Source organism: Oreochromis aureus, unplaced genomic scaffold (genome assembly GCF_013358895.1).
Source record: "Oreochromis aureus strain Israel breed Guangdong unplaced genomic scaffold, ZZ_aureus HiC_scaffold_64, whole genome shotgun sequence".
Classification (NCBI taxonomy): Eukaryota; Metazoa; Chordata; class Actinopteri; order Cichliformes; family Cichlidae; genus Oreochromis; species Oreochromis aureus.
In genome coordinates, this window is record NW_024108962.1 from 4441 (window position 1) to 76529 (window position 72089).

The 72089-nt window shown below is 42.3% G+C and overlaps 1 long non-coding RNA gene across 1 annotated transcript; it reads right to left on the reverse strand.

Annotated features, from left to right (window-relative positions):
- Nucleotides 1-10279: 10279 nt before the first annotated feature.
- Nucleotides 10280-20421, reverse strand: LOC120437307. Its single transcript, XR_005611001.1, has 3 exons — nt 20410-20421; nt 14032-14078; nt 10280-11295 (listed from the first exon to the last, which is right to left on the reverse strand). It is a non-coding gene; the product is annotated as an uncharacterized LOC120437307 (long non-coding RNA).
- Between the last annotated feature and the right edge of the window lie 51668 nt (nt 20422-72089).

Consider the following 72089-nt stretch of genomic DNA (forward strand, 5'->3'; position numbering starts at 1 on the left):
CGGATGACACTGCAATGATCGGTCGCATCACTGGAGAGGACGACGTGGCTTATAGGAGAGAGGAGGCTGGTCTGGTGTCACGGTGTGAGGACAACAACCTCACCCTCAACACTGATGAGACAAAGGAGATGATAGTGGACACGAGGAAGAAGAAGAGGCCTCACCAGGCGCTGTTTACCCGGAAGCGTGAAGTGGAGAGGGTGGGCAGGAGTACCTGGGCGTCCACTAGTGATGGGATTTCCGGCTCTTTTTAGAGAACCAGCTCTTTTGGCTCCGAACCGGCTCGTCGGGTTGTTTTGTTGCTTTAATTAATTTATTATTAACAATTATATAAAATTATGCACAAAAGGAATTACTAATGTTAAAAAAAAAAAAAGTGGTTTTATTTATATATGTTTATATATAAATATATGTGGTGGCCCCTTGAGACAAAGCACGTACAAACTCCAAAACACATTTCTAGCGTTAACTGAACTTCCAAAACAGAGCTACCGAGATCACTTAAATTACACAATTGAAAGCATATGTGTATTGTTTGTGTATTTATACACAAGCACTCATATATATTCAAATAATTTTAAAAAAATGTTTATTTACCTGTTACTACCACACACCAAATCTGGTCGTTGGTACTTGCTGGCTTGTGTAGCCACTAGGTAACAAAAGCTCAACACGGCACCTAGCATCCTGGAGCACTTCTGTTGTCTTTTGTATGTGCTTTGGAGTTTTTACGTGCTTCTGAGTTTTTACGTGTTTTGGAGTTCGTACGTGCTTTGTCTCTAGGGACCACCGTAGATATACTTTTATTTATTCGCTCCACATAAAATGTAATAAATAAATCATATAATACAAAAACCAACTATTCACAGTTCAACTTTTAAATATTTAAATTTTCAGCCTTTTCCTTTTAAACAAATTTAAAGTGAAACAGCACAAAACACTGCAAACCACAACACAATTAAATATAAATTAAAATATGAAAACAAAAAGAAGATGCACATTCTCTGTCATATGGACCTGCATGAATAAACTTTCTGAATCCTTTATCATCCGCAACTGAAAATAGTTGTGGATGATTACTATACCTTTCTAATGTGACGTTGTTGTCCCTGGCTCTTTTTCTCTCTCTCTCCCTCCCGCTCTGTTCCTGTGCTACTGCGAGTGTAACTACCGCCCCTCCCCCCTCTGCCCAGCGCAAAGAACAAGGCTCACGTGCAGAGTGAAGCGGAAAAAAAGTGCGAGAGAGAGGGTGAGAGAAAGAAAAAAAACCCCACGGCTCGCGATAAGGAGCCGGCTCGCGTCGTTCACGTCAAAGATCCGGCTCTAAGAGCCATTTCGTTCGCGATCGACACATCACTAGTTGTCGTTATTTTCCTCATGTATTGTGCAAAAGAAAGACAGAAGAGCACAGCAGGTATGTTTGGCTTTCTTTCATCAGTAGGTTATTGTGTGTGTCTGCAAGTCTTTAAAGGAGGATGTGGTGACTGCAGTGAAGAATACCCTCAACAAAGTCGTGGCTTCCAGTTTTGGCTTCTCCTTATCAGCTCGTGTGACGTGATCCTGTCTGAATGGTCTAATTTAGGAGAAGAGTGCAGCGCCTTCTCCCGCCTTAACCACAGTTAGAAACGACTGCATCTGTGTGCTGACGAGATGAGTTAAATGACCATTGTGGGGGTATGATGGTGCCAGGAGTGGTTCTAGGGGTGGCGCCACAGGGGCACTGGTCCCAGCTGAAATTTGATTGGCCCCCTGAAGTGCCCCTGTGCTGTCACTCATCTGTCCTTTGCGGGAGTGCTCATCAGATTCAAATCCAAGTCCCAACACTAGTGGTGCTAATGAGAAAAATAGGAATTTCCAGTGTAAAATCTTACAGAAGAAGATTTGAACCTCCTGCAATGAAAGCTTTTCAACCGACAACTGGTTAGTCTACATTTTGAGAAGTTTGTTGGTATGTCATAAATCTGTATTTACCCACAGCTGTCATGTAGCTTAAGTCTGACAAACATTAAATCTTGAGCCCCAGTGCACCCGTCACTGGGGCAAAAGGGCGAGATCCCGTTTAATCGACTGTAACACGAACTTTGTAATATAAGTCCCAGCGTGTGTGGTACGTAAAAAAAACTCTGAATCTCAGCTAAAAGCTCCTTTAAACCATTTCTGCAACCACCAAATACAGCGAAAACAACAAACAGTTAGGAGCCGTTACATCATTTCACAACAAACACAACACAGCCTCGTTAGTGCAAAACTGCAGCTAGCAAAACATTGTATAAAAGCTGAGATCTCACAGATTCCAAAACTGCGAGTTTCATCACGCTCCGACCAAAATTCATCGAACCAGCTGAAAAAGCAGACCACAAATATGCACAGCGTTCAATAAAATATAACGTAAAATTCGCTCCTTCCAACGTGTGAACATCCAGTCGGGACTCCAGAACTTTCCCTTCCTCACTCGATCTCCCACAATGCCTCAGAACCTTTTCCCGTCAAAAATCACAAATTTTGCCTGGCTACAGACATTTGATTGGACCAGGGTGAGTGTTGTAAATTTAAGGTTAGGTGTATTTTTTGCTTTGCAACTTCTGATTGGTGGACCTGACGTAAAAACGGTGATGTTAACTTGATTCTCTTGGCTAAAATTATTTTAAAAAGAGGGTCAATCATGCAAATCTGCCAATAGAAGCCAAAGTTACAGCCCCTCAGAGTTTAAAGAGAAAAGGCACGTTTCCAACACTCGGTTATGCAAAGGGAAACAGGCCCAAAGTGCCTGAGTGTGTGGGTAATTCTTCAAATAATATTCAAAAACAAACAGTTTTAAGCATGTAAATAAAATTTAAAACTGGCAGATGTTACCAAAATGTGCCAAAATGCGAAACGCCTGGCTATCTGTGCATTTAGTGCTGTAAGTTTTCACTGTTTACCTGCAGAAGCATAAATCTTTGGTGGTGCTTCACTGGTTAAGAAGCAAAGCAAACATTAGTTAACAGTAATGTTAATTAAGGCCCAAAGTTTAGGAAAGAACGTCAGCACTTCACTAATGAATGTAATGCTGATTCATGTACTTGTTTTGTAAGTTTCATGTTGTGCGTTGCTATTTCCCATATTCTTTGGGACTGATAGATGACATGAAAAGTCTCAGGCGGGACCTGAGCCTGCCAGCTGCTGACAGTGAGCAGGGAGAGAGCAGCAGAAGCTGGTCAAGACCACCTTCAGCCCCCTTCATCAGCTCAGAAATCATTTGGGTGTATGTGTGAAATGTCTGATTTTGTAAAATCTTTTTTGTAGACATATTTATTACATTTGTAATAATTACATAGAAGAACAACAATGTAAAGAACAAAACATTTGGCCCATAAACACGGTCAGGAGTCACAGTCGAGTGTGAGCTGCATGTATACAAAGAAATAAGAAGGAAACAGCACTTAGAAGGAGCATTGTACGTGCTGCTGGAGTAATACTTGGCCCCTCTATGAATATTGTGGCCTCCTGATGGCCTCACACTCAGAAACATCCTAGATCCACCACTTTCTTTTCTACTGCACTGAGGTCTAGCAGGACAAGCACAGAGATGAGTCCACTGTCAGCACCACTTGTCTCTTCCAAACCATTTGTCCTGTTATTGCGCCTGGGGTTTTCACTGTGGGTGTGGCCAATGAAATGTCTCATAACTTTAACATTTACTATTCAGCTAAATAAGGACATAACTGTATAGGCTAAAACACAAATGTTATGCGATCAGTTGATAAGACCAACACTAGTTTAAATCATCAATGTGTTTACCAGCTGAGGTAAAGAGTTAACCGCAGGTTGACCTTGACATCACTGAACCCTGTTTTCTTTAAACTCAGTATTGTTGAGGTATTTCAGTCAGGTTTAAATTATTCACAGTACAGTTTGCACTTGTAACAGTTTTTATTAACCACTGACTCTGGTGACTGTAATACTTGCCCTTTTAGATGCCACAGCAGATTTTGATACAGTACATTACAGTATTCCTGTCATTAGAGGAGCTGCCTCAGAGTGACTGAAGCCACATCTGTCTGACAGAAGTTTGTCTCTGTTGATAAACTTATCATCTGTCACACTCTCCTGTGGTATACCTCAAGGGTCCATCCTCAGGCCCTTCTTTTTAGTATTTATTGACTCGACCCCTCGGCCTTATTATTAAAACCATTTCATTTATATGCAGACGACTGTCACATTTACCTGAGATTTAACCAGAATGACCCCCTCAGGTTTGTGTTAGAATGTCTTAAGGATATCAGAGCAGGGCTGGCTCTCAAGTTTTAGATTTTATACAAACCTATATTTTATATCATCGCCTTGACGTCCACCTTTGTTGTAGTGTTTGTGTCCCATATTAACTACATCACACTCAGCCGCATTGCTATGACGACGGCCACGCACATTAGGTGGTATTCAATTGTGACGCAAAATCCGTCAATCCAAGTCGAATCGAGGCAAGTCAATCTGAGTAGGTGCTAATGAAAAAGGGACTTTACAATATTTAGTAGCAGCACTGTGACAGGTCTAACCTCTGGAGTTATGACGTAACATCTGCAGAAGGACAGGCTGGGAATAAAAAACATCTCCGTTCCCAACAGTCAGGGCGCTGTGTGTGAGTCTCCAACAAACAGTGAGGATGAGGGGTTGATCCTGCTGAAGAGAACTGGCTGCATCTTCACAGATCACAGGTGTGTGAGTGTGTGTGTGTGTGAGTCCAGGTGGGCGTAGGTGAGTAAGCACAGACTCTGGGTGGGTTTTTCCCTCAGGTGGTTGTTTTATTATAAAAGTTGAAGTTTCTACTCTGACAATGAACGAAGAACAAAAACGTCCACAACATAAAAACAACATGATGATGATGAAGGGGCGGGGGTTTCATGATAACACACAGGAGGGGTGGAGGGTGCAGGGTAACCATGGTAACAGTGAGAGGAGGGGGGTTACTGTACTGTCCTCTGCTGTGGGACAGTTTAACATCTGATGACCTCACACACACACGTTACTGTAAAGACACACACACCCTGTTCTCACACACACTCAGTGACACACACACTCTCTCTGTGGTCCGGTGTGTGTTTCAGAGCACTCCGCCTCCCTCTGTGTGTCACCAGCACCGACACTCAGTCACATGACTCCTGTCAGAGCGTGGTCATGTGACCTGTGAGTCACGCTGAGGCTTTTTAAATAAACGTCTGTACCCAGGTGATGCTGTCAGTGTCACCTGATGGAGTCATGTGATCTATACAGAAGCAGCTGTTAACCTCTGACCTCTCTCACCTGTCTCTTCTTCTTCTGTCCCTGCCATCAGCTGTAGCAGGAAGTGTTAGTGTGCTTCCTGTCAAGTGGAACCTTGTTTCTATCAGAGGGGGACTGTGTTTATAAATGCACCCTAACAAAGGAACAGGAAGTCTCTGAAACATAGGTCGTGTCCAAATTCATGGGCTGCATCCTCCTGAGGCCGCATTTGTAGACCGATTACGTCACAGCGACGCTGAAGGCTGTCCAAATTCGTGGACCTCTGAATGCAGCCGACAAATGCGCGCCCTCCTTTTCCCGAATTTGAAGGATGGGTCGGGTGTGTCCTTCGTGGCCCACCATATCCCAGAATTCATAGCTGCCCAGCCAAACTGCAGTTTCCGCAATGGCGGCCGCTACTAAGTTTTAAAATTACTTTTATTAATCTTTCTGGGTCACAAAATAAACTTTTAACATATTTTCAGGCGAGAATGTAGCTGTGTAAACTTCAAATATCTGCTCGGTTTATCAAAGTATTGCATATTTGCAAAAGTGCTTCAACGTTTTCGGAGACGTCTGTTACCCACCAGCTCGATAGCTAGCCGAGAGCTCGAGGGTCACTGAAGCCGCCGAGAACGGCACAACTCCCGCACATCATTTTCAGATCACCGCGGACTTTCGCTACTCAGGTTAAACGTAATATATAAGTCACTTAGACAACCTAAAAATGTTATTGTTTGGCTTTTTTCAGTGTTTTATTTGTTCGTGAGTAAATCGGTTTGGCTGAGATTAAAGTTATTAGATTAGATAAGATAAAATAAAACTTTATTAATCCCCGGTGGTTTTCACACAGCTGAATAAACGTCAAACAGAAAACTGATTAAACGGAAGTGTGAGATGGTCGAGAATTTACGCCAGTGTCCTGTTATATTTTAGATAGCAAGGAGCAGACGGCCGAGTTTATTAAACTCCACCGAGACAGCGGTGACGTTAATCTGAAGGCTAGACCGTCCAATTTCACAGCCGTTTACTTCCGCCTACCCGACCTTCTGAGGACCCGCCCACGAGACCCGCGAAGGCCGGGTCCTCAGGAGGATGCAGCCCATGAATTTGGACACGACAATAGACACACCTGCTGTGAGGCTCCGCCCCCTGACCTGTACTCTGAAACACACACACCTGTTTCACTCTCTCTCTAACACTCCCTCTCCCAGCTGCAGCTCTTCGTCTCTACTCGTCATCGTCCTCCTCCTCCTCTTCATCCTCGCCCTCATCCTCGTCCTCCTCCTCTCCTCCCTGAGCTGAAGAGCTGGGGTTCCTGGCATACGTGCTACCGCCGCGGTACGCCACCATGTCCTGAAACACACACAGGAAGCAGTTTATCCTCTGTGGCAACACACTCAGTAAAGGATTACAAAATAAAAGCCTGACAGAGACCTCAGTGCACGCGCTCAGTAAAAGTTTACAAAATAAAAGCCTGAAAGAGATCTAAGTGCACGCGCTCAGTAAAGGTTTACAAAATAAAAGCCTGACAGAGACCTCAGTGCACGCGCTCAGTAAAGGTTTACAAAATAAAAGCCTAACAGAGACCTCAGTGCACGCGCTCAGTAAAGTTGAATGTTTTATACATTTCTCCATGTATTTATTTATTTGTCTGTTTTAAGTCTAACTGTATGAATAAAGGACCCATCTGCTCAGCAGCAGCATCACACTGAAGGCTGGACCTGTTCCTGGAGGATCTCAGTCTGTGAATCAGTTTCACTGCCATCTGGTGGTGAAATATTAAATTACACAACCCTCCTTTGAATGTCCATACCACACAGAAAATGCTAGAAGCCTGAAATAAAGAGGAAATCAGATGAACACTCAGTTTATCTATAACCTGCTGGAACGTGTCAGTTATGTGTTAAAGATCACCCACAGCTCAAACTATATGTGGCCATTTAACATGGGCACATGCATATTTCCATCCTCCTTAGCCTCAGCCCCAGAGCAGACATCAGGGCTCTAACATATGAACATGTCCATTTATTATTTTACTGTCAGTTACCTAGAGAGCGGTGGCTCAGCTGGAGGAGACACTCAGGAAACCCATGAAGAAGAAGTTGTTTGAGGCTGAGCTGCAGAGGGTCCAGCAGTATGAGGTGGATGTGACTCTGGATCCTGATACAGCTCATCCTGATCTCATCCTGTCTGATGATGGAAAACAACTGTATCATAGTGATGTGAGGAAGAAACTTCCAGACAACCCAGAGAGATTTTCTCAGTGTGTTTGTGTTTTAGGAGAGCAGAGCTTCTCTTCAGGCAGATTTTACTTTGAGGTTCAGGTTAAAGGAAAGACTGAGTGAACTTTAGGAGTGGCCACAGAGTCGATCAACAGGAAGGGAAACATCACAGCGAGACCTCAGGATGGTTTCTGGACTGTGAGGCTGAGAAATGGAAATGAGTACAAAGCTCTTGCTGGTCCTTCAGTCCCCCTCTGTCTTCATCCTGGTCCTGAGAAGGTGGGGGTGTTTGTGGATTATGAGGAGGGTCTGGTCTCCTTTTATGATGTAGGTGCTGCAGCTCTGATCTACTCCTTTACTGGCTGCTCCTTCACTCACAAACTCCACCCATACTTCAGTCCCTGTAACAATGATGGAGGTAAAAACTCTGCACCTCTGATCATCTGTCCTGTCAATCAAACTGATCAATGACTGATTTTATTGGATGAACTGATTGATTTTTATTGAAGGGAACAAATGAACATATTGAGTGTGAATCCTCTACAGTCTCCCTGTTTCTATAGAATCTGGTTATCAGGACTCTGATTCACACTTTGATTCTCAAGGAGTTTGATTTGAACAGAAGAAAAGTTGAAATGTTCCCACTGATGGAGACTCGAGCTGAAGAGCAAATATCAGAGAATAAATGTCAGAGTAAAGTTTGTTCAATGCTTTGAGTGAATCCAGACTCATGTGTGGCTGTTATACGGAGCATCAGAGTCCAGCTGAGTTATGTTGGATACAAACTGCTTATTTTGGCTCTGTGAGGATTTTTGTTCACTGAAAACTGATAAGACGGATAATATTCAAAGAACTCTGTAGAGATTCATACATCCATGTTCTCCACCTGCAGATGGGGAGGAGAAAGGTGGAGCATAGACTGCTGCATCCTTCCAGTCACATCATTTTGATGATTATATTTCCATGTTGTGATGATTTGGGTTAAAGATAAACACAGAGTTGAACGGCTGCAATCACAGCATGAATCAGATGTTGAAGCTGAGCTGTCAGTAAACATGTTTCACTGTCGTTTGATTTGAACAATATAAAGTGTGTGTGGCAACTAACAAAGGCTTAACATTAACTCTTAACCTCATTTAAACTTGTTTAATTTCTCAGTAACTCAAACTTTTAATGTATTTTCTCCTTTAATGTTTTATTTCTTTATCCTTGTTTAATTTTTGCCGATGCTGTTTAACCTGTTTAATCTGACCTTTGACCTATTTATACCTTATAACCAAAATAAACCTTTTAACCCTATATTTTCACCTTATTTATCTATTATATATTATCACCTGACCTTATTTTAACCTTTGTCCTTGTTAGCCTTGATAAACCTTAATCTTCCTTGATCAAACGCTGAAATTTCTTTCACCTTTAAACTTCAGGCTTAAATCAAACCTTTGTTAAAAACCTTCTTACCAACTTGTAATTCCAGCTTTTTGCATTAAACATGTATCTTATCATATAAACACTCGATCAGTGTGACTGAGAGAACTTTAACTGCTCACCGCTCACATTTTAATTTGGTTTATGGCCAATTTTGCAGCTTTTGATATGACAGGCTGTGCATACCTTTATTTTGAAGGCCTTCTGTGAGGGTGAATCAGTTTCCTCCAGTGCTGGCGTCTGACAGCAGCTCCGTCAGGAGCCTCTCCAATCCTCCTTTTCTCCTTTCCAACTATCACGTCGGGTCACCAATTTGTTGTGTTCAGATTGTTTCAGGAGGAATTCAGGAGAAAAAGATTTAAAAAGATTTCCTTCAGCAGCTGAAATGACAAGTTTACAGCGTGAATGGTTGATGTCTCCATGTAACAGTGAACCTGCTACATGGAGGTGAACTCCAGCACCAGTTTGCATCCAGTCACACCATCAGCTTTAATGGTTCACTTTAATAAAACTAGTCAACAGGAAGTAGAATCAATAGAAACCAATCATTTACTGACAGCATGTCTGATGGAAATAAGTGCAGATTATGTATGAAGTATAACTGCACTAACTGTGTTACAATAAGGACTTAACAGCGCCCTCTGCTGGAGTGTTTCAGTACTGCGTTAACTAGAATACACCACCTCCTCCTCCTCCTCACACCACCTGCTACAGCTCTACTCTTCTATGACTACAGTCATCCACAGCACTGATGTGAGGTCACATGGTTCATATGTAAGGAGCACAGAGACGTGCTAGCAGCTGACCTCAGGTCAGTTTAATGACTGTGAGCAGCAGCTGTGTTATTGTCACTGTGACAGGGAGACACTCTCAGACACAGCGCTCATGTCAGCTTGTTCTCATGCAGGAGGATCAGGAGCTCCATGTTTGTCTTTCTGTTTGAATCATGATGTGTTTGTGCCATCAGAGTCTGTCATGAGTACTCAGGGTTTCACAGCAGCTCTTCTGAATGCTGACGAGGACTCCAACCTCATGTTTCACCTCTCTGAGCTTCTGATGTCTGTGAACACTGTGTTTCTTCTCTGGGCTCATCTGGACAAAAACACCTTTCTGTGTTTGGCTCCAGCCTCATTCTGACTGACAGGAAGTGTGTTATCCATGAGCTGCACTTCTTTGTTTCCTGCTGTGTTTCCTGTCTGTGGACAAACACGAGTGTTTCAGCTGAGGACTTGGTTCCTTCCACCTGTCCATACAGGACATCACGCTGTCTTTTCTTTGATTTTTCTGACTCGTGTATTATGAACTAAATGTATCCTGATACACACAGAGATGGATGAGCAGAGGTCACATGATGAAAGAAAAAACATGGAGACTTTGATTTATTTTGATATTTATTGATGAACGCAAACAAACCGTGACACTGAACCATCGTCGAGCTTTCACAGAACAAACCTGATCACATGACCTGCTGACCCAAACAGTGAAAAACTCCATGGCAACAACAACAAACAGCCTCACATATGTTAACAGAGGCTGTTAGAAGCACAGAGTCTTTACAGTCGTTCTCCTGTTTGTACACAGATCTCTTTGATTTATAAAGAAAAACAATGAAACAGGTTCTCAAAGTTTGACATCAAAGCAAATCTAATGTCTGTCACCAAATACCAGCAGATTCTTCACCAGGATGTCACAGTTTTCATGGTTCATACAAACTAAGGAATCATTTAGAAGAGTTGCAAACATCAACTGATTGAATCCATGAATCTGAAAACGTGTTTGTGAGTGAGAGACAGACATGTACAGACTGAACTATCTGTTCAACAGTCAAAGTGTTTCTCTAACAGGAGACACTCTTTACACTCCACTCAGCACAGGGACACTGAGGAACCATGACGATGATAAAATACACCAAACCCAGGATAAAGAGTTTGAGTGAATGTGGTGTTGAAGGTGTGGAGGTGGATCAGAGTGTCAGAGGAGACTCTGTAGAAGGACAGAGTGCCAGCAGGACAGTCCACATACACTGCTGCTCTTTTAGAGACAGAGGAGGAGGAGGAGGAGATGGAGATGGGTGTTTTTATCTTATTGTGCCAGACAGACTGAGGACCATCATCAGAGCAGTACAGATTCCAGGACTGATCATTCCCTCCAAACCAACAGTCTCTGTATCCTTTCCTTCTGATTCCTCTGTAACTCACTGATATAGAAACGCCTCCTCTCCACTCGACCTCCCAGTAACAGCGACCAGTCAGACCATTTCTACACAGCAGCTGATAAACATCAAATCTGTCTGGATGATCAGGATATGACTGAACCGCCTCCACATCTGTCACCTTCCTGTTATTGTCAGACAGTTGGAGCTTTGTGTTCACTGTGTTTGTGTTGATTGTGAGTTGACAGGAATCTGATGGAGAGAACAAACACAATCCAGCTGCAGTTATTGATCCATCATCTGTTCATTGATTGACACTTTGATGATGATTCAATTCAATTCAATTCAATTTTATTTATATAGCGCCAAATCACAACAAATGTCGCCTCAAGGCGGTTTATATTGTACAGTAGATAGCACAATAATAAATACAGAGAAAACCCAACAATCATATGACCCCTATGAGCAAGCACTTTGGCGACAGTGGGAAGGAAAACTCCCTTTAACAGGAAGAAACCTCCGCAGAACCAGGCTCAGGGAGGGCGGGGCCATCTGCTGTGATTGGTTGGGGTGAAAGAAGGAAAACAGGATGAAAGACATGCTGTGGAAGAGAGACAGAGATTAATAACAGATATGATTCGATGCAGAGAGGTCTGTTAACACATAGTGAGTGAGAAAGGTGACTGGAAAGGAAAACTCAATGCATCATGGGAATCCCGGCAGCCTACGTCTATTGCAGCATAACTAAGGGAGGATTCAGGGTCACCTGGTCCAGCCCTAACTATATGCTTTAGCAAAAGGAAAGTTTTAAGCCTAATCTTGAAAGTAGAGATAGTGTCTGTCTCCTGAATCCAAACTGGAAGCTGGTTCCACAGAAGAGGGGCCTGAAAACTGAAGGCTCTGCCTCCCATTCTACTTTTAAATACTCTAGGAACAACAAGTAGGCCTGCAGTGTGAGAGCGAAGTGCTCTAATAGGGTGATATGGTACTACAAGGTCATTAAGATAAGATGGGGCCTGATTATTTAAGACCTTGTATGTGAGGAGCAGGATTTTGAATTCAATTCTGGATTTAACAGGAAGCCAATGAAGGGAAGCCAAAACAGGAGAAATCTGCTCTCTCTTTCTAGTCCCTGTCAGGACTCTTGCTGCAGCATTTGGATCAGCTGAAGGCTTTTCAGCGAGTTTTTAGGACATCCTGATAATAAAGAATTACAGTAGTCCAGCCTGGAAGTAATAAATGTATGAACTAGTTTTTCAGCGTCACTCTGAGACAGGATATTTCTAATTTTAGAGATGTTGCGCTAAATGGAAGAAAGCAGTCTTACATATTTGTTTAATATGTGCATTGAAGGACATGTCCTGGTCAAAAATGACTCCAAGGTTCCTCACAGCATTACTGGAGGCCAAGGCAATGCCATCCAGAGTAAGAATCTGCTTAGATACCATATTTCTAAGATTTTCAGGGCCGAGTACAATAACCTCAGTTTGATCGAATTAAGAAGCAGAAAGTTAGCAGCCATCCAGGTCTTTATGTCTTTAAGACATTCCTGCAGTTTAACTAATTGGTGTGTGTTACCTGGCTTCATGGATAGATAGAGCTGCGTGTCATCAGCATAGCAGTGAAAATTTATGCTATGTCTTCTAATGATGCTGCCTAAGGGAAGCATGTATAATGTAAATAGAATTGGTCTTAGCACTGAACCCTGTGGAACTCCATAATTGACCTTAGTGTGTGAAGAGGACTCTCCATTTACATGTACAAATTGGAGTCTATTAGATAGATATGATACAAACCACTGCAGTGCAGTACCTGTAATACCTACAGCATGTTCTAATCACTCTAATAGGATATTATGGTCAACAGTATCGAACGCTGCACTGAGGTCTAGCAGGACAAGCACAGAGATGAGTCCACTGTCAGAGGCCATAAGAAGATCATTTGTAACCTTCACTAAAGCTGTTTCTGTGCTGTGATGAGCTCTGAAACCTGACTGAAACTCTTCAAATAAGCCATTCCTCTGCAGATGATCTGTTAGCTGTTTGACAACTACTCTTTCAAGGATTTTTGATATGAAAGGAAGGTTGGAGATTGGCCTATAATTAGCTAAGACTGCTGGGTCTAGAGATGCTTTTTAAGTAAAGGTTTAACTACAGCCAGCTTGAAGGCCCGTGGTACATAGCTGATTATTAGAGATAGGTTGATCATATTTAAGATCGAAGAATTAATTAATGGCAGGACTTCTTTGAGCAGTTTTGTAGGAATGGGGTCTAAAAGACACGTTGATGGTTTGGAGGAATTAATTATTGAAGTTAACTCAGAAAGATCAATTGGAGAAAAGAGTCTAACTTAACATCGATGGTACTAAAAGTAGCTGTAGATAATATTACATCTGTGGGATGATTATTGGTAATTTTTCTCTAATGATAAAAATTTTATTTGTGAAGAAGTTCATGAAGTCATTACTAGTTAACGTTAAAGGGATGGTTGGCTCAGTAGAGCTCTGACTGTTTGTCAGCCTGGCTACAGTGCTGAAGAGAAACCTGGGGTCGTTCTTATTTTCTTCAATCAGTGACGAATAGTAAGATGTTCTGGCTTTATGGAGGGCTTTCTTATAAAGCAGCAAACTATTTCTCCAGGCTAAATGATGATCCTCTAAATTTGTGACACGCCATTTCCTGTCCAGCTTACGAGTTATCTGCTTTAGGCTACGTGTTTGAGAATTATACCACGGAGTCAGGTACTTCGGATTTGAGGCCTTAGTTTTCACAGGAGCTACAGTATCCAGAGTCGTACGTAGTGAGGAGGTAAAATTATTAACAAGATAATCGACCTCTGTTGGAGTAGCGTTCAGGTAGCTGCTCTGCTCTATGTTGGTACAGGGCATTGAAGATGATAACAGTGGGTGGATTGATGACTCCTGACATGATGAAGATGGTTGAATGTGTGCTGCTTTGTTTTCATGAATCCCATTAAAAGCACACTTACACTTCCTCAGACCTGGTCTCAACCATCGGACTCCAGCAGGCTCCACCCTGAAAGGAGGAGGGGGGTCAGAGCAGCACAGTCAGCATGCACACATGGACATTACATGGCTCTCATACACATGAACATTCACAGTGTTCATCAAAGTGAAAGCCCGGGGAAATGAATTGTCTGTGGTGTCTGTTTTTTTGTTAATAGCACTGTATCGTCTGCCTGAAGGAAGAAATGTGAACAGTTTATCTCCATGATGTGAAAGGTCTGTAGAGATGTGTTTGTCCCTCATTCTGGACCTTTACAGGTCCTGGATGGAGGAAAGACAGCACAGATGAGCCTCTCTAAAGACCTTATTGTCTGGCCCCGTCATGCTTCATGACTGAGGCCAAGCAGACAGTGACTGATGGAAACAGGACAGACTGGATGATGCCATTTCTCCAGACTGCACAGGGTTATATCTTTGGAGTAGTTCTGACACATTCATCAACACCATATCTCCAGTCTTTGGACAAAATGTGTGTTTCCAACCAGGTTTTTAAAATGTCAGTGTTGGTGACGACCTGATGTGAAGGGCGACTGTTCCAGAGTTTGGCTGCAGCGATCGATAAAGCTCACCTCTGTTTTTACGGCTAGTTCTGGTCAGAAGCTGCTTATCTGCAGACCTGAGGGCTCGACTTGGATTATTTTTGTTAAAGAGAGATAAGATGGAGCTAATCCATTCAGAGATTCAGAGGAAACCAGCGGATAAACAACAGCAGCACACTAAATACACACTAACTACACACCAACTACACACCAACTACAGCCTCCAAACACGCTAAACATCACAAATCTCTCACGTATCTCTCTCTCAACATTACATGGCTCTCATACTGTTAGACACTGAGCTCAAAGCACGGCTCCACTGTTTTGGTTACATGAATATGCATAGGTTCATTAACATATGCCATCTTACATAGGCATGCATGTGAACAGAGAGTACCAGTCTGTGCATAGTGTGTGTGTGTGTGTTTGATATGTGACCCTGTGAAGACTCCCCAAGCTGGTGCTAGGAACGCAGCGGTCCACCTAAAGAAATGGCTCTTATACTTAAACAGATACAGAGTAGGTGTCCTCCTATAGTAAACTACTTGGATTATTTTTGTTAAAAGGTCAGAGAGATAAGATGGAGCTAATCCATTCAGAGCTTTAAAGACAATCAACAAAATCTAGAAGTCGATTCTATGACGTACTGGTAACCAGTGTAAAAAGCTGGAAAAAGCTGGTTTTAATAACAGAATTTATTTGTTTCTCAAATGAGAAAGAGCTATCGAGAAACACTCCTAAATCTTTTGCAAACAAAGGTCGTGTCCAAATTCATGGGCTGCATCCTCCTGAGGCCGCATTTGTAGACCGATTACGTCACAGCGACGCGCCGAAGGCTGTCCAAATTCGTAGACTCCTCCGAATGCAGCCGACAAATGCGTCCTCCTTTTCCCTGAATTTGAAGGATGGGTCGGGTGTGTCCTTCATGGCCCACCATATCCCAGAATTCATAGCGCGGCCCAGCCAAACTCCAGTTTCCGGCAATGGCGGCCGCTACTAAGTTTTAAAATTACTTTTATTAATCTTTCTGGGTCACAAAATAAACTTTTAACATATTTTCAGGCGAGAATGTAGCTGTGTAAACTTCAAATATCTGCTCGGTTTATCAAGGTATTGCATATTTGCAAGGGTGCTTCGACGTTTTCGGAGACGTCTGTTACCCACCAGCTCGATAGCTAACTGAGAGCTCGAGGGTCACTGAAGCCGCCGAACGGCATAACTCCCGCACATCATTTTCAGATCACCATGAACTTTTCGCTACTCAGGTTAAACGTAATATATAAGTCACTTAGACAACCTAAAAATGCTATTATTTGGCTTTTTTCAGTGTTTTATTTGTTCGTGAGTAAATCGGTTTGGCTGAGATTAAAGATATTAGATTAGATTAGATAAAATAAAACTTTATTAATCCCCCCGGTGGTTTTCACACAGCTGAATAAACGTCAAACAGAAAACTGATTAAACAGAAGTGTGAGATGGTCGAGAATTTACGCCAGTGTCCTGTTATATTTTAGATAGCAAGGAGCAGACGGCCGAGTTTATTAAACTCCACCGAGACAGCGGTGACGTTAATCAGAAGGCTAGACTGTCCAATTTCACAGCCGTTTACTTGCGGCCTACCGACCTTCTGAGGACCCGCCCACGAGACCGCGAAGGCCGGGTCCTCAGGAGGATGCAGCCCATGAATTTGGACACGACCAAAGTCCTGTTTTCCTTGGGTTATAACAATGGGAGCAGCTAATGCTAAGTAGGCCGCAATTAGCACCTACGTCTAATTTAAGGCAAATATGAATTACAACCTAATGCTCATATCGTTTTCCTTTGTTTTATAACAATATGAACAGCTAATGCTAAGTAGGTTGTCATTATTAGCTAATGCTAATTTGATGCGAGTTAGCATTATCCGATAATGGTAACACTGTTTTCCCTTACTAACAATGAGAGTAGCAAATGCTAATACTGTTTTCCCTTGGTCGTGTCCAAATTCATGGGCTGCATCCTCCTGAGGACCCGGCCTTCGCGGTCTACGTGGGCCGGGTCCTCAGAAGGTCGGGTAGGCCGGAAGTAAACGGCTGTGAAATTGGACGGTCTAGCCTTCTGATTAGCGTCACCGCTGTCTCGGTGGAGTTTAATAAACTCAGCCGTCTGCTCCTTGCTATCTAAAATATAACAGGACACTGGCGTAAATTCTCGACCGTCTCATACTTCTTTTTAATCAGTTTTCTGTTTGTCGTTTAGTCAGCTGTGTGAAAACCAAGGAGGAACCCACCTGGGGGATTAATAAAGTTTTATTTTATCTAATCTAATCTAATAACTTTAATCTCAGCCAAACCGATTTACTCACGAACAAACAAAACACTGAAAAAAGCCCAACAATAACATTTTTAGGTTGTCTAAGTGACTTATATATTACGTTTAACCTGAGTAGCGAAAGTCCACGGTGATCTGAAAATGATGTGCCGGGAGTTGTGCCGTTCTCCACGGCTTCAGTGACCCTCGAGCTCCCGGCTAGCTCTCGAGCTGGTGGGTAACAGACGTCTCCGAAAACGTCGAAGCACTTTTGCAAATATGCGATATCTTGATAAACCGAGCAGATATTTGATGTTTACACAACTACTTTCTCGCCTGAAAGTATGTTAAAAGTTTATTTTGTGACCCAGAAAGATTAGTAAGAGTAATTTTAAAACTTAGTAGCGGCTGCCATTGTTGGAAACTGGAGTTTGGCTGGGCCGCGCTATGAATTTTGGGATATGGTGGGCCACGAAGGTGGTGGGCCATCCTTGAAATTCGGGGAAAAGGAGGACGCATTTGTCGGCTGCATTCGGAGGAGTCCACGAATTTGGATAGCCTTCGGCGCGTCGCTGTGACGTAATCTGTCTACAAATGCGGCCTCAGGAGGATGCAGTCCATGAATTTGGACACAGCCCTTGGGTTACAACAATGTGAGAAGGGTGACATTAACGGCTAATTCTAATTAGCGCTGTATAATTATTAGCAGCTAATGCTAATTCTGTTTTCCCTTTCCTTAAAACAATAGAGATTGACAGACCACGTGACTTTCGCGCATTGCATGCCGGGAACCCGTGGCAAAACAATCCAAGTACCGCATCAAACGCAAGCATTTGCAGCACCGCAAAACGTTCATTCTCCCGTTCCAATACCTTCCTGGTTTTTCTTTGCCCCCCAAAAAAGAAATGTACAAAATGAAGGAGAATACTGCTGGACCGTACAAAGACAGACTCGACGAAAAGGCAAAGAAAAGATATGAGGAAAAAAAATCAAAGGAGTGAAAGGGTCAGACCCTTACGAGCACACAAAGTGGACAAAAAACGTCAGCATGCTGCCCAACTTTCACCACGCTCATATTTATAATTATACGGTTCTTGGAGTGAGTGCATACACATACACAAGCCCGGGTACAGTTTACCGACGGATAGGTACAGGACCTTGAAATGCACTGTATAGAACGAAAGACCATCGTACGAACAAAGGTAAGTTTACCTCACAAATCGTCTTCATAAATACACATTCGTTAACCGTTTATTAATAGGACCTTTGAGCTCAATGGTAATTAATTAGTAGTGGAAATAATTTCTGGTAGGCATTACAGAAATGTAGCAGTGACAATAATATTGTATGCTGTAATCGTACTGGGCAATTAGTGATACAAAAAAGCGCGATAATTTCTGTTCAGCGCCAGACTTGCTTGTAACCTATATCACCAATTATGTTATGAAAAATGACGTATTAACTACTACAAAACACTGACCTTTGTGGGAATGCTTGGAGCAGACTAACATGTGAGCTGGACTGTTCTGGGAAGTAATATTTGGTCTTTGAATGGCTGCAATCCAGGCCATCCGTCGCCTCTTTGTTACTTCGGAAACATGGCTCGAACAATTTCTCTTCAACGACGTAATCCGATAACAACCGATCTCTTTACCCGTCGGCTTCCTGTGGCTGTCATGCGACCGGCTATTGCAGTTAATAATACAACAGCTTCTTGCCATTTTTTGTGTTTCTTTTTATCGCTGTGTAACTGATTTCAATTGAAAGCCTGGGTGCGCTAGTACCGCTTGCCATGGGTTCCCAGAATCCTTTGCGGTTTTACCCCTGAATGACATCACATTTTCAATCTCTATGTGAGCAGCTAGTGCTAGGTAGGATGATGTTAGCAGCTAATGCTATTTTGATGTGAATTACCATTAGGAACTGGTACTATATAAGGAGTTGTTTTTGATCGAAACTATATGTGACGTAGCAGAAATATATATACACATGCAGCTTGTGATTTTTTCAGAGCTGTGGGTGCATGACACCGCCTAACAGCTCTCCGTTCCCGGGAATGTAAAATAAAGATCATTTTTGGAGTTGAACCACTTTGAGCCTGGAGTCTTTCTTGGCTGCAAAAAGAATACAAAGAACTAAAGTTAATAGTAGCTAATGCTAACACTATTTCCCCTTGCTTTATAACAATGTGAACAGCTAATGCTAACACTCCTTTCCCTTGCGTTATAACAATGTCAGCAGCTAATGCTAAGTAAGCTGCCGTTATTAGCTAATGCTAATTTGAGGTGAATAAGCATTAGTAGCTAATGCTAGTACCATATTTTCTTGCTTTATAACAATGTGAGCAGCTAATGCTAAGTAGCTTGCCGTTATTAGCTAATGCTAATTTTGGGTAAATTAGCATTATCTGTTATTGCCAACACGGTTTTCCCTTGCCTTTTAACAATGTGAGTAGCTAATGCTAATACTCTTTTCCCCTGCGATGTGTAGCGTTAATGTTAAGTAGGACGCCATTAGTGACTAATTCTAATTTTAGGTGAATAAGCATTAGCACCGAATGCTCATATCATTTTCCTTTGCTTTATAAAACGTGAGCAGCTAATGCTACGTAAGCTGTTGTTATTAGCTAATGCTAATTTGATGTGAGTTAGCATTATTGGATAATGCTAACAATGTTTTCTCTTTTTAACAATGATAGTAGCTAATGCTAATACGTTTTCCCTTGGTTTACAACGATGTGAGGAGTTTATGCTAAGTAGGCTGCCATTAGCAGCTAATGCTAATACTGTTTTGCCTTGCTTTCTACCACATGAGCAGTTAATGCTAAGTAGGCCACTTTGCTATGCTCAGGATTTGTGTGCTCTGACAAACTCTACATTCACAGCTGAATCGTCAATGTGTTCTCAAGTATATATTTTTTGTTATTGTGTCAAACAACAGAATGAGAATGAAATATTGATTTTAACACAGCCCATTAGCAGCATTAGCTTATCAGAGTTTCCAGTATTTAAGCTTCCATTTCCAAATGTTAGCTGCTCCTGTCTGCCTCTTTGTCACACACACAGACTGAAATGATTCACAGCCTTGTTTCATCCTTCTGTCAGTGTCACTGACTGTCACTGTGACTGTGGGCATACAGCATGGGAAACACACACATGGCTGACACTTTATTAGGTACACTGTGGCCACTATCTCAGGTACACCTGTGACCTAATAAAGGGTATCTAAAGTTGTCTCTCTCCAAATATTTATGGACCTAACTGTAGGTCTACTTTTAATGAAACTCTCAACATGACTTATCAGTTCTCATTAATGTTCCTGCAAACAGACTCCTTGGAGACCCCCTACATAAATATCCATGTACTATCCAGCTAGACTAGTGTGTCTGTCTCTGAAAATATTCCTGCATGTGTGATTGTTCATGTCTCATCTGCAGGAAACAAACAGGAAGTGAGTGAAGGACACAGGAAATGTTTCTAGCTCTTCCTCCTCTTTCAGACATTCTCTCCATACCTGAGAGTGTCCAGTCTCCAGCCTGGATCCTTCAGTCCAGCCAACAGCAGCTTCATTCCTGAGTTCCCTGGATGATTGTAGCTCAGGTCCAGCTCTCTCAGATGGGAGGGGTTGGAGCTCAGAGCTGAGGCCAGAGAAGTACAGCCTTCCTCTGTGATCAGACAGCCTGACAGACTGCAGACACACAAAACAATAATCCATCTTTTAACGATCATTTTCTGTTTGTCACAATAACATCTATCCATTTACATCCATTCAATGCAACTTTATTTATAAGTGACAATTCCCAACAGACAACAACAGTCATCTCAAGCTGTTTAACAGTGTAAGGTAACAGCCTCCAATATTAGAGAGAAAGCCCCAACCATCAGACAATCCACTGTGAGCAGCACTTGGTGATGGTGGGAAGGAAGAACTCCCTTTGACACAAAGATGCTCCCAGTGAAAACAGGCTCCAGGAGGAGCATCTACCCTGACTGGTTGCAGGGTGAGGGGAAAGAGAAGAGATGAGCTCAGAGAGACAAGAACAAAACACAAACTAAGGAGAGAGAAGACAAAAGTTAAGGACATGCAGTAGTGACATATAAAAGCATCAGGAGTGAAAAGAGGGGGGTGGAGAAGAAAGCAGAGCATCATGGGAAGTCCACCAACAGCCTGGGCCTATAGCAGCATAACTAAGGGATGGTTCAGGGTCACCTGATCCACCTCCAACTATAAGCTTTATCAAAAAGGAAAGTTTGAAGCTGATCTTCAAAGTAGAGAGGGTGTCTGTGTCCTGAACTCAAACTGGGAGCTGCTTCCACACCAAGTCCAAAATAGCCAGGCTGGGTCGTTAGATTAGTCCAAAGTAAAGTCAGAAAGTCATTATTTGTGTCACATTTTAGTGGAAATGTAGAAAAACTATCCAAAAGTTATTTCTAAATCTGATATTAAACAGTTTAAATGGTGACAGAAGCTGTAAAGAAAACAGAAAGAGTCAATAAAAGCCTCTTTAGAGGGTCACCAATTTAAAACTCAGACATTTAAACTGGTGATTCTCCTCTGCTCCATTTCCTCTCTAGACTTCCTGATCCTAGGAGGGATTTGATTGGCTGAACGTCCTTTTAGCCTTTCTTTAGTTCTTTGGGTGCTAATCAAAGAGGAAGACAAACGAGTCATGTGACGTGGCATAAGGAGCGCTCTGATTGGTTGGGATTGACAAACTATGGTGCCATTTGCAAGCTTAGCTTTGCAGTGCCAAGAAGATCTCTTAGATAGGGATGAGTCGCTCCACAGTGACGTTTCCACACTTTGGAGCTTCTGAAGTGCAGATGTTTGGAAACGCTGCTCCAACGCATGGTTCAAACACTCAGATCACGTGACCTCAGCTGCCACAGGTGGCATACCTGCTGCTTCCATGTTAGCATGTTAGCTCCAACAGGTGGTCAGTGTGAGAGCAGAAGATGATATCAGTGACATCCAAACAAGGAAGGAAGAGACTGTTGAAGGCAGCGAGCTGTGACTGCTGTGAACAGTGTTCTCACACTATTTTCTCCTTGTGTCAACATACATGAGGCTGTTTCAGCTGCAACACACCACAAACACCTTTATACAACTAAATATAGTGAGAGCACACTGCTGTGGTTGCTGTGGTAACCATCCATATATCCAGCTGTTTGGAGCCGAGTCTGCTTCCTCATCCTTGGGAAAAAACCTCAAAGTTTGATGTGTTTTTGACTTGAAGCTTTTTGGGATTTGGTTTGATTTGTTGTTCTACACACTGTGAAACAAAGCTAGAAGCCACTGTGGTACAGTGGGGGACTCAAACCAAGGACCACTGTAAAAGTTACAGACAGAACTATGATTTACTTATTTAAATGCATTCCAGGACGTTTTTTACTCACGTTATGTCTCTTCCACTATGTTATTTTTCTCTCCTACAACGTAGGTTACAATTACATTAGCATGACCATTTATCCAAATTAGGCGATGATGTCATTTAGCGACTTCCAGTGACTTTTAGGACAGCCAATAGCAATTTTCCTTACTGAGGAGTTGGCAACACTGCCAGGAGCAGTGGGTGGATGGCAGCATCACCATGAAGGATCAGTGTGAGAATACATCAGTGGTTCCCAAACTTTTTTTGCTGGGCCCCCTTTGTTTTACAAGAAAAATGTTCGCCCCCCCCACACGCATGCACACCCGCGCACAGACACATCCTCCAACCACACACACCCATATTTTGTTCCATTGCGGTTTATTTCACACCTCAAACATTTAGTAAACAATTAAGCAAATACAAGTAATCTGCAATAAATTACAGGTAGTAAGAAAATAAACTACTAACTCTTTTATGCTACGTCCGCACCTACACGGGTATTTTTGAAAACGCAGCTGTTTCGTCCACACGTAAACGGCGTTTCGAATCACCGAAAACTGAGATTTTTTAAAACTCCTTTTTTGCGTTTACGTGTGGACGAGGAATACAGAGTTCGTCACGCAACATCACGTTATTGTTTACATGAGATGAACTGCAGAATGGCGAATAGAGACAAAATACTGTTAATCTATCTTCAGGTTTTACACGCTTACATACACACACGCAGTTACTGTCCCTCCATTTAGAAAGGCAGAGGCATCATGGTGTAATTATTTTACGTGTAGTTGTTTTTTCCTGTGTAATAATATTCAACATTGCTATCAATACATTTTTCAAAAAATGCCTCTCTGTGCAAAATGGGTTCAAAAACATAAACAGCTGTGCGATACTGTTTGTCCGTGATTTAGACAGGGGGAACAAATTGTGGCAGGATCAGCCTGATATTATTTGTATCCCGCTGTAACTTTACTGTATAAAGAGCTAACATCTCCAAAATGTCAGGAGTAGTTAGTTATTACAAGAAGTGTTTGTGAACTAAAAATGAACATTGTTGGATACTGTTTGTCTGTGATGCTTCATCATATTTTCTAGTCTTTTGCTTATAATGAAGTTGGTTTGGAAACATATTTGGCGATGTTTCATCTCCTGCTTTGCGTTTGTGTGGGCACCCCGTGCTAGCAGTGTCCAAGCGTTGTTGTTGTTTTCCCCCCCTTTTCACACCGCGCCCCCCCTGCAATGGCTCTGCGCCCCCCCTAGGGGGCGGGCCCCACACTTTGGGAAGGTCTGGAATACATCATCATCCACAAAGAAAACCAGTCTGAGTGTCTGACGCTCTTGTTAGAAAGACGCAGTCGCAGCTTGTGGGTGCAGTTAGCTGCTCTGCTAGTTAGCTGCTCTGCTAGTTAGCTGGGAGCTAACTCACTCGAACATTTGATGCTAAACTGTCTAAACTGTGTGAGCAGCATTCATTGCTGCTCTGTGTTACTCTCCAGCCTCACTTTAACTTAGTCCTCTCAATTTTTTCCTCCTTACGAACTAGAAAACCTTCTTTTTCAGCTTCTCCTCCACACCCAAGCTGTGGCTAAGGTGCTACCAGCACGCAGGTTCGGTGTGTCCAAATTCATGGGCTGCATCCTCCTGAGGACACATTTGTAGACCGATAACGTCACAGCGACGCACCGAAGGCTGTCCAAATCCGTGGACTCCTCCAAATGCAGCCGACAAATGCGTCCTCCTTTTCCCTGAATTTGAAGGATGGGTCGGGTGTGTCCTTCGTGGCCCACCATATCCCAGAATTCATAGCGCGGCCCAGCCAAACTCCAGTTTCCGGTAATGGTGACCGCTACTAAGTTTTAAAATTACTCTTATTAATCTTCCTGGGTCACAAAATAAACTTTTAACATATTTTCAGGCGACAATGTGAGTGTGTAAACTTCAAATATCTGCTCGGTTTATCAAGATATCGAATATTTGCAAAAGTGCTTCGACATGTTCGGAGACGTCTGTTACCCACCAGCTCGATAGCTAGCCGAGAGCTTGAGGGTCACTGAAGCCGCCGAGAACCGCACAACTCCCGGCACATCATTTTCAGATCACCGCGGACTTTCGCTACTCAGGTTAAAAGTAATATATAAGTCACTTAGACAACCTAAAAATGCTATTATTTGGCTTTTTTCAGTGTTTTATTTGTTCGTGAGTAAATCGGTTTGGCTGAGATTAAAGTTATTAGATTAGATAAGATAAAATAAAACTTTATTAATCCCCCGGGTGGGTTCCTCCTTGGTTTTCACACAGCTGAATAAACGTCAAACAAAAAACTGATTAAACAGAAGTGTAAAATGGTCAACAATTTACGCCAGTGTCCTGTTATATTTTAGATAACAAGGAGCAGACGGCTGAGTTTATTAAACTCCACCGAGACAGCGGTGACGTTAATCAGAAGGCTAGACCGTCCAATTTCACAGCCGTTTACTTCCGGCCTACCCGACCTTCTGAGGACCCGGCCCACGTAGACCGCGAAGGCCGGGTCCTCAGGAGGATGCAGCCCATGAATTTGGACATGACCTCAGTCTTTCTCACTCAACAGTTACACTCGTCACCCAGACTAACACCACTTCACATGTTCACAACTAGGAGGTGTTAAAAGACCACATACAGTGAGATTATCACTAAATGTCTGCTGTGTCTGACAGTCACTTGACTTTTTACTAACTAGCTACATGAGCAGGATTACCTGCAGTGCTATCTTTGTCAAAGAGACTCAGCAGCAGAACCAAACAGAAACATTTCTACTTTTTCTGCAGCACCAGCTGAATGCATGGAGCCTAAACTCCGGTGACAATGAGACACATACAGTGTGACTGCTGTGACTTTACAGCTGGGCCTCATTCACTGACATTAGTCAGATATGACTGAATCTATATCACACTTAAAGCTTTCTGTAAATGAAAGAATCAGTGAAAACGAGGCACTTCAGTTGAGTTTAAACACAAACTCTGAACATAACCTGCTCCAGACCAAGTTATTGGTTCAGCATCAGTAACCACGGTGATGTAGCCAGGTAAACACAGAGCTAGACAGAGACAGATCAACATTTATCTTTCACACCTTGGCTCATGTGATTAGGTATAGGATCATCAGGGAGTCCTTTGTCCCTCTTTGGGGGGAAACTCCCACTGGGTTTAAATCTGGGACTCTCCACCTTTGACCCTTAGAACTGAAGAAGCTTCTCGGATGAGAGGTGAAACGTCTTCAAGCAACTCAAAGAAGTCCAGACGCTTTTCTTTCCAAGCTCCTTAGATCAACATTTATGCTAACAATCACACATCTCCAGTTAACCCAGCATGCATGTTTTTGGACTGTGGGAGGAAGAGTGCCTTAAGACAACCCACATAGGCCACACTATCACCCTTATTTACAGAATTATAATCTAATTAGATGATAAAGTAATAAATTATTTGGTATTTTAATGAAAATACATTTCAGCAATAGTTTATAACTAATGTAGACAATGTCGGGGGAGGAAGTAAAAGTAAAAACCAGAGACGATAACTACCAAAACTAGAAAGCGAAAATTTCAGAAGAAATTTTAAGTGTGCCTATGCCGCTGCTAATCAGTGTAGTTTGCCATTCATACGGCTACAGAGAGCAAAACTCAGAAGAGCAGCCATTCTCCACCATGAATTATGGTAAAAACAAACACCGCTCACACTTCACAGATGACAGCTTACAGTTTTGTGTAAAGAGGAAGTTACTTCGTACAGTGCCGATTTGCAGACGCTGTGCACACAGGTTCATGAGCAGAAGTCCCATTGTACCACGGCAGACCCGACAATGTTTGCATGAACACACTTTGAAGCATTACGTTATGGACCACTTTTCACACATGGTTGGTGTACCCAAACAGCCGGCTGTAGCTTTTCAACTCACAGCCCGACACACACCCAATAAACAGCCGAGAGAGCACAAACTACGCCCGAGAGGCGTGATTGCAGATGCCGCTCAGGTGGGTCCACCTCCCCTGCAGCGGCACTGCAGACCACGCCCTGCCACACACATCAAACATGTAAAATAAATATTTATGCACTTTTGCATTCACTTTTTGTTTTTTGTTGTTTTTACACAGTGTTCTGAATGATGAACAATGGTCTACAGCCAATCTTGTGTATTATTATACAAACTTTGGTTGTAAGATTCAGATAACTATTTAATAAAAGCTAAATATTTTATATGAGAGTAAGAAAGAAAAGTATATCTTTGTGTCCATCTTTCTCTGTTAATGCCCCACCTGGCCCCCTGCCAAAAGCTTTCTTGTGCTGATAAGAGGTGAAAAGGCTGAAAATTTTGCAGAAAAGAGGTGACTCAGCAGAATTTCTGCAGAAAAGAGGCAAAGAAGCAGAACGTTGCGCTGAAAAGAGGTGAATGAGCAGAATTTCTGCTGAAAAGAGGCAGAACAACGTGGTTCTGCTCAAATTCACCAATCAGAGGTACTGCCTCTGTCTGCTTCATCAGGCTGTGTACTTCAGGCTGTACCTCTCTCAGTGCGCCCCAGGGCAGCTGTGGCTACAATGTAGCTTGCCGTCACCAGTGTGTGAATGTGTGTGTGAATGGGTGAATGACTGAATGTAGTGTAAAGCGCTTTGGGGTCCTTAGGGACTGAGTAAAGCGCTATACAAATGCAGGCCATTTACCATTTACTTGTATGTATTTCTGCCATGGAGCGTTAACAAGAATCTGAGGTCCATATTAGAAAAGCTGCGAAAATCATAAAACTTTGCAGAATTGTAATAAATTAGCAATATAAATTACAGGTCTGTGATAGTGTATAAATTTGTAGTGAAAAAAAAATGTTGAACAAGGTGGGATTGAACCCACGACCTTCAAGCTGCAGACCCGCGTCATTACCAATTACGCCACCTGGAAAGGTGGCGGGCGGCTGGAAAAAAAGATTGATGAGCAGTCAGAAATAGATCGCGGTGAGAGGCGAAAAACGCCGTTTTTTGGAGTTACAAAACGTCGTGTAACTCAAAAACTAGGTGGGATAGAAGCACAATTCTTGTACTGGGTGAATCAGCGGACTTTGGTGAACTTTGACTGTGATTTTCATTGCTCTTTGTACCTCCGTCGCGGAGATATGACGAGTGAAGAAACTGCTTCATTTTCAGAGTTTGAAGACTGAGAGGAGGACAGATTTCCAACCCTCAAACAAACGTAATTTATGGCTCAACAGTAAGATGACAGTAAAAACTGCTCACACCGTGAGTGTCAGCAGTGCCTGAAAATAAATTGGCAGCATGCAGATAAATCTTACAAAGAAGCTCAGAGGGAGAGGTTGAGCTTGTATTTCCACCCCAAGCTGCTAGGGAGTGCTCTTTATTAAACACTTGCTTGTGCTACAATGTGCTTCAAGGGTCAATAAAAGCATAACAGAACTCACTTATGGTACTGCATTCTTCCTATAAAGCAATAACTGTCAGTGACTTTGTACCGTAGTATAAACACAGCATTCAAGACAACAGTTAAAGTAACGTAACCATAAACAATGAAACAAGAACATCTAAACAGCAGCACATGTCCCAAGGCATGATGGGAGAGAACTAGCTGCTCCCCAACATGCCACATTATTTATGATTTATGATTTGGCAGAAACACTGGGACTTGGTATAAATACTAGATTTACATGAAATACTTTGACTTAGCAGAAATTCTATAATCTAGCAAAAACCACTTCAGCATAGCAGAAATTCTATGATTGAGTAGAATTACTAGGATTTAGCACAAACACTATGATTTGGCTCAAAAACCTTTATTTTGCAGTTATATTGTGATTTGGCAGAAATACTGTGCTTTGGAACAAATACCAAGATTTGGCAGAAATACTATGAGCAGTAATAATATAACATAGCAGAAATACTGTTATTTTGTGGAAATAGTATGCTTTGGCACAAATACCATGATTTGGCAAAAATACTATAATTTAGCAGAAATGCTATGATTGAGCAGAAGTACAAAGATGTAGTAGAAGTACTTTGATTTAACAGAAATACTATTATGGAGTAGTAATACTTTAACATGGGAGAAATATTGATACAGACACACAAACATACACATACACAGAGCATAAAGGGAGCAGGGGCTGTTAAGAGTCTGTGCTTGGTATATCTAGGTCAGTTAAATTGGCTGCACCTGCTGTAATCAGCACTTACACACACAGACACAGAGAGAGGTATAAGTTTTCTGCAGTGTATTTCTCACATTCAGGATTCCCCTTGAACAAATGGCCATAATTTCCTAACCGTAGGGGCTAGAATAGTCATTCTGACATCGTTTTGTTCAGAAGAGATGGGGGAATCTTCAGGTCTTCATAATTCAGAGATAAAATATAAATTATTAAAGATATATGACTTGTAACACACTGTAACTGAGTAGAGGCGAAGCAAAAACTGCCTTGACTTGCCCTCAAACAACGTTTTGTAACTACTAAATCTATATAGAGCATCAAAATCATTCTTTCACCGTAAGAAACAGCAGCCTTTGATGAACAGTCATGGAAATTTTCAGGTCTCTGTGGAAATCCATCAAAGAGATATGACGAGAGAAAAAAGTGCCTCATTTCCAGAGTTTGAAATCTGAAGAAATCTGAGCGAGCGACAAATTTCCTATCCTCAAACAAACCTAATTCATGGCTAAACGGTAATAGGTGAGGAAAAAATTCTTGAATTGTGAGCATCAGGGATGTCTGAAGATATATTGGCACAAGCCTCATGTCTCAACTTTGTTTCGTTAAGGAGATATGACGATTTGAAAATGCCTGTCATTAGAGAAATCGAGCGCTGATTTTGAACAAACTCTCCATTGACTTTCTATGGAGAGTTTTCAGACTTTGTGTTGCTCTGAGGAGATTTGCAAAAAATCTATAAGTCCCACAAGAATGATAGTGACATTTTCTGAAAGCCAGCAAAAATACCTACGTTTTGATGTATAATTTGTGGGGTTGAGTGGAAATTGAGCTTAGTAGCAAGAAGTTGTTCAGATATGAAGAGAAAATTCAGAAAGGACAAGTGCACACTCTGACTTAATTGCATAGCAACCATAACAACGCATGTATTTTCTGAAAAATCACAATTTTGCAACTGAAAACTTAAAGAGTGATAAAATGAAAATGGTAGAAGGTCTGAAAAAGCTGAATCAGACAGGAATAGCCCAATATTTTGAGAACACTTTAAAGTTTGAATGGAGTTTCTAGGTGAAAGTATGAGGAAGTAGTTAAGTTTCAAAAACAAGCAAGTTTTAGCAGAATTGTAGAAGTTTCCCATTCATTTCAATGGGACAAATTAAAGGCAAAAGCTTAATATTTTAAAAAGTATAATAGTAATAAACACCAAAAGATATAGCGCACATTAGCAGAAAGAGCAGAACAGTTTAGAGTTTGAACGGAGAAAATCGGCTGAAAACTGTGGGAGTAGTTCCACGGCGAAAACGCGTCGGAGGCGACAGGAATAATAAAGAACTAGAAAATTTGCATTTCCTGCGAAAATGCTGTGTGGATGCCTTAACGCTGAAGCTGTCTGCTGAAAAGCTGAAAAAGATGAAAAGTTGCATGGTGGTGAAAAAAAAATGTTGCCCTGAGCAGGATTCGAACCTGGCCCTCCTGGTCTCAAGGCGGCTATTCATTTCCCTGAGCCAAAGTCATTCTTACAAAGAAGAGGTGGAGAGACGGACAATTCTGCTGAAATGAGCAGAAGCTGCTGAGAATTGTGCTGATAAGAGGTGAAAAGGCTGAAAATTTTGCAGGAAAGAGGTGAATCAGCAGAATTTCTGCAGAAAAGAGGTTTTTTTTTCTGAAAACAGCCAAAAAAGCTAGAATTTGTGCTGAAAAAAATGAAAATTTTGCTGAAAAGGGGTGAAGAAGCTAAAGTATACCAAATCAAAGTATTTGTGCCAAAACATAGTGTTTCTGCCATATTGTGGTACTACTACATTACAACATGAATACGGATTAAAGATGAAAGAAACTGGCAACAAATTCCTCCACTACAAACCAGTCTGATACCACTTCTTTGCAGTGTTCACGTTTACTAAGGCACTACCCAAAAGGCGCCACAAGAGGGCACTCCAACACAACAGATGACCTATGTACACTGATGCACTTAGTAACAGTCAGCCTCCTTGAATTGGCAGAAATACTGTGATTTAGTAGTAATACTATAACATAACAGATATACTGTGATGTTGCAGACATAGTATGTTTTTGCACTACTCATTTGTAGTGAAAAAAGTTAGCAATATAAATTACAGGTCTGTGATAGTGTATAAATTTGTAGTGAAAAAAAAATGTTGACCAAGGTGGGATTGAACCCACGACCTTTGAGCTGCAGAGCCGTGTCATTACTGATTGCGCCACCTGGGAAGGGAGCGCTCGGCTCAAAAACATAGACATGACCAGTCAGAAAATAGATCGCGGTGAGTGGCGGCGCCGTTTTGGAGTTACAAAAGCGTCGTGTAACTCAAAAAGTAGGAGGGCTACCAGCATAATTCTTGTACTGGGTGAATCAGCGGACTTTGGTGTATTTTGACTGCGATTTTCATAGCTCTTTGTACCTCCGTCGCGGAGATATGACGAGAGAAGAAACGGCTTCATTTTCAGAGTGTGAAAACTGAGAGAAGGACAGATTTCCACCCCTCAAACAAACGTAATTCATGGCTCAACGGTAAGATAATTGTAAAAATGCTTCCACTGTGAGTGTCAGCAGTGTCTGAAGATATATTGGCACAAGCCTCATGTCCTAACTTTGCTTTGTTCAAGAGATATGGCGATTTTAAAATGCCTCCTCTTACAGAATTTCAGCTCTGAATTTCAAAACCTCCCTATAGACTTTGAATGGGGAGTAACCAGACCATGTGTCACATCGAGGCAAATTTGCGAAAAAAACGGTAACTCTCACAATAAAGATAGTAACATTGTCTGAAAGCCAGCAAAAATACCTACGTTTTGATGTATAATTTGTGGGGTTGAGTGGAAATTGAGCGAGTAGCAAGAAGTTGTTCAGACATGAAGCGAAAATTCAGAACAGACCAGCACTCACTCTGAGTTAATTGCATAGCAACCATAGCAACGCATGTATTTTCTGAAACATCACAATTTTGGAACTGAAAACTTAAAGAGGTATAAAATTAAAACGGTAGAAGATCTGAAAAAGCTGAATCACACAGGAATAGCCCAATAATCTGAGAACATTTTAAAGTTTGAATGGAGTTTCTAGGTGAAAGTATGAGGAAGCAGTTAAGTTTCAAAACCAAGCAAGTTTTAGCAGAATTGTGGAAGTTTTCCATTCATTTCAATGGGACAAATTAAAAGGAAAAAAGTGTAATATTTTAAAAAGTATAATAGTAATAAACACCAAAAGTCATAGCGGAATTAGCAGAAAGAGCAGAACAGTTTAGAGTTTGAACTGAGAAAATCGGCTGAAAACTGAGGGAGTAGTTAAGTGCCGAAAAACGTACGGAAGCAACTAGATTATGGTGGAATAAAGAATAAAGAGAAACAGGAACTCAATAGTGTGGATGCCTGAGGCATTGAAGCGAGATCATTCAACTGCAGACCAGACAACAAACGACGGAGGCACCAGACAAGTGCAATCAAACGATGAGTTTATTGACAACGGAGAACAACCATCAGCATATGGCCTGTTTTGCTCTGACAAAAATATACTGGGTTCTGGTTTTATAGGATAGAGGATCACACCCCCACATACACGTCAATACAGATCAAAAATACATTGTGTACAGTCATTGTTTACAGACAAGGGTACCTCTTGTACATCTCTAATAACTATAAACAGACATATAACTTCTCTTTTTGATAACACCTTCCTTTTAAGGTAATAACTTCAAGCTTCAGGGCCTCTAAGGGCTAATAATTGACCCTCGTCCTCAATCTCTAAGTAGACTGAATTGGCGCAGGTCTCAAATAAGAAGCAGAAGACGCTTGGGCCTTCGCTCAGGCCTGCTACTAAATTAATATGTGTATTGTAAGCATGTATGCAATTAACCTGCTATGTTCTCATCTTCCCTCAACATGTATCACCTGGACACTCTCACCAGTGAAGCTTAAAACCCTCTTGGATGGAACATCAACTCTAAACAAGCACAGATATGCATTGTGTATAAAATGAACTCAACCTGTGAATAGAAAGGTCACTGTGATGACAAACATATTCAATGCAATATGAACCCTGTAAACAATATTACTGTTAAAATAATACTCTAAAACATGTTATTAATACATTCATCATAAGGCAGATTATATGATAGCAATAAAAGAATCTCTAAATCCCAACAGCATCCACACAATAAAGAGAAACAGGAACTCAATAGTGTGGAAGCCCTTTTAGGGCATCCACACAATAAAGAGAAACAGGAACTCAATAGTGTGGAAGCCCTTTTAGGGCATCCACACAATAATAAAGAACTAGAAAAATTTGCATTTCCTCTTGAAAATGCTGTGTGGATGCCTTAACGCTGAAGCTGTCTGCTGAAGAGCTGAAAAAGATGAAAAGTTGCAAAAAGTTGTATGGTGGTGAAAAAAAAAATGTCGCCCTGAGCAGAATTCAAACCTGGCCCTCGTGGGCTCAAGGCAGCTACTCATCTCACTGACCCAAACTCATTCTCACAAAGAAGAGGTGGACAGACTGACAATTCTGCTGAAATTAGCAGACGCTGCTGAGAATTATGCTGATAAGAGGTAAAAGGGCTGAAAATTTTGCAGAAAAGAGGTGAATCAGCAGAATTTCTGCAGAAAAGAGGGAAAGAAGCAGAACGTTAAGCTGAAAAGAGGTGAATGAGCAGAATTTCTGCTCAAAAGAGGCAGAACAAACTGGTTCTGCTCAAATTCACCAATCAGAGGTACTGCTTCTGTCTGCTTCATGAGGCTGTGTACTTGTATGCATTTCTGCCATGGAGCGTTAACAAGAATCTGAGGTCCATATTAGAAAAGCTGCTAAAATCATAAAACTTTGCAGAATTGTAATAAATTAGCAATATAAATTACAGGTCTGTGATAGTGTATAAATTTGCAGTGAAAAAAAAAAAAACATGTGGACCAAGGTGGAATTGAACCCACGACCTTTGAGCTGCAGACCCGTGTCATTACCGATTGCGCCTCCTGGAAAGGGGGCGGGCGTCTGAAAAACAGAGTCTTGAGCAGTCACAATTAGATCGCGGTGAGAGGCGAAAAACGCCGTTTTTTGGAGTTACAAAACATCGTGTAACTCAAAAAGTAGGAGGGCTAGCAGCATAATTCTTGTACTGGGTGAATCAGCGGACTTTGGTGTACTTTGACTGCGATTTTCATTGCTCTTTGTACCTCCGTCGCGGAGATATGACGAGAGAAGGAACAGCTTCATTTTCGGAGTTTGAAAACTGAGAGGAGGACAGATTTCCACCCCTCAAACAAACGTAATTCATTGCTCAACGGTAAGATAATTATAAAAACTGCTTCCACTGTGAGTGTCAGCAGTGTCTGAAGATATATTGGCACAAGCCTCATGTCCTAACTTTGCTTTGTTTAAGAGATATGACGATTTGAAAATGCCTCTCACTAGACAGTCCCAGCGCTGATTTTGAACAGACTCTCCATTGACTTTCTATGGAGAGTTTTAAGATTTTGTGTTGCTCTGAGGCGATTTGATAAAAATCTGTAACTTCCACAACAGTGATAGTGACACTTTCTGAAAGCCAGCAAAAATACCTACGTTTTGATGTATAATTTGTGGAGATTGAGTGGAAATTGAGCGAGTAGCAAGAAGTTGTTCAGACATGAAGAGAAAATTGAAAAAGGACAAGCGCTCACTCTGAGTTAATTGCATAGCAACCATAGCAACGCATGTATTTTCTGAAAAATCACAATTTTGCAACTGAAAACTTAAAGACCTATAAAATTAAAACGGTAGAAGATCTGAAAAAGCTGAATCATACAGGAATAGCCCAATAATCTGAGAACATTTTAAAGTTTGAATGGAGTTTCTAGGTGAAAGTATGAGGAAGTAGTTAAGTTTCAAAAACAAGCAAGTTTTAGCAGAATTGTGAAAGTTTTCCATTCATTTCAATGGGACAAATTAAAGGAAAAAAGTGTAATATTTTAAAAAGTATAATAGTAATAAACACCAAAAGATATAGCCGAATTAGCAGAAATAGCAGAACAGTTTAGAGTTTGAACGGAGAAAATCGGCTGAAAACTGAGGGAGTAGTTAAGTCGAAAAACGGGGAGCAACTTGAAGAATAAAGTTTAAAGAGAAACAGGAACTCAATAGTGTGGATGCCTGAGGCATCCACACAATAAAGTTTAAAGAGAAACAGGAACTCAATAGTGTGGATGCCTTTGAGGGCATCCACACAACAAGAAATCTAAAGTACAAAAACACCAAACCGTTACATATTCAGTGAATGTGAAGTGAAGTAAAGTGAAATTTATTTCGGTCAACAACAACAACAACAACACAGATTATCGTTTTACATAATAGTACTCAATCTATTCAAATGTCCAGCATGGACATATGAAGAATGTGACACTTCAGTGAAATGGAGCCCTGCTGATGCAGACGCTCTACTGCTCTCACACTGACCACCTGCTGAAGCTAACATGGCTAACACTAGCATCACTGAATGTAGCCCCACTCTTCTCACAGCAACAAACAACTCTCATGGCTCGACTCTTCACTGATTGGCTCATGTTAGATTCTGAAAAGCACCAGCAGTACTAGCTGTTTTATATAGTGTTTATAATAAGCTAAATGTAATAATAATGTGCAAATAAAGCCTGAAGCAGCTAGCACTGTTAGCATCAGCACCAAGCCCTGTTACATTTATACACTGTTAGAGCTCCAATGGCTCCAATCTACAGCCCTTATAATACTGATTAAAATATTGTCTGTAAACACAGTGTCATCAGATGTTATGGTGTTACTGATTCTAAGTTCATTTGTTTTGATTTCACAGTGAATATAACTTAAGCATTCACTGCAGCTGGATTTCCTACAACACCTTTTCAAATGTTAAATATCCAGAAAATCTAATTGCATTATGTGTTGTTTCCTGTTTTGGTTTCCCCACTTTAAGCTCAACAGTCAAAATCTGTTTTGTATTAATCTATTGTTTCGAATTTTTGTTTACATTTTATGTTTAAGTGAGGCAATGAGTCATATCACTATGATCAAATATATATTTGATCTAATCTTTTCAGTCAGAAATAATCAATTGATCATATTTTTATTACTAAAATGTTCTGAAAATCAAATTCTGATATCTGAACAAACAGCTTAGTAAAAACCTTCAGAATACAGGAATCGAACTAGAAGGTTTGGTGGATAAAGCACTGCTAAAATAAAGATTTTGGACTCAGAGGAGTAGATGGGACATTTCATTGCAAATGAAAGACAGAAAGTGAACAAATATCACTAAAAACCCCAGACACTAATTTCTACATTAAGACTTTTTTTTTAAACAATTGACTGTTTATGCAGTAATAGAAATCAGATTTAACATGATCATCAGTGGAAAATTTTAAATCCTGACCTGAGAGTTTCCATTTTACAGTGTGAACTCTTCACTCCAGCAGACAGAAACTTCACTCCTGAATCCTGCAGGTCAGAGTTACTCAGGTCCAGCTGTCTCAGACTAGAGGACTGGGAGCTGAGAGCTGAGGACAGAGCTTCATAGCCTCTCTCTGAGAGCTTACAGTGACTCAGTCTGAAAAATGACAGTTAAACATTAAACAAACACTGTTGTTAAATTGCAATGAGGGTGCACTAAAGAGTTATTAGATTTAGCAATTAATACTGTTTTTTTACTAAGAGACAACAAATGGATGAAACTGACATTTATTAACTGACAATGGTCAATCAATTCTGGTATTCTATTGCAAATGCCAATTGGGCTCCATGTGCCGGGCAGTGAGGGCAGTGCATTAACACCAAAGTAGCTGACATATTGATCAATAACTCTCTCTGCTCATTAAAATATCTAAAACCATTGCAGAAGTTTAACTGACTTTTTTCCCATTTAGTGGATTCTTATTGGTTAATTCTGTCAATTGATGAAAAGCACAACATAACTTGATCTCACCTCAGAGTATTCAGTTTACAGTGTGGACTCCTCAGTCCTGCAGAAAGAAACTCCACTGCTGGATCCTGCAGGTTGTTGTTACTTAAGTCCAGCTCTCTCAGACTAGAGGACTGGGAGCTGAGAACTGAGGACAGAGCTTCACAGCCTCTTTCTGAGAGATCAGGGACACTCAGCCTAAACAACAAAAACAAAATAAAAACACGTAATTTGAAAAATTGTCATTTGATAACAAACTGTTTGTGATTAATTTAAATAACTTCTTGTGTTGAACCTTTAAAAGAAAGACAAATGTCAGTGTGCATTACTATTTAAAACGTAAAAAACGTTTTAGTTTAAAAATGTTCCCTGTGTAAATATAAAGACCTGGAACTTGCTCATGAAATGCTAAACAAAATCACGTGATGACTCCTCATTCTGTGAACATGTAATAAGCAAGACTGTAAGTATGTAGCAGTGAGAGGGAAGGCTGGCTCATATCCTGGTGAGTGAGGGTTAGTTACTCTAGGAAAAGGTCAAGATATGACTGAGAGATTCTGGGAGACTGAACCAGTGACGTTTTCATGGAAATTATTTCTACTAAAGCAGATATAGTTATTAGTCCTTCCATCAGTCGTCCACAAAGCAGTGAGATAAAGTCTCAAGTCTCATTCTGCACAGTGTAAATGTCAGTGTCCTCTGGGTCCTCACTGATCATTGTATTCTGTCACAAACTGTCATGGTTCACACACTGTGTACAGTCGGAAATCAAAGTGCACGACATAGGAGAGACTGAAAAACAATCAAGCATGCAGATCTAACAACAGGAAACCAGAAGAAACACGAGGAATATGATTGAATCTGTCAGCAGCTGCAGATCCTTGGAGCTGTACTGGTGATGCTGATTGTAACATACAGAAGTGAACTCTTCAGCTGAGCAGTGCACTGATGCAGAGCAATAAGACCAGAGGAGGAATGAGGGAGTTGATGGTTATCACCTATGGCTCCATCACAGTCTTTAAACGTCTTCAGTCAGTACAGAATGATGCTGCTAGGCTTTTAACCAGCACATGAAACATACTGGACATTACTCCAGTTTAATCTCTCACACTAGTAACCAGGGGATTCCCCAGGAGCATCTTCCTTGGAGGGCTCAACCCGGGGTTGCGGTCATGGCCTATTAAGGGCTCTGTTGGCTCTTAGGCGACGGTTTCCTCGTGGCTGCGTGCAGCGGGGCTAGGGGAGGGTCTGTGCTGACGGACGTGGGTTACTGACCTGGTAGCCTGGCTGCCCCTGGGTGGGTCCGGGACGGGCGTGAGGTTCTGGGGGTGCTCCGTCTCTGGGCTGGGGCCCTGGGTCTTGGGGGCTTGGGTCCCGGTTGGTGTGTTGCCGGGGTTGTGGGCGGGTGGGTGTATGGGGGCCCAGCCCTGGCGCAGGGTGCCGGCAGCTCATCGAGCCACCTGGGGGGCTCTTCAACTGGTGGGGGAGGCGGTTACATCTTGCAGGAGGTCTCCTCTCTCCAGGAACTCTCTCTGCAGGAGGGGGAGATATAGGAGAGGTGGAGGAAGATCTCAGCCTGGGTGTCTATTTTCTTGTGTAGTCTGGAAGATGAGTGGATGACGGGGTGGGTGCAGTTTTCTCTGTGGTGGGGTCGGGTGGGCTGTCCCGGGCTCTGTGGGGCCAGGCGGTGCTGCTGAACTGGGCCCCGGTCCGGATCGGCCTGGGCCCCCCTTTCCCTGGCAGGTTGCAGAGTATGGGGGTGCCTACTGGGGTCAGCGGGGAGCTGGCCCCAGGAGGGTCACTGCCCCTCCCTTCCTTCCCCTCCCCATCTCCAGCTGCCTCCCTCTTCCCGCTCCACCACAATCACCCACACATGCAGGGCCTTGGGGTAAAGGTGTGTCACCAGGGTGCAGAGGAGGCATCCCCCCCCTCTGTCCCCTTCTGGCTGCCTGTGCCTCAATTTTATTCCACAACTTAGACATTCACATTACTCACACTCTCATTACACATACATATAGGATCTTGGGGGTGGGCACGCTACACGGTATCTAAAAGACCATCAGGGTGTACAACCTCACCCCTGGCGTCGTTGCCCACCTCTCAATTTTAAATACACGTAGACATTGAGGGCTATCAGGAGGGGCTATGTGCTTACCTGCTGCTCTCTGGCAGGTAGCTCCATGCCCTCCTGGGTTTTAAACGCACCTTAGAACACACATACACCAACACTACATATGAGCGGGCGGAGGGAGGTTTGGAGTCTTCACACACCCCCGTTCTCTGCTGCCTGTTGGAGCGGGGGAGCTAGGAGGAGGAGTTGGCCATCCGACTGGGGTCTGGAATGTGGGGCCTCCCTGCCGCTGCGGAGTCGGGGCAGTCTGCTTCTCTCCACCTCAGGGAAAAGGGTAACACTACCTGGGTCTGGGTGCAGTTTCCCCCTCCAGGGGCAAGGGTACCTAGACCTGGGGCTTGGAGTACGCTTGGGGAGTGTGATTTTGTGTACAGTGTCTCTTTATGTCTGTCTCCACGTTGGTTGAGTGCTGAGTAATTGCATATGAGAGCATGAGGGTGGGAATGGATGTTTGTATCTGTGTGTGCCTGTTTGTCTGTGTCTATATGTCAGGTTGGGTATCAGACGCCACCTCTCTGGGGACATACCATATCTCCTCCATACCTGCTTCATGCCCTGGAGGACGGGGCAGTGGCCCCCCCACACCCTCTAGCAGATCATTACATGAAGGAACCTTTTAAATACAAGCGCGCTCATGCTCACAGGTGTACACACGGGTGCTCACACACACAAACTACACCCTTTTTGGCTCCTGCCTCAAAGCACACTGTGCGCTGTCGATCTTACGTGCTGCACAATAATGTTTAATATTTAGTATTTACTGTTATATTCCCATATATCGTTGTGATGTTGTTTATTATGTTGCTCTTTTTTTTCTTCTGCTTGTTTTCTCTTTTTTCTTTCTCAACAGGTGATCCAGGTGATCGATATATTTATTTTTTGTCTGCTTATTTTGTTGGTTTTTGGTTTTTGCCCTTTATCACCATTCCTCTTCCCCGCTGTTTTTCTTTCCCTCTTTCTTTCTCCCCTTTCTTTTCCCCAGTCAAGTCTGTCCCATATTTAGCAAGTAAAAATAAAATAAAATAAAAAATAAAAGGTGAATCAAATAGACCATTACGGCAAGGCTGGGATGGTCAATTTGGTAAAGTAAATCCGTTGGGCAGCTTTCTTCGCTTTTAGACAATAATTCTGATGGCAAAAGAGCCAAACGGGACAGGCAAAAACAAAACAAAACAAAAAAAAAAACACTGGTAACCAGTTCATTTTAGGCTTTATTTAAAGTTTTAGTCCTTACTTGTAGTACCAGTCTATATTTCTGACTTTCTACAATCCTACAGCTCTTCTCACATCTGAGATCTTCCAGTTAAAGGCTGTTACTGGTCCCACTAACTCATTTATTCAGACTCTAGTATTCAGAGTGGCCTTTAACTAGTATTAGGCTGTATAATGTTCAGTGTTTGCTGTTTAATGTTTTTATCTTCTGTGTTTTTTATTGCCTGTTTCTATTGTAAAGCACTTTGTGGTTTTTGACCTGTGAAAGCTGCTGTATAAATAAATTTTACTTACAGGATGATTCTGGACATGACTTTGATAAAAGCTGACACCCATATATGTTTAAGACACTCTGACATTTACTGCTGCTATCAAACATTAACTATAATATACTGTATTTAGTGCTGATGATCATTCAAATAAATATGTTTAAGTTTTTAAGGGTCCATCACACATTACACTGTTTATGTTATAAATAAAAGACTGATCACATATTTACTCACAGAGCTTTGTTGGAGGCTTTGACCACTGGCAGCAGCCTCAGAAGAGCCTTCTCTGAAGCAGAGTATTTCTGCAGATCAAACACATCCAGATCTTTTTCTGATGACAGTAAGATGAAGACCAGAGCTGACCACTGAGCAGGAGACAGTTTATCTGTGGAGAGACTTCCTGATCTCAGGGACTGTTGGATCTCCTCCAGTAGAGAACGATCATTCAGTTCATTCAGACAGTGGAGCAGATTGATGCTTTTCTCTGCAGACAGATTCTCACTGAGCTTCTTCTTGATGTACTGGACTGTTTCCTGATTGGTCTGTGAGCTACTTCCTGTCTGTGTCAGCAGACCTCGTAGGAGAGTCTGATTGGTCTGCAGTGAAAGACCCAGGAGGAAGCGGAGGAACAAGTCCAGGTGTCCATTTGGACTCTGTAAGGCCTTGTCCACAGCACACTGGTAGAAGTGTTTCTCTGTAGATTCTCTTGTTTCAGACTTCTTGGAGGTTGTTTGTTGTTGTTCCAGCAGATTGAGTCCAGAGTTGATGAAGGTCAGATGGACATGAAGAGCAGCCAGAAACTCCTGAACACTCAGATGGATGAAGCAGAACACCTTGTCCTGGTACAGTTGTTTCTCCTCTTTAAAGATCTGTGTGAACACTCCTGAGTACACTGAGGCTGCTCTGATATCGATGCCACACTCTGTCAGGTCTGGTTCATAGAAGATCAGGTTTCCTTTCTGCAGCTGATCAAAAGCCAGTTTTCCCAGAGACTCAATCATCTTCCTGCTCTCTGGACTCCAGTGTGGATCCGTCTCAGCTCCTCCATCATATTTGATCCTCTTGACTTTGGCCTGAACCACCAGGAAGTGGATGTACATCTCAGTCAGGGTCTTGGGCAGCTGTCCTCCCTCTCTGGTTTCCAGCACATCCTCCAGAACTGTAGCAATGATCCAGCAGAAGACTGGGATGTGACACATGATGTGGAGGCTTCGAGCTTTCTTGATGTGGGAGATGATCCTGCTGGCCTGCTCCTCATCTCTGAATCTCTTCCTGAAGTACTCCTCTTTCTGTGGGTCAGTGAACCCTCTGACCTCTGTCACCATGCCAACACAGTCAGGAGGGATCTGATTGGCTGCTGCAGGTCGTGTGGTTATCCAGAGGCGAGCACAGGGAAGCAGTTTCCCCCTGATGAGGTTTATAAGCAGCTCATCCACTGAGGTGGACTTTCTAGGGTCAGTTAGGATTGTAGTTTTGTGGAAGTCCAGAGGAAGTCGACACTCATCCAGACCATCAAGTATGAACACAACCTGGAAGTCTTCAAAGCTGCAGATTCCTGCTTCTTTGGTTTCAGTAAAGAATTGATGAACAAGTTCCACCAAGCTGAACTTTTCCTCTTTCAGCACATTCAGCTCTCTGAAAGTGAATGGAAATATGAACTGGATGTCCTGGTTGGCTTTGTCTTCAGCCCAGTCCAGGCTGTATTTCTGTGTTAAGACTGTTTTCCCAATGCCAGCCACTCCCTTTGTCAGCACTGTTCTGATTGGTTCATGTCTTCCAGGTGAGGCTTTAAAGATGTCTTCTTGTCTGATGGTTGTTTCTGGTCTGTCTGGTTTCCTGGATGCTGTTTCAATCTGTCTGACCTCATGTTCATCATTGACCTCTGCAGTCCCTCCCTCTGTGATGTAGAGCTCTGTGTAGATCTGATTCAGAAGGGTTGGGTTTCCTGCTTTAGCGATGCCCTCAAACACACACTGGAACTTCTTCTTCAGGGTGGATTTAAGGTTACGATGACAAACTGCAGCAGGAAGTTCTGAATAATAATATTAAAAATACAACTTCAACAATTGTATTTTACAAAATACTGATGACAATTTCTGACCCACTGAGAAATGACTGAACACACTGGTGTCACAGGTGTCTCATTTATCCAGCAGCTTAAATCTTTAGATAAATCCTCTTACGTCTCTGCAGACGGTCAGCCAGCTCCTCCTGCTTCATTCTCCTCAGGAAGTCCACTGTGATCTTCACAAATGCCTCTTCACTGCTCCTCTGCTCATCATCCTCCCTCTGAAACTCCAAGCACTGGGGCTTATTTGGACTCACAGCCTTCTGGATCTTCTTCAGCTCGTTCTTCACAAAAGTGATGATGTTGTCCTCCAGCAGCTGGAATAGAATACTTTATGAATGACCCACCACTCTGAACTTCAGTCTACACAACATCCACTACTTTACAATCAAGGAGCATATCATCCACAATCTCTTCACCAATTATAAGTTTGACTTTATCTGATTAACTGAGACATTCTCCACAACTCCATGATCCCAAAATGTTGATTCTGTTCATACGAATGCAGCTATTTCAGTGGGAGAAACATTTCACTGGTGTTCAGAGCTGAACTACCAACGGGTTGATGATCAAAGCCAGAAACTTGGAGATGTTTCAGGTGACTGAGCTAATCGTACAGACAACTGGTCTTAAAGGTTCACTCTGTTTATGCATATGGATCACTATTTAAGGTTTGACTCTCATCATCCACTGAAGCACAAACTGGGCGTCATCAGGACGCTACAACACAGAACAAACACCATCCCCACTGACACAGCAGCCAGGGAAACAGAAGAACATCACATCAAGAAGGTCCTGAGTAAATGTGAACGCTGGTTTGAGGGCGGAGTCAAGGAGGCCATTTATGTGAAAAGGGAAAGACCATCTCTGAATGGAGGAGGGGCCTAAGGGTACATCTGTCACCATCTTACAATGCTGTGATTGCAGCCATTCCCCAACTCTCTGTGAATGGGACTCATGGACATTGATCAGTGGGTGTTGATCAATGGTCCTGACAATATGCGTACCAATGATCAATGAACTCACCTCCCAGCCCATTGTTCCTTCAGTGCTGCTGGTTTCAGTCATTATACAAATGTACTGTTTATCAGACACCAGCGAGGGAGGATAAGAAAGACAGACGCAACATTGTCATCCCCTATGTAGCCGGTGTATCAGAAAAACTCAGGAGAGTTTTCTCCAAGCATGACATCCCGGTGCATTTCAGACCCAGCAACACACTCAGACAAAAACTGGTTCACCCGAAAGACAAAACTCCAAAACACAAACTTAACAGCGTGGTGTATGCTGTACAGTGCAGCGAGGAATGCCCAGACCTCTACATTGGAGAGACCAAACAGCCACTTCACAAGCGCATGGCACAACATAGAAGAGCCACCTCCACGGGACAAGACTCAGCACTCCATCTGTATCTTAAGGATAAAGGTCACTCTTTCGAGGATGCCAATGTTCACATTTTGGACAGAGAGGACAGATGGTTTGAAAGAGGAGTGAAAGAGGCCATTTACGTCCACTGTGAGCGACCATCTTTGAACAGAGGCGGTGGTTTACGACACCAACTGTCTGCCATCTATAATCCAGTTTTGAGTTCCCTCCCAGGCGCCTTAACGCCCACTCACATCCTGGGCCATCTGACCTCAGGAACTCACATGACAAGGTGGGGCCAGGTTTCACAATGAGCTCACCCGAAACCTGGGCTGATTGGGAACTGTAGAATTATAGGGATTATTTTACATAACCATCATCTTTATCATTGCATTAATTATCATTTCATCCAAGCATTTATTGAAGTGCTGGCATTAGGTTATAATTTGTATTACAGGGGTTATCATAATCAAATATTAACAGGTTTATTACAGGTTGTTCTAAAATTTAAAGGTTTTCGAATGTTTTTATATTCTTACACATAGTCTTCAGTGGGTGAGAAAACTGAGTTGCAGGCTGACAGGAAATGCGTCTGCAGAGCATGTTTTGCAGAAGTGAAACCGAAAGCAGAGTGAGTGCAAGCCAAAGAGCAGGGTGTTATTATGATTAACACACACTTAGTTAGAGGGATCACTGATAGGGGAAAGTTCAAGTTGCTTAAGTTGAGGTCAACTAAGGTTCAGAAAAGCAGATGCAAACTCCGCACGTACAGACAGACAAATAGTGAGAGGTCATGACACGTACGCAGTACACAGCATGCACGCGCCCTTGCACGTGTACGCACACACACATACACACCATGGTAGATCTATTTTGGTAGGGCAGAAATGCAGAAGTGTGCTGAAGTACTTAGAGGAAGTGCAACTGATGTTCCAGGGAGATAAGCGACAGCGAGAATGGAGACAGGAAGCATCAGCCGTCGACACGAAGATGATGTTCTATGTTAAAAGTCATTGTGGTTTTGGTGTGACGTATTTCTGCCTAGTAACAGAAAAGGGGCTGTACAATTCTTAACCCCATAAAACAGTTGTCTGAATATGAGAAAGACAGTTCAACACTGATTGGGTTGTTGAACTCACACATGTGTTCATTAAAATGCCGTCTAAATTGCACACGCCTGGATCTGTGGTTTTATGGATTCTTCTCTCAACATTGAACCCTAACATTTGGGGGCTCGTTCCGGTGAGAGAGAGGAATGTTGGGGTTTTGGTGAGATCCGGGGTCCGTGGTAATTGGGACGGGCAGGCGGTAATCAGTGGTGAAAGTGAGTAGGCATTCCCCGGGGCATTTGAAGGTAAGACACTGCCTGTTGAAATATATTTCCAAAAGGTGTCACATTGGGCATGTCAAATTAAAAGCCTGGTCACTGTAATTACTGGTGAAGGTCTGTTTTGAGTTTGATGGAATTTCATGAGCATGCTGGATGAAGTAATGATGAGTGATAAGTAAAAGTGCTGGGTTCAAGTCCCAAAGAAATGTAGAAAGTAGGGAAATTGGTCATTTCTGTGGGTTCAAGTCCCGCTGGACATTGGGTCTATCTTGTGATGGTCATCTCGTGGGTTCAAGTCCCCTATGTCCACAAAGGTAGATCTGCCTCAATCTTAATCCTGTTTTGGGCTTAGATTGTTGTTTCAAATTATTGTAAATTTTTCTAGGGCGACAGCGGCGTCTGTTAAGAAGCGCATTTTCTCGGAGGTAACGCTCCCTCCTGGATAAAGACGTTTATCCTTGACCTAGCGGCGACTAATGGGATAGTACGGTACGACAAACCGGGGAAAACTGGGGAACTTCCAAAATTGCTAGGGGTTCAAGTCCCTATTCTTGCGCTTTTGGCTACCGGTAAATTAAGTTAGGGCTAGAAATCTGGACAGAGCAGTTCGAGTCTGGTCTGTTAAATTGGTCGTAAAAAACCTGAAGGTTTGCCCGTTCGAGTCGGTTATGGAAAATTTTCGAAATTTGTAGGAGCGACAAGGCCTAAAAAATCTGTGCAGTTGTAATTAAAGGCGTCTGTAATATAAAATATGAGATCTATGAGTAAGATCAGTCTCTGTGTCAGCGATGCACAGCCGGATGTGCACGGATGGTGTGTGTAAATGCAAATGAGCAGCGGTGACGCGCAGAGAGGGTGGTTTCAATTTCGAGAGGACTGAGAGCTTTTTGCTAAATGCCTGTATATAAGAGGTTGGTTTTGCTTATTATGAGAGTGTGAATACAGTGTGAATATATTAGTGTGGATGTATAGAAAATGATTAGAAAATGACTGAATTTTGATGGATGTATATTTCGTGAGCCATAAATGTTGGTGTGTTTTATTTTTCAGTTATGTGTGTGTGGGGAGAAGCTGCGAGACGATGAGAGGTTTCAGTTTTCTTTTTCTTTTTTTTTTGACTTGCTCTTTCTGATCATGGAAGCCATGTCCAAAATACTCGTATGAAAGCGTATTTTGTGTGATTTTAACTGTGTGAATGCTGTCAGTATTTGATTTGAGTGACTGGGTGATTTGTCTGAGTAAGTGAAAAGGGAAGTTTGAGAGAGAGAAAGGCAGTGCGTGTGAGGCGATTTATGGCGTCTGAAAGAGGTTAGAGCATTTAAAAGGTGTGTATGGAATAAAGGAGTGTGAAATATATTTCTTGTGTGATGAAAAGTAGGATGTGCTAAAGTTTGAAAGTGTTTTAATTCAAGAAAACAAAAAACAAAGGAGTTAGATTAGTTTGAGGAACAGGAAATATTGCTCTGTGTACCGGGGCTGCAGCGACAGGAAATAGTGAACAGGAACTGTGCATGCCCATATATGGGAACTGAGTGTGTACAGAAAGAACACAGAGAGACAGACGCGAGGCCCATGGAGCAAATGAAGCCTTTAAGAAAAATGAATATATTACTAATTGTATGCTTTAGTGTGTCAATACAGGTGGACTCTCTCAACATTGGAACCTTGAGTTCAGCAGCAGAAAAGTAGATTAAAAGAATTGGGAGAATAAGCCAGTTTTTGGCTCGAAATTGTGCGGCTGGATCTCTCACTTTGTCCCTGAAGCGGAGAAGAAGTTCAAAGGACAGTCAATCGCCTGATGAAGACCGACAGAACATCGTGAACTTGAATACAGCAGGCAAGCGGCAGTGCCACTGATCCATTAACACTGATGACGACTGACGACCAGCAGCAGCATGTAAGAGTAATGTAACATGTACTGTGAAAATACAGGCTGGGCAGTTGAACAGTGGGATAAAGAATTGTGGAAGAGCACTGGACATTGAGTGATATTTTGCCATGCTGGGACTTAATCTGAAAGAAAGACTGTAAAGAAACAGAGAAGAAGACAACAGCTGAGTTGAGACTGTGTTTGCTGGAGCTTTGAAGCCCGAACAGGACATTGTGCAGAGAGGACCAGTGAGAGATGAAGCTGGGACGAGTTTGATCTGCGAGAATATAGGATATAATTGGATTGAAAATTGAAGCCTGAACTCATGAATTGTTTAGGGATGTCCACTACAGCATAACAAAGAGGTAAACATTAGAAAAGGTAAGAATAATGAGCGAAAATAATTGTCATTACCTTAATGAATAGAAAACACACATACAAATTGTTACATGTGAGATTATTTTTGAAATGAATCAGAAGTGAGATAGTTTGAATCTAAAGCTCAGTGGTGAAATGCATAAATTAAATATGAATATATAGGATGCAATGAAGAAACAGCTTACACGTAGTGTACATTAACATGAATACATCGCAAGGCAACGAAGAACTCAATGAATTAATTTAATGAAGAAGCAGTTTACACCCAATTAACATAAAATGCAGGAAGAACACGCTTACATGCATGGCATAATTGGTGTTTCTGATCGGAGATAGAGAAATGGGTTATTTAACCACTGGTGATAATAATGAAAATGTCTTAGTTTTGTTATTTTCAGGAGTAAAGCAGACTTGGACCGGCTCTCCAGATCCAGCAGTCGGAAGAAAGTTAGAGGTTAACATCTATGGATAAGTTAAGGCAAGTTTCTGGTTGAATTGTTCACAGCATGATGTGTCCAGGAACCTGAAAAGCAAGCCCCAGCTCCTGGCTGAAGACCAGGAGGCGGTAATTTAAGGTGGGAAATCAAAATGTGGGTTAGTAACTCGGGAAAAAGAAAACTGACTGCTTAACTGGAGAGTTGGGAAGAAGTCTGGGAGACTGTGAAGTCATAGATGCAAAATAACATATACCCATACACACACAAACAGAAAATGCATTAACCTTATAAAGACAAGCTCCTGAAGCTTAATGAACAGATATTGATTAAAAACCTGGCTAAGAACATAAGCATATGCAATGAAGATCTGCTTGCTGCTTGTATGAGTGAGAGAATGGTGTGAATGTTTCATAAAATAGATGGAAAAACAGAAGAAAAGTGTCTATAAGAGTGACTCAGGAGTGCTCTTGCACTGATTGATCAAAGTAAGTGATTAGTATAGAAAGAATAGGAAAATCGTTCAATAATGTGATAAGGTGTAAACATGTATTTTTTTCTTGTCAAGTTGGCAGTTGAGCTGTGAGTCTATGAGCAGAGACACTTCCTCTCTTCATTTTTTCTTAACACTTCCTGTGTGTGTGTGTGATTGAGGCCTTAAAGGAGGGGTAGATTGTTCAGAGGTGCAAATTTGATTAGGAGGTCTATAAATTAGTGTTGACACATTGTTGTAAGGTGTTAGGCTGAATCTGAGTATGGTGATGTGCTTAACCGGGGTTATTGTTGTGTCTGAAAGCGGTGTAGCTTTTGGCGAGGGTTTTCGTGTGTTGAATGGGTGAAATTTAAGATTGTTTTAGATTTTTGAGGCTGTTGTTTCTATTTCAAGAGAGGAGTTTTGATAAACATGGACATGTCTAAAGGGCCCATAGTTTTTGTAACAGTGCACTTAGAGAAAAAAACCTGTCAGGTGATTTTGTTTTGTACTTTGATGAGCTAATAATCAGCTCTCTTTTTTCATTTTTGTTCTAAGCAGGCCTGGAAGAGAGTGAACCGACGGCGCTGACAAAATTACCAAGTACGAAAATCAGGTGGGCTTTACAGAATTATAATTGATTACAATCAGAGACTGAGTGGCGGCGAGTCCCTGTCTAAAAATGATTGCAGCGAGTCAATCCAGTCAAAAGTATAGCGAACTATTTTCCTAAAAGGAAAGCGAAATAAAACAAATGATTGAGCTCATTTTGCTGATGTGGAGCATCTGATGACGTGCGCAGAAGGCTGCAGATCAGCAAAAAAAATATCATGTGTGAATGCATGTGAGTGAATGTGAGTGACTGGACTAAGGTGGGAATGAATAAATGTGGACAGATTTATCATGTGAGGAAAAGAAAGGGGATGCTTTGTTTTGCTTTTGCCATAAGCAGGACAAGTGGGAGACTTAAATCTGGGGATGCTGATGTTCCTTTGAGTGAATTTCTGCTTTGTTGATTTGGGTTAGACCATGTTATTACATTATAGAATGCAAAATGCTAAAAGGGGAACATTGTTTGATGAGATTCAAGTTACCATTAACTGAGGTAACTCATGATTAATAACTGTTTTGTTTAAGTTTGTTTTTGTCATGACGCAGACTGGATCATAGAGGGAGAGTATGAAATGTAAAGTACAGGTTTTGTTTCCAGGAAGTTCCAAGGATCCAGAGTTCAATGGAGCAACGAGTTGGAGAAGATTTGACATGATGATTAAATTGATTTTGTTCCTTAAACACAGGTTTTCAGGGCTGGAGCAAAACACCGGAGAGGAGAATTGCTGAGCTGTTCTGAGAAATGAAATGACTAACCTTTTTTCCTTTTAATTTGTTAAGCTTGGGTGGAGCATTTTGAGTTTTTTGCCACATGAGGTGTGTCAAAAAAAAGAGAGGGATTTAAGATTTAATTTGTCTAATTTGAAATGGGTTTTAGTATGATTTTATAACGATTGGTTTTTTGATAATATAGAGATGGTAAAATTCTTTAAATTCTTTAAAGAGAGGATTAAAATGAACTGAATTAGGTTTAGAAGATAAATTGCTGGTGTTAATAAGAAGTTGTACACCAAACTTAAAGGGGAAACTGTGGGAATAAAGGATATGCTTTGGGGAAAATAGTGAAGATTTTATGAGTAGAAAATGTGGGATTTCTTTTTGATTTTAGGATAAGTTGTAACAGTGACATAATGCTAGAATGTTGTTATAATGTAGGCTTTAGAAACAGATAGTAAATAGATTTATTTTTAGGGTAGAGGAGAGCTTTTTTATGAGGATGTTAAAAGTCTCGCTGACTCAAATGAATAATATTGGAGATTATATATGTAGAAATGATTTTTCATACACATTGCATTTTGGTGCCTTTAACGGAGTTGTGGCTCAGAGAGTCGTCTCTTGAGGGTCATAAACTTTTGGTTAACGTTATGATTAGCCAATCTACTGTGAGAATGACCTGAGTTATTGAAGGATTGCACACGCTTACAGACATATAGAGTTCATCAACACACAGGACAGTATTGATTTGAGGCCTAGGGCCTGAAATTCATTTAGCTTTTAACTGAATTTGAGTTGGCCCGGTAACAAGTGACACAAAAGAGGAACTGAATAGGAGTTTCGGTGGTAACTAAATGGGGTGACATGTAAAATATTGAGATAACACATGCAGCTCTAACTTAGTCCTCTTATATAAAATGCAGTTACAGAATAACAAATGCTTGTTGAAGTAAAAAAAAAGTTGTTGTTTAAAACAGAAGCAAAGGGAGAAAGCTTATATATTTTGGTTAAGTCTGATAAAGTTTAAGTTAGAGGGAGTCATTACATTAAAAGCAGCAAAATGAAATAAAATGATATATTCAAACAGGTTATCACCCAGGAAATGGGAGTTCAAAATACAGTTAGAGTTCAGCTTTTAGCTATGATGAAGTTTATCTAGGAGCAATTAACTATGTGCTTACACTGAGTGATTAAAGTGATTGTTTTTCTTTGATCCTTTTAGTAGAATAAGCCGTTATAATGATTTTATGATGATTTTGCTTGTGATAGGTGACTTTAGATGAGAGGCACTTGCAGCAGCAGCGACAGTTTTGTGCACAGGATGTTGATGATCAGATAAGGAGCAAAGAGGAAGCACATGCAGAGACGTGCTTCCTTCGATTCTCTTAAAGGCAGTGCTGTGAGAGTTTTACAAATGCTGAGTACGGTTGAATGAGATATAAAAATAAAAGTCAAAAAACCAAATACGTAATTAGGTTCATGTTTTGAGTAACATTAGGTTGAGTAACATTAGGTTTGAATAAAGAAGACAACTGAGGGACATAAGGCAGGGAAGCCGTACTAGGGAGAAAGTGTTTTGTTTCCTTTGCAGGTGGCCAGATTTCCACTAGAGTGGGACCCAGAAGAGGAGCAGAGACCACTTAAGCATGAAGTGTTCTCAAGTGGGAGCGGGCATTTTATTATTAAGACCATCTAGATGACGGGAGGTTATTGTCTGGTTTGCTGAGTCAGGGGACGGCTAGAGAGGGTCAGAGCGAAGGTAGTGGACCTGGGAATAGTGTAGTGACGTCTCTGGAAGAGACGTCAAGAGAGGGAATTGTAGAATTATAGGGATTATTTTACATAACCATCATCTTTATCATTGCATTAATTATCATTTCATCCAAGCATTTATTGAAGTGCTGGCATTAGGTTATAATTTGTATTACAGGGTTATCATAATCAAATATTAACAGGTTTATTACAGGTTGTTCTAAAATTTAAAGGTTTTCGAATGTTTTATATTCTTACACATAGTCTTCAGTGGGTGAGAAAACTGAGTTGCAGGCTGACAGGAAATGCGTCTGCAGAGCATGTTTTGCAGAAGTGAAACCGAAAGCAGAGTGAGTGCAAGCCAAAGAGCAGGGTGTTATTATGATTAACACACACTTAGTTAGAGGATCACTGATAGGGAAAGTTCAAGTTGCTTAAGTTGAGGTCAACTAAGGTTCAGAAAAGCAGATGCAAACTCCGCACGTACAGACAGACAAATAGTGAGAGGTCATGACACGTCACGCAGTACACAGCATGCCGCGCCCTTGCTTGCGTGTACGCACACACATACACACCATGGTAGATCTATTTTGGTAGGGCAGAAATGCAGAAGTGTGCTGAAGTACTTAGAGGAAGTGCAACTGATGTTCCAGGAGATAAGCGACAGCGAGAATGGAGACAGGAAGCATCAGCCGTCGACACGAAGATGATGTTCTATGTTAAAAGTCATTGTGGTTTTGGTGTGACGTATTTCTGCCTAGTAACAGAAAAGGGGGCTGTACAATTCTTAACCCCATAAAACAGTTGTCTGAATATGAGAAAGACAGTTCAACACTGATTGGGTTGTTGAACTCACACATGTGTTCATTAAAATGCCGTCTAAATTGCACACGCCTGGATCTGTGGTTTTTATGGATTCTTCTCTCAACATTGAACCCTAACAGAACCACACCCGTTTTCACACCTTGGCTCAGGCGATTAGAGGATCATCAGGGGGTCCTTTTGTCCCTCTTTGGGGGGATACTCCCACTGGGTTTAAATCTGGGACTCTCGGCCATTTGACCTTAGAACTGAAGAAGCTTCTCGGATGACAGGTGAAACGTCTTCAAGTAACTTAAAGAAGTTCAGACGCTTTTCTTTGCAAACTCCTTTGACTACAATGACCTGGATGACTGAGAACCTTCACAGACATACTGTTTATAAGATTGGGGAAACCTGCAGTCAGCTGAGACTGAAGAAGTCACCTGATGATGATGAAATGTTTCTCCCACTGAAAACATCCAGATGAACAGAATCAACCTTTTTGGGATTTCCTTACCTGGATGATTGAGGATCAAGACACAACTCTGTGACTTTTCTCAGTTGAATAAATCCTCTCCTCCAGGTTTGTTTACATCTACCAGCTCTGTGGCACTGCCCAGGGACAATAATCTATGTGAGAGGTGGAAAATCATACAGGTGTCTGCTCCTGCCTTCAGTTATTTTTATCTACTGTGTGTCAACTGGCTGAACCTCCTCCAACTGTCTACCATCCCCCTAAACTCAACAATGACTTAGTGATCTATCCATTCTCTGCAAATCCTGCTGCAGGATGTTAACATAGCAGCACACTGATGATCCCACTCACTGTGAACAACACATTTGGACCTGATTTGCTGCTCTGGTTTACACGTGAACTTTGACTGCTGTCACCAACTTGGGAGGCTCTACAGAAAAACTGGACTTGTCCAAAAAAGATGTATAAAAATCATAAACTACATTACAAGGACAGCATTGCTCAATCAACTCTAATTACTGTTGCCATGTTATCTCTTCTAATTAAGGTACAGACACTCAAAAATGCTGTTTTCAGAGAGTCAAATGTCAGAATATGAGCTGGAAGCTGCTCAGAGTCCTCCCTCCTTCCCATGGGGTTTACTTTCTCTACTACTTTCACTATGAACACGCCCCTTTCATGCACCTGCAGAGGGCCACCAGCAGATGGAGCTGTCTTAAACAAATCCACTTGGATAGTTAGATGTAGATGATTTTCTCAGTGTGATTGTAGGATTTTGAGTTACTCTTTGGACTTATTTAAACTCTTATATTGAGCACAAGTCCTGAGCGACCCATAATTTCTCTGTACTTTTCATAAGAGCAGTCAGACTTTCAGCTAGTTTTTCTTTTGCTCTGCAGGCTCTATGAAGGTGTGTCAAAGTTGTTCTTTGGACATTGGCTGCTTTTTAAATCATTTTCAGTCCTCGTACAGGAACCTTCTTCAAGCTAAATCCAAGCGTGTTAGACCAGAGTTAACTTGATAGATATGTGTGGGTGTGTAACTCTTAGAAGCTGATTGGCTGCTTTTTATGGGGGCTGGGTCTTTGGAAAGTGAGCAAACCACAGTTTTAGTAACACACCCTGAACTGCACACTTCAACAAACAACATGAGATTTTAACAGTAATGTAAAAATCTTGTGATTCATTGTTATTAAGCACAAACACATCTATGGCCCCGTTTCCATTAGTAGCTGCTCAGATCGACTCACCACAGGTCGCCACGACTGGACTGGATCCACTGGTTTCCATTCCAGTTGAGGACCACATAATGTGGTCGTCTCAATACAGCCGAGTGTCAACTCACATCATTAGTGCTAATGCTGCTAATTTCCATCATATTTGTCATTTACAAAGTTATTGTAGAAACAGTTATTCAGCTTCATTCTCACTGATCTCGACTACAAACTGTTTCACTTTGGTTTTTGTTTAAAGCCTCGATGTTTAAAACGTTTTCCTGTGATCACATTTGCACCGTCTGATTTCAAAGTTTGTTTCTTTTGGTCATTTAGTCCACAGAGTCCTTGGTGTTCTGAAAGGGACCTATAAATAAATGTATTATTATTAATATTAATAATAAAGTAGTTGTTGTACATGTACAGACCATAAATATGGAGTCCAGCTGTGTTTGATGCTGCTGGACAGACTGACCACTGGGAACCTCTGAGCTCTGCTGGTCCACTCTGTGGAGGAACCATGGACACACACACACACACACACACACACACACACACACAAACACACATATACAGATGTGACCACTTTGATTATTGAAATGTGAATTTAGCCTCTAAAAGCTGTGCTCAGTCACTTTTGCTGCTTCCCTTGTTGCATCTGTATTTGTAGTTTCGCTGTGAGAGATCAAAATGATCAATAATACAAATGAGTCCTTCCACTGTTGTCCTGATCACTGACACTTCTTTGTTGGGTTTTAAACTCTGGAAAAACACAAAGATCATAATTCCCTGAATGACTTCTAACTGAACTTTGATTCTAAAGTTAAAGCCGTTTCTCAGTAAATGTACTTGTGATACGTCATCATTCACAGATCAATTCCATTCAAAGTACGTATAAACCCAAGTGTGTAAGTTCATCTCTGAATGTTTGTGATTCCTACGTTAAGTTTAACAACCGATATATGAAGCTCGGACGTCTGTGCGTTGCTGAGTCTGTTTGTTTGTTAATTCCAACCACCAAACTGTTTACCTGCAGTTTGTTTGTTTCAAAGCAAAACTGTGAAACACACTTTTTTGCGTTAAGTTTTTATAGAAATGAAGCAAAATTCAGTGTCAGGTTAAATGTGATAGAAACAGCTCACACTGACATCCATCCTGATAAAAGACGAGTGCCGGAAAACCGTGTTGGCATTTATTTGCACTGCTTTCCATGTGTGAATGAGGCGAGTATCAAAGTGCTCAGAGTAGAAAAGCTCCATATAAGAACCATTGTTCCCAGTATTATTCCAAACTGGTCCAGCCTATGAAGCTGAACTCTGTGTGAACAGCTGACCTGAGTCATGTGACCAAGAACACAAACATGATCTACTGTCAGATCAGGACACGTCACAGTTACTGTGTTACTGTTTAACAGCACACTGCAACATTCACACGTTCATCTAACAAACTGGATTATTAACAGCTGCATTTTCACACACGTTTCACTTTGATTCACTACAGATTCAGCAGACAGAAAGAAGCTGATGAGGAAACAACAGTTCAGTTCATTTCTGTCCTGGGTGATGAAAATGGCAGCAGTGCTGAGGAGCAGGAAGTGGGGATCAGACTGAGGGAAGAGTTTCAGGACAGAGAGTTTGAGAACATCTCCCCTTCCTAAAATCATCTCTGAGTATCTGCTGTGTTTGTGGAAACACTCCAACACACACCACTGCACATATGAACATGTGTGTGAAACAGAGCTGACATTAAACATGATGGAGGATTTATTCACAAACACACAACATTTACACACACATTACCTCTCTGCAGGACGACACACGCCTGATTTAAAGTCAGGACCAAAATCTTTAGACCGGTCACTCTGTAAGGACACAGAGCTGGGTGGAGGTCCAGGTGTGTTCCTGTGAATAATGATGGAGCAGTGATGTGAGTGCTGAGCTGTGACATGGAGAAGAGTCATGGACAGTTAGAGATGGTCATCTCACCTCTGAGCTTTGGTCTGGCTCTCATCTTCCCACACAGAGTGCTTTTAGAGGAGGGACTCCTCTCTCTGTCCTCACACTGATCCATGCTGCTCAATTCAGCTCACACACACTTTCTACCTTCACCTGCAGAGGAAACACAAATCATTCATGTGCACATCGACTGAAATCCTCCTTTCCATCATGAGTGCTGTCCAAATATCAGCTGCTTCTTTCCTGCTTCATCTCAGTGTCAGCTGAGAGAATGACAAACCCACAGATGCTGAAAGTGAAGCATCACTTCCTGTATGAGGAGCCAACAGTCTGTTTACATGTCAGCTAGAATAAATAATCATTTACAAAGTCTGCTGCTCTGTAACCATCAACTAACTCTGTGCTGCTTTCATTCACACAGTGCTCAAATACATTTTTAACTTGTGTCTTTAAGAGCTCTTAGCGTTAGCTTAGCGTTAGCATGCTGTCTGACTAGCTTAGAGCTCTGCAGGTGTCTCGTGTGTAAATATTAATCACAGTGACAGTAAAGGAGGTAAAGGGCTGTGACGTTATCACGTACGCTGCGTCCTCTGTGGGCTCTGAGTGAACTCACAAAGTACAAACTATAAGTACACAAACACGAACGTAGCTCAGAGTGTCGGACACACTCGGCCTCGTTGGTCCAGTTGTGAGTCCGTTACCGTGAACTATGGAGCGGCAGATTTGTGCTGAACTAAGCTGCACACAGCTGATGTTAGCCAGGAAAACATTACACACTGACTTTAATGGAGAGACCGGAAATACAAACACACACAGTTTGTTGTGTGAAGAAATCAAACATGAGCTGAACAAACAGTAAAATTCCTAAAGACAAACTGTTAAAGGAGGACACAAAGCAAACTTACAGTTTCTTCACACCAACAACAAGCTCCACTGCACGAAGTTCAGGAAGTGAAAGTAAACTTTGGCTGTATCCCAATTCAGGGTCTGCAGCCTTAAAGTACGCAGCCTTAACGGTCCTCAAGGGCCGCGTACTCAAAGACCGCTAAGGCCGGAAGTGCGAGGCTTGTGAAATGGGACGGTCTAGCCTCCGTCGCGCTGCTCAGGTTGCCTAGCAACCATGATAGCTGGAAACGTGTGGTTGGCAGAAATGAAGGAGAACATATTTTGTTCATTTGTTTATTTGTTTCTACACGAACTTTGTGTGATTTAATCAGTGTTGGGGAGTAACGGAATACCCACCGTATTAGCCAGAGGTCCCTTTACTACGGTTCGGAGCCGCGGACCTTCAGTAACAGTAATAAATCACAGCAATAGTACATTCACGTAGTTGTAAACAGCATGATAATATATTAAGTAATCCAAAGTATTCAGAATACGTTACTCTCATTGAGTAACGTAACGGAATACGTTACAGAATACATTTTGGGGCATGTATTCTGTAATGGAATACATTTTAAAAGTAACCTTCCCAACACTGGATTTAATAAGTATCTGAGGCTGAGACCACAGGACTGTAAAACATGATTGTTGGCCTTCATATCTGTACTGAACAGTCATTTTAAGATTAGCTAGTAAATAACAATTAGTTAATGTTGTTCATGAGACTAAAGTCAGTGTAAATATGATATGACCAATATTATAGTTATTATATTAATCATAATTAGTTACTACAGCAGTGAGTTTGAAGTCTCAAATCAAATCACTTTTATTGTCACATCACATGTGCAGGTACACTGGTACAGCACATGTGAGTGAACTCTGTGTCAAACACTGAGCTTCAGTAAAGATTCAAGTTGCAGTTATTTATATTTCCTATCACCTTAAATCTTCGCTCAAAGACAAGTATCTCTGACAGTGTATATATAGATGTATTATACATAAGAGACAAATATTGTTCTTTTAATATGTTGGCATTATTACATTTGGCTCAATGCTTACCAGTGTTGGGGAGTAACGGAATACATGTACCGCCGTTACGTATTTAGAATACAAAATATGAGTAACTGTATTCCGTTACAGTTACCGTTTAAAAAGGTGGTATTCAGAATACAGTTACTTTGTTGAAATAAATGGATTACACGGCGGTACTTCCGTTTCATATTGTCATGGTCAGGACTGTTTGGGTTTGTTTGACAGCTACGTAATGTTGTTCCAGGCGGCAGCGTTACGGTTGCCATGGTTACAGGGTGACGCACTCTCTCTCTCCGTGTTTCCTGGGTGAGAGAGCGCTTTTTGTTGTTGTTGTTGTGCTAAGCTAAAAGGCAGAATGCTACAGGCATGGCCCTAAAGAATGTAGCCTCATGGGCAGTGTAGTCCGTGCTGCAGCGAGAATGGACTGCCATACACGTTGTGTCTGTGAGCGAGGAGGGAGAAAGGAAAAGTCCGAGCTGTCACGGAGCAAAAACGGGAGCTGGAAGCATGTAAATATAATAATAACCACTGCAGCCAAGAAGAGTGCCTGACGAGCCCATTTGTAAGTAAGCTATTAAGACTCGACTGTACACTGTGTTCGTGTTTTCCTCCGGAAAAATAAGTTCCGTTGGAGCAGCCTTTCAACGCCTTTCTCTGTCTCTCGCTAGCAAAGTTGACCCAGACAACAAAGTAAAGCTAGTTTTCGGCTACCAGCCCGACACGGAACCCACTGTATTAGCCAGAGGTCCCTTTACTACGGTTTGGAGCCATGGACCTTCAGTAACAGTAATAAATCACAGCAATAGTACATTCACGTAGTTGTAAACAGCATGATAATATATTAAGTAATCCAAAGTATTCAGAATACGTTACTCTCATTGAGTAACGTAACGGAATACGTTACAGAATACATTTTGGGGCATGTATTCAGTATTCTGTAATGGAATACATTTTAAAAGTAACCTTCCCAACACTGATGCTTACATATATGTGTAAAAACAAAATGTACGAGCTGTGATAACTGTGTCTGATAGAATGAAGAGTAGACTGATATATTAAATATTCCTTTATTGGGTGAGAAAATCAGACCATGTCATAACTGCTTTAAGTCATACAGAATAGATATCAGAGCCTTAAACAGGCTGACTTCTGCTAAATGGGTCAAACTGGGCAGAAAGTATACAAACACATAACATCCTTATAGAATATGATGTAACACTATAGATCAACTTACCTCAGAATATATAAAGCATATAAACAATTACAGCAATATGATGCAACAAACACAGCAGTGCTACTAATCCAAAATACTCAAAGCTTCATAGAACTGAAACAAACATTTATTTTTAGCTCCATTCTGCTGCTGATACATACTTTAGGTTTCTGAATATTAAATTTATAGTGAGTAACTTGAAGGCCCTGAGTACTTTCTCCCACACTGAAAACACTGGGATGATCACATTATTTGAACATTACCTAATAAGACTGATTCAGGACAGACAATTAGTTATGTTAAACTTTCCTAGCAGTCCTTCACAAACAGGGAACAGTCTGTCTATTCTCTCCATCTGTCAGCTGCTGCTGGCTCTTCCTCCTCCTCTTCCTCACACACTGCTGAGTTTGTCCTGGTGGATCATCAGGGGTGCAAAGCCTCACAGATGTGCAGCAGTGGGTCCCTCAGTCTGTCCTCACTCTGGACACTTGCAGTTGTCACACATGGAAATCAAATGTGTGATAAGCTGCAGGATTCAAACACAAGTGTAACTTATAAATACATGTTCATACTTTTATTCCACAATCAGAGAGAAAGAAACAGAGAGAGTGCAGGACAGACAGACAGGTGACAGTCTCAGGTGTATACACTGCTACAAAACAGCACAAGAGAAGGAGGATTTAGTGTTTGTGTTATTACGAGTGCTAAACAAGAAGAGTTCCCAGATGGTACAGTGGACACATGTGTGACTCCTGTGATTAAAGCATCTTTCTTTCAGCTTAACGAGTGAACCGTCAGCTCGTTCAAACACACGTTAAAGTCCGTTTGGCTCGACACCACCGAACAGAGGCAGCAATATAACATAGCTAACATTAACAGTGCAGTGAATCCTGCTTGTGCCGTGATATTCAGGACTGCAAACCGAGCAGCATCACTGACTTTCAGCTTGTTGTGTTTGTGGATATATGACTGACTTTAATTATCCATAAAATCATCACATTCTCTGTAAGATTAAGGTCAACTATATATATATTTAGAAGTAGAGGCTTTAAAACCAAGTTACCGCTGAAAGTACAAACATCACTAATGTCACATAACTTTGCCGACATGTGGCCAACAGTAATGTTTTAATGTTCTTAAACATTCGCACATAAATAAGTGACATCATATTCAGTACTTACTTTTGACAGTTCACTCTTGCCGCTCCCTTCTGCCGTATTTTTTGCGGCAAAATTATCCACACCCACCGCCGCGCTATGGATTGTGGGATATATAGCCTGAAGGCGTGCACCGGACCACGCTTGATATTTGGGGAAATCGACGGCGCATTTGGAGTATGCATTTGAAGTGCACTTTGAATTGGGACAGCCGTCGTCGCGTGGCGGTGACGTAATCGCACTTGAAATGCGTACTTCAAGCGTGCATACCCTGAATTGGGACACAGCCGATGTCTGTTAGACGCAGATTCAACATGGCGGTCTTGAAAATACTGTGTCACAAACTGTTGGCTCCGCCCCAACAGGAAGAAGCGTAACAAAACACACAAAAGTTATTGTAGTTCACTAAAACTGAACTCACAACTAAAACTAGAAAAAGTTAAAACAGAAATAAAAACTAAACACAAATTAAAACTAAATTATTGATAATGATCAATGAAATTATTTTGGAAAATTAAGTTTGGCAAAATTAATGGCTAACATTAACAGATAATTAGATATCAGGTATGTCAACAGGTGAAGTCAGATGTTCAGACAAGAGTCATGATTTTTTATTCGTATACAAGTATAACACGCAGTGAAATGTAACCTGACATGCTCCTCCACTTGTGCAAAAGGGGGAGAAGAACATTATACCGTATTTTCACGACCATAAGGTGCACTTAAAAGTCTTAGATTTTCTTCAAAAAGTACGGCACGCCCTATAGAGCAGTGCGCCCTGTGTGTTGTAAGGAGGACGTAGTAGAGAACACCATGAGAACGCTAAAGGGTGAAGTGTGGGCGTTGACTGTACCGGTATAAACAATCGCACATACCTGTATAAAAGCACAGGTATGTGCGTTATGCAGAACATCGTTGTTTTAACAGCCCTGAAAATGGCCTTGCCTTATAGCTTGCCTTCAAGACCTTGAAAAGGACAAAATCATTGACCGCCTCACATATCACCGCCTTTATCCAGGGGATGCCATACCCTGCATTTATGGACTTCCTAAAATCCACAAGGAAGGGGTCCCACTCAGACCCATAGTCAGTAGCATAAACTCAGCCACTTATAACATTGCGAAACACCTTGCTACCATCCTTGCACCTCTCGTGGGGAACACCCCACACCACATCAAGAACTCCACCGACTTCACCGACAAGGTCCAGAAACTTACCCTGGATCCAGATGAAACCATGGTGTCCTTTGATGTAGTCTCTCTCTTCACTTGCATACCCACCACGGAGGCAGTGGAGACTGTCAGAAAACGACTACAAGAAGACAGCTCCTTGGAAGACAGGACCAACTTCACACCCGATCAGATCTGCACACTGTTAGACCTCTGCCTTACCACAACATACTTCAAATACAACGAAGGCTTCTACAGACAAAAACATGGCTGTGCCATGGGCTCCCCGTGTCACCTATTGTAGCCAACCTTTACATGGAGGAAGTGGAAAGGAAGGCTCTTGGCTCTTTCAAAGGAAGAGCACCCAGCCACTGGTACAGATATGTAGAGCGACACCTGGGTCAAAAATCAAGACACAAGAAGTGGAATCCTTCATCTGCGCACATTAACGCTGTGGATAAAAACATCAAGTTCACCAGGGAAGACACAAAGGATAACTGTTTGCCTTTCCTGGACTGCGCCGTGCACATTGAAGAGAATGGCAACCTCAACATTGAAGTTTACCGAAGCCCACACACACAGACCAGTACCTCCTCTTTGACTCCCATCACCCTCTGGAACACAAACTTGGAGTAATTGGGACCCTACACCACCGGGCAGAACATGTTCCTCTAAGCCTGAGGGAAAAAGAAGGAACACACACATGTAAAGGAAGCACTGAAAACATGCGGTTATCCTAACTGGGCGTTCATAAAGTCAGCGAAGATGCACAGAAAGAAGATCAGACACCAGCGAGGGAGGATAAGAAAGACAGACGCTTAACAACGTTGTCATCCCCTATGTAGCGGTGTATCAGAGAAACTCAGGAGAGTTTTCTCCAAGCACGACATCCCAGTGTACTTCAGACCCAGCAACACACTCAGACAGAAACTGGTTCACCGAAAGACAAGACTCCAAAACACAGACTTAACAACGTGGTGTATGCTGTACAGTGCAGCGAGGAATGCCCAGACCTCTACATTGGAGAGACCAAACAGCCACTTCACAAGCGCATGGCACAACATAGAAGAGCCACCTCCACAGGACAAGACTCAGCAGTCCATCTGCATCTTAAGGATAAAGGTCACTCTTTCGAGGATGCCAATGTTCACATTTTGGACAGAGAGGACAGATGGTTTGAAAGAGGAGTGAAAGAGGCCATCTATGTCCACTGTGAGCGACCATCTTTGAACAGAGGCGGTGGTTTACGACACCAACTGTCCGCCATCTATAATCCAGTTTTGAGTTCCCTCCCAGACGCCTTGCGCCCACTCACATCCTGGGCCATCTGACCTCAAGAATTCACATGACAAGGTGAGGCCAGGTTTCACAATGAGCTCACCCGAAACCCTGGCTGATTAGGTCCCACACCCGTTTTCACACCTTGCCTCATGTGATTAGAGGATCACCAGGGGTCCTTTGTCCCTCTTTGGAGGATACTCCCACTGGGTTTAAATCTGGGACTCTCGGCCATTTGACCTTAGAACTGAAGAAGCTTCTCGGATGAGAGGTGAAACGTCTTCAAGCAACTTAAAGAAGTCCAGACGCTTTTCTTTGCAAACTCCTTTGACCACCTGTTGGCATAATGAGACACAGCAAGAAAAAACCTGGAAACTAAACTTCATTTTCACCCTTGACTATTGTATGACACACACACATCAACGAAAACTAAACACATTTTTGCTATAAATTCAGTTAATTTTAGTTAGTTTTGTGAACACTCGTTACAGTTTTAGTGAGTTTTACTTTTTTTGTTTTTATTTTTATTTGCATTAACGAAAATGTTTTTTCACTTCTAGTTTTCGTTAACGATAATAACTTTGCTGCTAAACGTTTTCTTCAGTAGAAATTAAAGCTACACAGTCAAAAAAACATCAGTGTGCCGTATATACTTTGTATATTATGTATATCATTTCAAAGAGAGGTGATTCCAGTAATGCTGCACTAATGAATTCAACTATTCACTTTAGCTAAAGTTATTAAGTTAGCTAAAAACCTAGGATGCTGTGTAAGACATAAATAAACCTAAAATACAATGGATGGACATTCATGTTCATGTTTCCCTGGAATCATGTTTGTGTGTCAAAGCTGAACCAGAGCAAACTATGCTAAATTAGCATTTATAGCTAACAGCTACAGTAAGTATAACAGTTACTGTCAGGCTATCATTTGTTTACATGATGTCTGTTCTTATACATATAATACATTTATTACCAACCTGAGAGTTTGTCTGCTGGTCTGACGTGATGAATGACTTCTTAATCCAGCTCAAGATGCTGTTGATTTCTGTCAGCAACACTTTCTATGCGCTGGTAAAACGTAGTTCTATTAATCTGCACTCAGTTACTGTTGAACCAGAACCAGACGTCAGTCCCAAAAAACTGAACTGTAGAACTGAAACTGAACGGTAAGAAGTGAAATTTTTAAAAGATAAAATACAAAGCATTTACTCAAGTTACAGATTCAATCTGAGCAATTCAAATTCGAATTTAACTTATTCAAATTCAGTTTCTGATGGCACAAAGTTCTGCCCATATCACAGCTCCATCTAGTGGACTGATAGTAGAGCAGCTGATGGCAGCTTCCTCTGCCTCACACTGCTGTCTGACTGCATTCAGCTGACACTGAGATGAAGCAGGAAAGAAGCAGCTGATATTTGGACAGCACACATGATGGAAAGGAGGATTTCAGTTGATGTGCACATGAATGATTTGTGTTTCCTCTGCAGGTGAAGGTAGAAAGTGTGTGTGAGCTGAATTGAGCAGCATGGATCAGTGTGAGGACAGAGAGGAGGGAGTCCCTCCCTCTAAAAGCACTCTGTGTGGGGAAGATGAGAGCCAGACCAAAGCTCAGAGGTGAGATGACCATCTCTAACTGTCCATGACTCTTCCCCATGTCACAGCTCAGCACTCACATCACTGCTCCATCATTATTCACAGGAACCAAAGAGGAACTAAACGCAAACATGACCGTGAACCGAGCTCTGCGTCCCTAAAGAGTGACGCGTCGAATGGTCACATCATTAATTTTAAAGTCCAGCCTGTGTCTGCTGCAGAGAGGTGAGCTGTTAGTAACATGAACTCTTTGATGTCAATTTGGTTTCTTCCACCTGTCCTCGTCCTCCTGCTCCACACCTCCACATTAGTGATCCTGAGTGGTAGTCACAGTTTCAGTTTCAATTTTATTTCTATAGCACATTTAAAAGTCTCAGGTACATCAAAGTGCTTCACAGACGAGCCGCATTTGCGGACTCAGAGCTCTTTCTGAATGATGGCTCAAGTGTTTTAGCAGACTGCTTAGCCTCAGCACCTGGCTTCAGAGTACAGAGTTCTTAACACTGGTTTTATTGACACTTTTAATCTGTTTGTGAAATCATTCCTTTTTTCCCTGAACCCACAGAGTCCATCCCAACTGCTTAGGAAGCCGAATCCTAACAGCTTTCATTTGGTCTTGTCTCAGACACAATGATGCAAATATGTCAGTGTTTCTGACCGCAAATGGATTCTGTCTTATGTCCAAAACAACCTGCTAGGAATAAACCAAGCCTACATACACATGTACTTTTAACAACTCCAGTGTAATAAAATGCTTCTGATTTACCAAAAAACCTCTAACTGATGCGATTGATAAGGAGTTTACCGATATGTTTATAGTTGCACAAAGATGTCACAGCAGATACTGTCAGCAATGTTTCTCATACTTTTATCTTATAGATGAGTAAAACTGCAATAAATGGTTAAGTTCATTGTTTTTGTGTCATTTCTTTGTTTTCTTTTTATCTGCTTCCTGGATATGACTCACTCATAAATAATAATTACTAAAAGACTTTTGGAAATCACAATAATCTGTTTCCTAAAATAGTGTTTAGCAGTCTTTATTTCTGATCTTGTATTTTGATCAGCAAAGAAACAAAATGAACTACATCATCTGAAAAGCAGAGATGAGAGTCTGAGACCACCTGAGTGGAAGCTTTCTACTACTTGGCCACGCCTAAAAATTCAGTCAATAAAAATTATGAACATAATATGACCCGCCAGCCAACCCACTGGGGAAAAATCCAAAGTGTTGCTGGTTATGTGGACCAACCTATTTCAACAGTTGTAAATGGATGGAAACCCCCCAACATACAAGCAGCAAGCCGAGGGGATACTAAAATACCCATCCCAGCTACTGCCTCTTAGCAAGAGTAACTCCAGACTGAGACAGTCCAGTCCCTCTCCAGGAAACTGGTTCTTGTTAGCTGAGCCTGACTATATACCTGAAGGCCTGAAGGTACCTCTCAACCTAGCTCAGGCTCCTTCCCCACCAGAGAGGTGACATTCCATGTCCCACTTGCTAGTCTCAGTAGCCAGGGACCAGTCTGCCAGGATCTCCACTCGTGGCCACCGCCCAGCACACACTTCACCTGACCCCTATGGCACCATCTATTGGTAGGGGGGCTACAGGAGGAGACCTTCTGCACAATCTTGTCAAATTTGAATAGTTTTTAACAACAGTCAGTTAATGATTTTGGTAATAAAGAAATGTGTTCACAGAGCGAGGAAGAGGAGTGGTATTTGTGAGGAGGAGCAGCTGTCCTGCTGTGCTTTGTGTCAGGACGTCCTGAAGGATCCAGTCTCTACCAGCTGTGGACACTGGTTCTGCAGACAGTGCATCTCCTCATACTGGGACCAGTCTGCTTCATCAGGAGACTCGTCCTGTCCCCAGTGTGGAGAAAGATCCAGAACCAGAGCTGGACTGCAGACAGCCAGTCAGAGCAGCTGTGTACAAAGTAAGACTGAACATCTGTCTGCTGATGGACTCATTTCTGAAAACTGGACTTCTTGTGTTGTTCAGACATTGAAGAGTTTTCTTTCTGTTTTTCTTTCTTTCAGCAGATGTTGGTCTGCAGGAGGTTTTAGATGAACATAAGATCAGTCTGAGGAGGAGATGTGAACGTGTGACTGAAGGAAGTGATGAAACAGGAAGTAGAACCCTCCTCAACACCATCTACACTGAGCTCTACATCACAGAGGGACAGAGTGAAGAGGTTCATACCCAACATGAGGTGAGGCAGCTGGAGACAGCTTCCAAGATGGACGCCCTCCATGATGCTCCAATCAGGTGCCAGGACATCTTTAAAGCCTTACCTGACCAACAGAGACCCATCAGAGTGGTTCTGACCAACGGCGTGGCTGGTGTTGGAAAAACCTTCTCAGTGCAGAAGTTCACTCTGGACTGGGCAGAGGGCTTGGAGAACCAACATGTCAGTGTGGTGGTTCTGCTTTCATTCAGGGAGCTGAACCTGATCAGAGATGAGCAGTACAGTCTTCTGGAGCTGCTCCATGTTTTCCATCCAACATTACAGAAGGTCACAGCAGAGAAGCTGGCTGTCTCTCAGCTTTTGTTCATCTTTGACGGCCTGGATGAAAGCAGACTTTCATTGGATTTCACCAACAGGAAGCTGCTGTCTGATGTCACACAGAAGTCATCAGTCAGCCAGCTGCTGACAAACCTCATCCAGGGAATCTGCTTCCCTCGGCTCTCGTCTGGATAACTTCCCGACCTGCAGCAGCCAATCAGATCCCTCCTACATGTGTTGACAGGCTAACAGAAGTACGAGGCTTCACTGGCGCCCAGAAGGAGGAGTACTTCAGGAGGAGATTCAGTGATGAAGAGCTGTCCAGCAGAATCATCTCCCACATGAAGACATCCAGGAGCCTCCACATCATGTGTAGAATCCCAGTCTTCTGCTGGATCACTGCTACAGTTCTGGAGCACATGTTGACTACAGAGCAGAGAGGAGAGCTGCCCAAGACCCTGACCGACATGTACTCACACTTCCTGCTGGTTCAGACAAAGAGGAAGAAGAACAAGTACCATAAGGGACGTGACACGAGTCCACAGAAGCTGACGAAGGCTGACAGGGAAGTTCTTCTGAAGCTGGGGAGGCTGGCGTTTGAACATCTGGAGAAAGGAAACATCATGTTCTACCAAGAAGACCTGGAGCAGTGTGGTCTGGATGTGACAGAGGCCTCGGTGTACTCAGGAGTTTGTACAGAGATCTTCAAAAGAGAGTTTGTGATCTTCCAGAAACCAGTCTACTGCTTTGTTCATCTGAGCATTCAGGAGTTTCTGGCTGCAGTCTACATGTTCCACTGTTTGACCAGCTGGAAGACAGAGGTGCTGAAGAACTTCCTGGGGATAGACTGGTATGATGGCAGTGATGATGATGGCAGTGATGATGGTGATGATGATGCAGGTAACTCTTTTCTGGATGATTTCCTTGAGAGAGCCATGGAGAATGCCCTCCTGAGTAAAAATGGCCACCTGGACCTGTTTGTTCGCTTCCTTCATGGCCTCTGTCTGGAGTCCAACCAGAGACTCTTAGGAGGTCTGCTGGGTCAGACAGAGATCAGTCCAGGGACCATCCAGAGAGTCATCAACAACCTGAAGGAGATGAACAGTGATGAAATCTCTCCTGACAGAAGCATCAACATCTTCCACTGTCTGATGGAGATGAACGACCTCTCAGGAGATCAGTATATCCAAGAGTTCCTGAAGTCCAAGAACAGATCAGAGAAGAAACGCTCTGAGATCAACTGCCCAGCTCTGGCCTTCATGCTGCAGATGTCAGAGGAGCTTCTGGATGAGTTGGACCTGCAGAAGTACAAAACATCAGAGCAGGGACGACAGAGACTGATTCCAGCTGTGAGGAACTGCAGAAAGGCTGGGTGAGTCCAGATGTGATCATTAACATCATTAATTAGTGTAGATTAGTAGTTTAGTTGGTAAATGGTAAATGGACTGGTTCTTATATAGAGCTTTTCTACTCTGTCTGAGCACTCAAAGTGCTTTTATACTACCAGTTCATTCACCCAATCACACAAGCACTTTTTTCTGAGCTTTTAAGTGCTAAGTAGTCTACCATTCATACACATTCACACTCCGATAGATGCATCAGAGAGCAACATGGGGTTAGTATCTTGCCCAAGGATATTTGGCATGCAGACTGGAGCAGCCTGGGATCGAACCAGGCTAAATGTGTGTGTTGTAGACTCACATCTTCATGTAGTACCTGTGTTGTGTCATCAGGGGTCAGTATTTTAAACCTGCTGCTGCTGTTGTTGGTCATTCAGACGCTCCTGTTAGAGAGAGAAAAAAGAGTCTATGAAGAGCTTCTTTGTAGTGACGTGAACTCTGATGTTAAAAACAGTGACAAATATCCAGAGCAGTCACAGTCTGAGCTTCTCCTCTGACTACAGACAGAACTACAGACACAGAGTTTAGTGGCATAAACATGGTGAGTGAGGATGAAGGTGCTGAGGAAGACTCTGGTTTAGTGTGATTAAAGTGTGATGTACTGATGAGTGACAGAGCTGCAGTTCAGAGTGAGGGCTCAAAGGTGAACCAGATGTGCTCTCTTACTGCCAACAGTGGGACAAACCGAGTGAGAAGACACTGCTGACATCTGGACTGAACATGTGTCAAATCTGTGAGCTAACGCTGATGTTACAGCAGCTCATGGATTCACTCTCATTCCTCCTAATGACCAACGTCTGACTTCATGTCCTCATTAATCACAGAGCTGATTGTTCAATGTTTAGTTGTTGCAGCTGAAATGTCGTCCCTATTTTCTGCTGATGGAATTCACTGCTGTGTTTTTGGCTGCTGTTTACATCCCCAAGCTAACTTCCTGGCACCGCTCGCCAAACGTCATGATGTCATCAGTGCTTTATAGACGGTGGGAGGTTTAGGTTGTAATCACAAAGTGTTTGTGTCCATGCGCTGCAACCTTCTACACCAGCGGTCCCCAACCCCTGGGCCTCGGACCGGTACCGGTCCGTGAGTCATTTGGTACCGGGCCGCGAGAGTTGAGGCTCAGGTGTGAAATGTATGGTTTCAGGATTTTTATCGGTTTTCAGCGTTATTTTGTTATCGTTTTTATCGTTAACTCTGTTTTCCTGGGTCTTTTCACGTGTGTTATGAATAAATCTTCTTTTTTTCAGTACCGGTACTAGTTTTATTTTGTTGTATTTATCCGCGACACCTTAAAGGCCGGTCCGTGAAAATATTGTCGGGCATAAACCGGTCCGTGGTGCAAAAAAGGTTGGGGACCGCTGTTCTACACCATTCCTTTATTGTACAGACTCAGCAGCAGCTCCATGGATCCCAAATCCAAGAGTGGAGAACAGATTTGAAGTGTGTCACATCCATGCAATCACAACTGTTTCCACCATGTTTCCACTGATATTAATCCTGTTCAATGACACGTTTCATATCAGTGAATATGTTCTTTAGGACGTCCACTGACATGTTTAAGTGTCCTGCTGGAAATCACTCAAATCATCCATGAAATCCATGAAAAATCCTTTTAGTGTTTCTAACTTCACCCTCTGTCCTCTCTCTCTCTCCATCCTCCTCACTGCTTCTTTCACTGATAATCACACAAACATCGTATTCAGCTACAAAATAACACAATAATATCATCTGATGATCATTATTATAAGAGCAGGATCCATATTAGAGTAACACACTGCTTGGTTATGTGCAGTCATCATCAGTGACTGTGGGTCAAACAGAAGCTCTCTGATTGGTTGCTGACCTTGGTCACCTGTCCACTCTCACCTGTTTGTGTTTGCTCTCTCTTTGCTGTCTCCATCCTCTCTCCTTTCTCTCCCTCTCTGTCTTTGTACCGTCACTCAGGTCCAATGGAAACAGTGACATTTACAAACCAATCAAAGACAAACTGATCCATGTCAGGTTATAACAATATTCAAAGTGAATACAGGCTGCTGCTGGACACAGACAGGTAACATCATTTTGACTTGCTGTCACCTGGATCTGGACTCATAAACACTGAAGCCCTGAACAGGAATACAAATCATTTTCTGCCAACTAGCGACACACCAGCAGATAATGGCTCAGAAAGCTAAAATGAGCCAATCATTTCTGTGTTTAGTTCCCCTGAAATCAGATCTGATATCAGCAGCTCTGAGTTCATTCATCATTATTGTCCAGTGATGAGATTTCTGCTCCGTTTGGTAACAGTCAGCAGGTTTTTCCTGCGTGTGGACGTGAACAGTCGTACCTGACAGCAGCAGGTAGCAAACAGAGATCATCTTTCCAGCTGGAACTCTTCACTGAGCTGAACTCATTCAAAATGTTCTGGAGTCAGATTCAAAATAGGAAACAGTCCTTTTTTTTTTCTCTCTTTCTTTTTTCTTCTCTTCTAATAAAGAAAGAAAACTGAAAAACTTGCCAGTGTGGCATCTTAAGTATTTCCTAAACAGACATTTTCTGTGAATCCCAGATTTTTGACAGACGGCAGATTCAACCTTGGCATTGGCAGTGAATTGCATTTAAAGTCAACAAAATGTCACACTTCAAGAGATTATATCTGCAAGGTGGGTGAAAAGTTACAGTGGCTCTCACGGGTCTCGGAAACCTTAACAAACAGATGGAGCCCACTAAAAATCTAAAACAAAAAAAAAAGCGTTTGTCGAAATAATAGCCTTTCTAAATGTAGAGTATGTATGTAATTGTAATCAAAACATCTACTGCTTTTAAATATAATCACAAGAGAGTGTAATCTCCAGGGCGCCACTCAGCACTTGCTACAAATTCAAGAGAACTGCTGCTAAATTTATAAGTACATACAGGTTCTATCTGTTATCCACCTTAATGTAATGTGACAAAGTAATTTTGGTTCCACTGCCAAAAAAGTTTAGGGGAGCATGGAAAATGGCACCGAGACTGAGCAGGCGGCTAATGAAAATGGTGCTGATGCTTCAGCTTCACCTGCCTGTTTGAATATAATACCAATGCTGCTCCTGGAGTACGGCCTGCCCCAGCTAGAGAGCAGTGTTATGCCCAATCTAGGGGTGGTCGAAACGCAACATCAAACTGAGACCATTTGCACCAAACAACCGCAGATTGGGGAAGCTGCCGCAGCAGGTGCATTTGCTGCTCTCATCAGCAAATGCATCAGCAAATGCAGTAGCGGTTTTTGATACGGGCGACATGGGCGGTTGCCCGGGGCGGCATGGTGGTGAGGGGGGGCATCACGGGCATCGGCAAAAAAAATAAAAAATTGCTCGTACTCATGCTGCCCCGACTTTAGCCAGCGCATATTGGGAATGGCATAGGCACCGATCGGTTTCGCCCATTTGCTGGGAGTAAGGGTGCCCTCTGTTTGCGAGGTGCGCCTGCTGCTTGCGGCACAGGGAGGAGAGGGCGGGGCGGCGGGGGATTCTCTGACCGGCTGGAGCAGCATCTAATAACCAACTTGCAAAATAAAACAAAATAAAATCTAACCAACAAACACGAAAACAGCAGACATCATGATACAGACTTATAATTTTCACCAATGTTTTTTCGAAATTCTATACGCGAAAAGTGAGCGCGAGAGCCCTCGGTGCGCCTGCTCGCTGCTGAAGTCAAAGTAAACTTTATTGTCATCTCCGCTACATACAGTCCAGTATATAGAGAGACGAGACGACGAGGCTCCAGTTACAGCAGTGCAAGTAAACAAACAATAAATGCTCTCCTCTCTTCAGGAACTCTCTCTGCAGGAGGGGGAGATATAGGAGAGGTGGAGGAAGATCTCAGCCTGGGCGTCTATTGTCTTGTGTAGTCTGGAAGATGAGTGGATGATGGGGTGGGTGCAGTTTTCTCTGTGGTGGGGTCAGGTGGAGTGTCCCGGGCTCTGTGGGGCCGGGCTGCGCTGCTGCACTGGGCCCTGGTCCGGATGGGCCTGGGCCCCCTTTCCCTGGTGGGTCGTGGAGTATGGGGGTGCCTACTGGGGTCAGCGGGGAGCTGGCCCCAGGGAGGGTCACTGCCCCTCCCTTCCTTCCTCCCCATCTCCAGCTGCCTCCCTCTTCCCGCTCCACCACAATCACCCACACATGCAGGGCCTTGGGGTAAAGGTGTGTCACCAGGGTGCAGAGAAGGCATCCCCCCCCTCTGTCCCCTTCTGGCTGCCTGTGCCTCAATTTTATCCCACAACTGCCTGTATGTCTGTGTCTATATGTCAGGTCGGGTATCAGACGCCACCTCTCTGGGGACATCTCAGGCCCTCCAAGGTATGGAGGCCTATCTCCCCCCACCACTTCCCCTGCCGGTGGCAGACACCCTCAGACATCGGTGCATTGGTGGTTCTTTGTGTCCGGGAATGGGCTTCCAGGTACACACCGGCTCACTC